Raw genomic sequence first — 63851 nt, forward strand, 5'->3', positions numbered from 1 at the left:
TGGGAAAGCATCTGTGTCATTTTAGTTTTTAGGGTTGGCTATTCATCTACTATTCTTGATCATTTTTAACATTTTTAACACAAAACATCTCTTCTTCACCGGCACAAAACCTTTTCAGATGGGTGTGGGTGGTCCGCCCACGACCAAATACATTTTGGGGGTCCTTGGAAAAAGGTTTGAGAACTAGTACTGATTCAGAAGGCATTTGTAGAATCGGCCTCAGGCCTTAATGGGTCAATACAAGTATTCAATCAATCAATGTAAAACTGCCATTTTAATGTGCGAGACACAATGCACACTAAGCATAAATCGGTCTCCAGAGTTACAAATGCATAAATTAACACTGAGGAGTATTAGTAGGACCCTGTGGGATCAATAATGTCTATCTAGGGTTTTTCTGTCCTCCTGTGACAGATCAGTCACAGGTTCAGTATCCACAAAGATGATACCATATACCATGTGTCTCTACGAACATGTCCAGCATAACGCTCTGTATAAGAGCGTCAGCTAAATGCATAAAATAAACCTTTTCAAATGGAGATGGCGGACATTCTATTAAAGTTGGACTGAGGTTTATACAGTTTGCATTGGCTCAGTCTGTATGGTAACACAGCACGTGTTTTATCCTACCGCCTTGTATCTCAGACGCTAACACATTTTATCCTACACGCTGTGGAAAAGTGGTTAGACAGTGTACCACCCACCTGTCCTTGTACAAAATACAACCTGTCATCTGTCACTGTTATGTCAAATAAGAAATGGAATAAAAAATGCTTTGAGATTCGATGCTCACCCAACAGAGGGGGGGGGGGGGGGCAATAGTAATACCGGATCAGATCAATGGAGAGACACACACACACACACACACACACACACACACACACACACACACACACACACACACACACACACACACACACACACACACACACACAGTTACGGTCATTCATGATGATGAGTGGCGGTGTTCAAGAAAAGGACCAGAGTCCATTGCCATGCAAATCAGCACCGTTGTCCCATTATGTCATCATAGTCCCATGTTGTCCCGAGCTGACCTGTTGCCCTGACATGCCCGCTGTTTAACAGACATGTCCTTTTTATGCAAAGAGGTTGACAAGGTGACATGGGCATCAGCGATTAAAAATAATAATAATAAAAATAAAGACTACCGTGACAGACATTTTAATATATCAGTGTATCCCTCTCTTTTGTCCAAACTCTGAGTCAGGTGTGTGAGTTCGGACAGTGTGTTCATTTAATGAGAGTGTAGAAATGGTACCAAATAGACCCATAACGTGCTGTATTTTTACTGTCAGGGTTAAAGTCTCTCGTCATCCTTCCACTGTTCCTTACCTTTCTTCTTCTCCATCTCATATTACTACTAGGCCTACTACTATTTATTTAGGTCGTGGCCCGGGGAGAAACGTGGCCTGGCCTAGAGCAGTGTTTGTTTGTAAAACATAAAGAGAGCCTTGTGAAGAAAATGACCTGAATATCTGACCCAGAATTAACACATTTCTGACACCGCAATCTTGCCTGTGAGCATTGTTTGTCTTTGCATTCTTGTCGCTGTTCAAGATGAGAACAACCAAAAAAAAAGCATTCCAGCTATTTCTGTCTCTACTATGATGAAATGTAGAACATAGGTAGGCCTAGTATTGTATTGAAAAATAAAAAATAAAAAATGCATAATATGTCAAGGTAAATGTTACATGTTCATCATTTTATGTAAGTAAATAATTAAGTACATGAAAATCATTTTAATGTAATGTTTAATTTTAAAAACAATGTTTGGTAGCTCTTGGCTCATGCTCTCTTGATTCTTTGGTAGTTTACTTTGGAGATGCTCTGGCTGTAGAACCGGGGCGTGGCTTAGAAGGCGTGACGTAAGGGGGCGTGGTGTGTGAGCCGAGGGTGCTTGTGTTTTTCAACTCAAGTTGTCTCCTCCTCAGAGTCCTCACTCACTCTGCTGTTTGTTCAGTCACTAGTCGCAGCTGGAAAAAGTCTTCACAGAGAGTAGGCTACACAAACTAAGCCGCGGATAGCCGGATACCAAAGCTTTCTACCAGGACTATTTAATTTACACAACTTATTTTTTTCGCCCACTACATACCCGGAATAATGTTAATCCTTTTTGGACCACGGAAGCGCTGAAAGGTGAGATGCAGATTTTGCTATTTTGGGGGGATTTAGTTGTGCGACTTGGTGGTGGTGTGTCTGTGTGGGTGGGGCGGTGTTGTGATCAAGGAGACTTAACTCCCTGCGGGGCGATCATCCAAAGACTGGAATAACAACATAGTCAAAAGCTCGAGCCATTCTTTAAACTCAATGAAATGCTGGTTTGTTTGGCCAAATCCTGAGCTGCTTGCTGTCAAAAGAGAAGAGGTTGTTTGCGAATTGCAACGGCGCAAACTAAGCTGAATGCATTTTTGTTTAAAAATAATCAATATTCGATCTTGTATCTGTAGGAAGTCTTGTAGGCTATGTTGTCGACTACTAATAGTATCATTGACGTTAACGTTAGACGCAAAACAGTCTCAGCGGTGTTTGTGTGCGTTATTTCCAGAATAGAGGTTGTAGCATGGTGATTGTTTGCTTCTAGTAGGCTACTGTGGTGGGCAGGCTATGCACGGGATGCACCTAGAAACAGCTTCAACTATCTGACAACACCGCCCCCGGTAGTTTTGGACAAAAGCTCGTCCATGACTACGGCTTGAATGGTTCATCCTTGCTTTTCGACGCGCAGCTAATCTAATTGCCATCATGCTGTAGACAAAATGATCAGAACCGTTTATTTATTAATGTTACTTTTTTTAATGTATTAGTTATTTTCTCGCCCTTACGGGGGAAATGCCATATGGTCTCTCTGAAATGAGATTGAACTGCTGCTGCTGCTGCTGTCTGGACTCTATTGCACTTAAATGTCACAGCTCATTACTGCCAGCCTAGTGCTCTTGTTAAAATAGCCGACTAATGTTTTCCTTTTTTCGCCATCCTTCAGCTGCAGTCAGCGTGTCTCCCTACTGACTACTCTCCAGCCTCAGCCTTTGAAGTGTGGGCAGAGGTGTGAATGCTCTCCACCCAAGAGACGCCCTTCCCACCTATCATTACCTACACTGTCTTCAAAATTCAGCCATTAATTTGCTGCAGAAACCCCATTTAACCAGCTCTCAGGAGGAGGAAAAAAGCTACAAACCAAAGACCCAGAAAGGCTAATTGACCGGTTTCAAGGCTGAAGACTTGCACAAACATACATTCGTCCACTCCCTGCTTTACCACAACTTTTTCCAGAACCGAGAGCCTCTGCTGCCAAGAAGGCATCAGTCTATCCTGCCAAACAGCCAAAAGGGGACTTCAAAGCCATATCCTGTCAAAGGGATTTAGCTTAATAAATCCTCAGCCAAGGTGATTCTGTGGCAGCTTACCAAACAGGAACAACAGCAAACAAACATGGGCAACCACCTGACAGAAATTGCCCCCAACACGCCTTTCCTCCCCAACTTCCAGCCCTTGCATGTGGTTGTGATCGGACTGGACTCAGCAGGGAAAACCTCCCTCCTGTACAGGCTCAAGCTCACGGAGTTCGTGGAGACGATCCCCACCAAAGGCTTCAACATGGAGCGGATCAAGGTGTCCATGGGCAGCTCCAAGGCCAACAGCACCACCTTCCAGGTGTGGGACGTGGGTGGCCAGGAGAAGCTGAGGCCCCTGTGGAAGTCGTACACCCGGCGGACTGACGGGCTGGTGTTCGTGGTGGACGCGGCCGAGGCGGAGCGCATGGAGGAGGCCAAGGTGGAGCTCCACCGGATCACACGGTCAACGGAGAACCAGGGCATCCCGGTGCTGGTTCTGGCCAACAAACAAGACCTGGATGGAGCCATGTCTGCTTTAGAGGTGAGGATTGATGAGGGTGATAATCAGTTATTTTATTTTAACTATTTTTTTTTTTTATAAAATGAGCCCACATTGTGTAGGCTAGGCAGATGATATAGGTACTTTGTCGGTGCTGTAGGTGAGAGCTGCCGGTCGTGATTCATCAGTGATTTCTCACAAAAAATATGTTTACATGGAAATCTACATTGCCTAGGCAAAATTCTGCACCGTAAGCTGAAGATGTGATTTATAAAGGGGACTGGGGAGGAGGCAGAACCCAGCAGATGTTGAACTACTGTCCATAGGGAACGGTTAATTTTATTTTGTGGTATTGGGACAGAGTAATCAAGCACATTTTTGCCATGTCAGCATTACAGGGCAGTGTCGGTAATAAATTATGTGACAGTTTATGGGAAACGTCATAGGATGTGCTGATGAAGCAACATTTATCAGTGTCTTGTTTACAGGGTGCTGTCTGTGATTTATTGCCATCAGTGACCTTTCTTTACAGAACAACATACATTTGGGGGTATCTGGTTGCAAAAGAAGCACAGTTCAGCTGTGTCCACTATATGGGCTAGCAGTGATTTATCAATAAGGTTTTCTAAAGCTCATTAAGAATTATTTACCTGTTATGTATTGGTAAAGTTTTTGTCTTCTTAGTTCTTACCTCAGTTGGTTTACAAAAACATTGACTTTGACATTGAAATAAAAACTTTTGTGGAAGTCTGTAAACTCATGAAGCACAAATTGACAAATGACTGGGCCGGACAAATTAAAATTTGAATCTCCTTGTGAAACCTGTTTGGGTGGCCATATACGATCGTAGGAAAACACTGGTCTATGTGTCTAGAATGGTAACTGCTGTATTGTATGATGCCATCTTTAGGGGCAAAACATTTTCAGTGCAATCTTTTCAAGAATATAATTAGATTTGCATTCTAATTTTCCTGTGTACTCTGTTTTCAGGTGGAAAAAGTCTTGGCACTCCACGAGCTGAGCTCTTCCACGCTCCATCACACACAGGGATGCTCGGCGTTGGATGGACAGGGGCTACAGCCTGGCCTGGAGAAACTCCACGAGATGATCCTCAAGAGGAAGAAGATGCTCCGACACAGCAAGAAGAAGAGATGAAGTGGATGATGATGGACGGAGGGGTTAGTGGGTCCTCCCCACACACGCTTACTTGTCTCAGGGGACTAAACACAGTCCTGTTAATGACACTATCGGGGACTACGGAAGGGTGACATTTTAAGCACGAGGGGTTTGTTTCGGAGGAACGTTTTCCCCCTCAGACTGTAAGTTTGGACGTTTCCACACAGTTCCAACTTCAGGCTACGTGTTCAATGCCATGGTTTTTACGTTCCACTTTGGAGCTTGGCTACTATGCTAAAGAACTTTCCACACTTGAATGGCCCTACTTCCTTTGGGATTGTCTCTGTATTTTTGACAACCTTCCTATTTCTTCTCATCTCCCCTATCCTGCTGAAGAATGTGGTGTGAGGGGATAGTTCCAGAATGACGATTCAAACGCAAAGACCGGACTGTGCAATATGTTGAAGACTGATGCACTCACTCCTATTTTGAAGGATATGTTGTACCACGTGGTACCCTTTTTGCAACACGTAATTTGATATAACTGACTGTAGTGCCAATGTAAAACTAGGCCTGGCCCCTGAACATTGTTCCTGTCCCTACGGCATATGGCGGTTCCTTTTACTTTGTTTTGTTGTTAACGCTTTGTTATAGTTCACTGTGTTGCATGGACGTTCGCCCAAACACCTGCTTGGGAGTGTTAAGACGATCCTTTTGTTGATCAAAAGAGGACTATTATACTGTTATAATTATTGTTATGAGTAGCAAAAACACCCTGGTGTATGGTTTATCTATAGCATTGAGATCCGAATGGAGACGTGCCAATAATCTAAAAGTTGAAAAACCTGCTCTGTCATAACCTGGGACAAGCAACCTCTGGACTGAGGCTTCTACTTCTAACAATGCAAGTTTTTGAGATTTCATATTGTTTTTGCTCTCACTGACCGCAGTTGTTGGGTTGATACAGTTCAGTGTTCTTTGAGGGAGGGTGGGGGGGGGCTTAAGGTTTGCTTGGTGAAGCCGTTGCTACAAAAAGTTGTTTTTACATTCTGTACATAATGTTGTTTTTGTAATAGCCTACTTGTATAAATGAATAAATTATTGAATAACTTTTGCATTATCCTGTCGAATGTCACGTTGCCTTTTCAGAAGCAACACGTGTTGTCAGCAAGGATTTTAATACACAAGGGTCTCTGTGGGAGAAGGGGAAAAAAATGATTGGCTGTATCCACAGTTGGCATACACTGGCCTTGAAGTTATCTATGCCATACAGAGAGCTATGACAAATTCTCTGAAAATGCTCATGGTTTCGGTATGAGCTGAAGTTGATTCACACTAGCAGGCTGAGCTACTTGGATGAGTAACTAATAGGACTTGTCACTTGTGTAGTAGCCCATATACAGTATTTCATCACATGCGTATCAAATTCAGTTTCGCACAAATTACAGCTCAGATTAAATCATTTCATCAGTGTAGGATGGAATAGGTCTCACTGTCCTCTACTCCTGTAGAAATACATGGCACTATTGTCGTCACTGCCTATAACCATTATCCCTAAACTTCTTTAACTTTTTACTACCGGTAATTACTTCGGCTATTTGAGCTTTTCAAAAATGTTTTCCAAAATAGTTTAAAAAGGAAAAAGTTTAGGATAAGGGGTAAGGCAGTGATGGATATAGGGCCCATAGTGTCTCCCCGGCACCCAAACTAGATAGAATAGAATGAACCACATAAGCCCTATTTAATAATGATTTTTTTTCCTTCCCAAATTGCCTTTGAAGCGTTTTAATTAAAAACATTTATTTTAGGAAATGCCGTATTTATACAGCTGTAGCCTATATATAATAATAATGGGTCTAATAATGGGTCACAGCCCATAGTTTGGGAACCACTGCTCTACTTTCCCTCACCACCTCTTGTCATACGATACAGAGTATAAAGGGCCTCCTTCACATTACTTCCCCTTTTGAGGTGGCTTTGCCCTGAAGTGTCTAATCCATGAACAGTCTTGGAGTGACAAAGAAGATATGTGATCTTGGAATATCAGCTTTCATGTCACCAGAGGCGGAGGTCAACATGCTGCACGTGAATATTGATTCCAAAGAATTTTGATATCAAAACCCTTAGTAAATATATACATTCCTGTTTTTCTGCTCCTCATATTTCCTGTCTTCTCTATTGTGATCACCCTCCGCATGACCCACTGGCACAGAAACCCTCATCCGTCAATCTGGATGAGGGTTTCTGTGCCAGTGGGTCATGAACAAAAAGTTGACTGGGTCACAGACTAAACACCCTGTATGGCAGAATGCATCATAACTTCATAGTGAAAGTAAACTGTATATCCGGAACCGGATCTAGATCTAGAAACGGCTGTGCCTTGGAAAACAATACACTTAATTAGTTTAAAATGTCAACTAATGATGGTTTAGCTAATATTGCTTAGACATTTGTTGCTCCTTCTCAGAAGAAAATCTTCAGTTGGAGTGGTTCTTTTAAATAAACTGCCTGGCCTCAAATACATATTCCCTTGAATGATATACCCACTACTGCCTAATGCACATGAAACAGTTTCAAGTTAACATAATCCTTAGCCAAGTATTCTTGGTAGCAAACTGACAGAGAGACAAATTTGGAAAACTGAATCCGTAAGCCGCAGTGGAGTACAGCCAACGTAACCATGCCTCCTGGCTGCTCTCTAGTAATTACTCATCCAGTGCTGGTGGTAGTCATCAGGGCATATTGTTATATTCTGTGTATTCTGGCCAACCATAGGGTCCTAGGTAGTAGTTTGGAGGATTTATGGTTAGAAAGAAAAACTACGATCGCAGAGACTTGGTGCTTTCATGAATATTTAAAGGATATTTGAAAGCAAGGCTGTGGGCAGAGAACACTTCAAACAGACATTATAAATAAATAAAAACACACACACACGCACACACACACACACACACACACACACACACACACACACACACACACACACACACACACACACACACACACACACACACACACACACACACATACTGTAAGCTCGTAAAAACAACATTGCTGCCATATATTGTTACAGATGTACAGGAGCATACATTATTTCTACTGTAGTCTTTTGTACTACAAGCTCAATAGACCCTTTTCAAGCAGCACACCACCCCACCTCTCCACAACAATAAATTAATTAATACATACATACATATATTTTGAATTAATACATAAAAAAATGTAATAGCTGATCTACAAGTCGAAACATGTTGCAAGTGCGACTGGTAGAGAAACAGTATCATCGGCATGCCACAAACCAATGCCTCTAATCCTGCTCCCCATAACCAAATGATTATGGGGAGTGACGTACACATGTACACAGGAAACAATGAATGTGACTGTGGGTGTGGGCTGCATCCATCCACGTCACAATACCAGCTGGTTATTATATTCAGGTCTGGCCCTCAGGGCCCTCAAGGGCCAGCCTCAGAGGAATCTGATCTGCCAACCAATACTGGCCCTGCCCCCAACGACCTAACTCAGGCTGCTTTCTGATACCAAATCCACACAGCCAAACCCCCCTACTCTTAACCTCCTCTCCACTGATACCAGTATCAGTCAGCTACTTGTCTGTGCGGCCCCCTCCCGCTGGCTGGAGGCCTCCCACAGTGATGTAATTGTAAGCAACTTAGATAGTGAAGTCAAGTTTTACACAATCGGCTTAAAGCCAGACAGAGAACACATTTTTTCCTCCATGTTAGGCTCTGCCTCCTGAAGACAGGATTGGAATTCCACCCTTGAGCCTGTGGAATCCAAACAATTTCACCAGTGCCTCACCACCCACAACCACCTATTCTACTGGCAGCCTAATCCATAGAGCATATAGCTAGATGTCAGTATTGGCAAATCCCTCAATAAAATTCAGATATAAGAACGTTTAGTCAGAATCAGATACCATCCCCCCACGAGCTAGCTCAGTGGCCTTATCACTCCCACCATAAACCATTATGTTAAATCCTGCAGCCTTATTCCCAATTATACCAACAGCCATATGTTAAGGTGTCGTTCCTGCCAGTGAGGACAATAGCTTCCTCTTGGGCTAGAATCGCAAAACTATAATCTGACTGATGGCGATGGCCAGCATGATAAATGGCCATGCTACCTATTGAACCACTTATTCAAAGCCTCAGGGGTAGCACCATTCCCTAGATAGATCATAGAAGCATAATATTTCTACTGCTGATGGGAGTTCAATAACTGTGTTGTTGGCACTCTTTTCTCCATGTCCCCGAATACACTTCAGTCTCCCATATTACCAACACTGGAAACAAATATATAGGTACAGCCGCACAGGAAGCACCTTCTCCGCCAAATAGATCGATTGCCTAATGCCTATAATAGAGGAGATTGAGCAACATAAATCTAATAATCCTCACACCCCTGACCACCAGCCTGTGGACATGGCCCAGCAGCTGTCAAATACAGACAGGAGTGTATTTCCTCTCACATCCCTCACTGTTCAAGAGCAAGAGTCTAACTTCACCTCAACAGTGAGGTAAAAATGTAGCCCCCCCCCCTCTCTGTTTTAATCATTAGCCTTGGCCTCCTCATGCACACTTCGCTTCCACTGATAGTCAATCCAATTAGGCTGATTGGAGCACCCCCCCCCCCGTCTGCCAGTCGGTAAGCAGCAGGATTAGTTATTTAGTCAGCAGTATTGGCTGGAATCCCCCCTCGCCAATCCCTAGCACAAAGAAAGGAGTCGTCATCGATTTACTTGTGTCTGATTCGATCACGGCTGTTTCTGCTGTCTCAACGTTAAAAAGTGCACTTCTTCACACTCTCCATTAGTTGTCTGCCCTGGCTCTCAGCCATGTCTACTGTGTTTGTGTTTACTTTGTCCATTTTTGATTGGTGCAACCTTACTGACATAGCTATATATACTCTTAGTACAGTACAGTACAGTGAAAGTACAGTACAGTACAGTACAGTAGTAGAGGGGACCCCCACACGGTAAGTCTGTCATTTCTCAACCATTCCGGACGCGGGCGGCTCGCCGGAACCGGGCTGGCCCCCTGGGCGCGTTCCTGTGAGTCTGGAACTTCCGGGGGAAGATTGTACTAAGTCGAGAAAAGAGGTTCACTTCAAAGCAAACATCAATGGAAGATCCACCTAAAGAGCAGAACTGTATGCTACTCTGTGATTCATCAAAAATATACTTAATTTGAATAACAATCTATGTACTCAATTACAGTAACAAGACTAATTAATTTAGTTACTTTACACCCTTGCACCATCTCACTGAAATAGCGGCTGGCAGGCCGCCTCAATTCATCTTCCTGTGACTTTCATGTCTCTGTCTTGCTCATTCACACTGAATTGTATTTCTACCTCTATGTGCCCATGTTGGCAATTTATGTTTACTTATTTCTCAGCAATGTAGCAATGTATAAACGCAGTCTGTTGGCGTCTCTGTCTCTATCTCTCTGTATCTGTCAAACAAATTCTTTCTTTTTTTCTTTTTTACATACTTTATTTAGATTTTTTTGTCAAATGCAAGACACAACACAACAGTACAAGACATCAAATACAAATGTGTATTTTCTATATACCGTATTTATAATGTTATGCCTCTTTCTGTCTGTCGCTGTCATAATTGCCTCTGTCTCATTGTGAATCTGTCTCATTTACTCTGTCCATCTCAAATGTCTGACTCTAGAGGTTTTTCTCTCTCACTGTCTCTTTGGATATGTTTCAAATTATTGTCTGTGTAATTGTGCCTCTGTGTCTCTTCTTCAGCTGTAGAGAGCTGTCTTATATTAGCTGTGGTTAAGCACCATCTTCCTCTACAATTACAGCTGGATAACTATGGGGGATTAAGAATAATAACTATCCAGTATATTTCCTCTCTCTGCCTGTGGCTATTTTGACCAGATCTTCACGGGTATATACAACAACAGACTGTACACAGGCTGTAAATGAAGTCTGGACAAAATGTCAGATCAAATCTGTACTAATTTCTTACAAAATGAGTCTGTTGTGTAACTGCATATTGGGCATCTATAGCTCTCTCTCTCTCACTCCCACCTCCCCCCCCCCCCCTCTCTCTCTCTCTCTCTCTCTCTCTCTCTCTCTTTTCACTCCTTCCACACACATTTCACCTACATTTCCCATCTTTCAGAGTAGAGTGGAGCAGAAAGCTGTAATTGTAGAGAGGGTGGTGTGGTGGTTTTCTGATGTGTATGTACGTGACTATCTCTCTGCCCAGAAGGCCTTGCCCGTTCTAAAGGGAGTCTCCCTCTTCACACCCCATTTCAGAGATGAGATAGGTCTTCCAAAATAGAGCAGGCCCGCTTCTTAAATAGAATGTTGCAGCATTCCGTGCAGTTCTGCTTCTAGGATGCCAACTGTAAACAAACCTCTGAATGCGTGTAGTAGATTTCAAAGCATGTAGTCATAAATACAATACCTAAATTATGTATGTTCCTTTGTAAAAGAGTGTATACATAATGGAATCGCACAGTTGGTGAGATGAAACCAAAAACTTTATTTAACATGCCTTAATCAAGCCCTGCTGATAATGCATAATGGGATACAAAAAATGATCTAAAAATAAAACAGACGTAAAATTGAGGAAAAAAATCATCATTATAATACATAACATAGTAATTGTCTCTCTGTAAGTAATACCGGTACTGTAGTCTCCTAGACTCACTGGCTCCATAAACAACCCCTCCGCAGCGAGAGACCACTGCACTGAATAATAACATGTTCTTGTTCTACTTGTTCGCTCAATGTAAAGGTTAAAGAAAGGAGACGAGGGAGTGCATCAGGGAATGGTCTCAAGTGATTTGGTGACCTCGGAGACTGGCATAACTGTTCATAACTATGTGAGACATGTCAGTGCTTTCAACTATGTGCGGCCCTGTAGCATTCTCTTCTAATGAGACCATGGAACGCCTGCATGAGACATTTGGTGTTTGGTTGCTCTTTTGTTTAATTGTTTGTTTATAAAGGGTTGGGATAGATGTCTGACAAAATTCATAAATATGAGTAAGCCTCAGAATAAGCTGTGTTTAATAGCACATTTATAGATAAGTCTCTCACCTCAAAACATAGGTCCAGGATATCAAACAAACAAAGAAGGGACAACCACCAAATAAAGACAACCTTCATGACACAAAGATTTATACTCTTTCATGCACACCTCAACAGTGATTCACTGTTTATTATTATTATTTATTTTTTTGTGGTGTGGGTAATGATGTGGCAAATGATCTGCTGAATCCATATTTGAATGTAATTTGTCCAGTAGAACCAGCAAGTCCTTGTCCTTCCCTGCAAACTGTGTTACCACATTTGAACCCCATTTAATCATACAAATATGATGATGTTGATTCCTGGTTTTCACCCAGACGACCTGGGTTCAACTCCCGGTATGGGAAGTCATTTATTCAGTTAATTTATTCAGTTAATTCTGGAGTCTTCAAGTTCTATGCATACTGTTACTTGAAATTAATTCTTACGTGTTGCATAAAGCGGAGAATCAGGTCTAGTACAGACTGGTTAAACCTTACACATAACTATATTGTCACTCAAGTAATAAAATAATGTACTGTATGTTCATTGTTCATGAGTTAAACATAAAACCTTAGTTTAAGGTCAAGGTATCTTTATTGTTACATGTTTTGCACAAACTTTCCTAATACATTGTAGCAGCAATACAAAAGGATAATAACATACATTATTTGCACATGCAAAAATTGTGTTTAACATCAATAATTGTCTTTCATATAAAAACATGTCTTTGTCTGTCCCATATGGTCTAGCAGGTTTTCACCCAGGTGGCCCGGGGTCAACTCCCGGTATGGGAAGAAATGTATTCTGTTGATATCATACGACTGGTGTCTTCAAGTTGGACAACGTGGAGTGGTGTGTCCATATATCATTTGATTGTTACGTATACAGTAGATTCCTCTGAAAAGATATACAGAATACAATAACAGACCAGACTAAAAAACTGATCCAACTCAACATTATTCATAACATGACATTGCAAGGAAATCTAAATGACTGTTAACAACACAAAAACATGCACTTATCTCTGTGTCACTGTGTCAAATGTATACTGAAAACTAACAAGGGGGCCATGCCACTATTGCGAAAAAGAAACACAAGCCTCTGTTGCATAAAACCCGAAAATCCCTATCAGATAACAAGGAATTGGTGCAACAGCTTTCCTATAATCTACCATATCCATTATCTTCTCCCCCCATTGTGTTCAGTTCCACAGCCAGCGTGTCAGGACAGAACGTGTAGAGGAGGCCAACGTCAGCAGCTGACGTCAAGGGCTGTTCCACCAAACGCCTCCCCATATCTCCACACCCACCTACCTGTATGTAAAGAACAGAAGTTAAATACCACAGGCCTGGAAACAGGACCATCCGGATGTAGCCTTCTGTAATGTGCCTCAAGGCATCGTAGCGCAAAATGTAACTCTATGTGACCAGACCTGTGTGCATACGAAAATATTGCTGAGACCATGTCCTGCCATGCCTTTCAAAGAGAGGAACTTATTCATTTGGTTTTTGTGTCCACACCCCTGGACTACTCGGTCCAGCTCCTAATGACTTGACTGCACTCAGAATGACCCTGTGGCTGGGTTCCCATGCAGTGAAGTCTGGACACTGTTTTCAAGATCCTTGTACTTACATGCAAATTATTGCAGAGGCTCCTGAATGTATCAGTGAGCTATGACATTCCTAGATTCTTTAACCATTGTAAACCAAAGGCCCTTCCATCTCATTCCACAGTTTATGATGTCATTAAAAGGTTCTGTGTTAGCCTCTAGCCCAGTCTGAAGGGACAGTTTCCCTCTTTTATATCTGTTACATCATCTGAATCAGTTACCACATTTAAACAGCTGGAATTATCTTTACTGACCAATACCATGCTGTTAAGGAGGCTCTAAGAACACAGTTGTATCCATAATGTGAGATAAGAGCCAGGGACGTGCAGAGAGTGTTAGAGAGGCTTAAATCTCATATAGAGATTGCACTTTTGGACGAAAATAGCAGATCTACAAGCTCTCGACGCATCGCGCTACGACGCGTTGACAGCTTGTAGATCAGCTATTTTTGGGGCACAGCCCAGCACTCTTTAGCTAGTGGAGATGTATGGTGTACGACATGGACTTCTAAACAAATTTGTTCAACGCAAAATACTGTGTTCAAGTTCAGGAGACTTCGGGAAAAAATGCAATTCTCCTGAATGCTGGCATGGAAAGGAGTGGCATTTGCATTTCTTTCACCATAGTAAATGCTGCATTCGTGGTCTGGGAAGGGCAGTTGTTTTACAGGCGGGTAAGAGGGCAGGGCCCTTTGATGTCTATGTGTGCACATCCCTGATAAGAGCCTTCAATCTACTGTTAAACATTGTATTGTTCCTGTGTAACAGTCAATCACCTAAAGTAAAGATACCAGTTAGAGCAGGGGTTCTCAACGTTTATGGCTGGGGAGTCGGGACCCCCGGAAATGCTTTGGCTCGCGTGTAAAACTAATAGCTATATATTTTCTTGGAAATACATTGCTATATAAAACTATATACTTGACCGGATTTCCAAAGGCTCTATACTAGGTCCCCTCCTGTTTTCGGTCTACATCAAATATCTTCACTGAAAATAAGGCTACTAACTGCTATTTTTGTCATGCGGCATTGCCTCTCCAAGTTTTGCGTTGATGGAAACATTTTCTTCTTTGATCATTCAACTGTTGAATCCCATAATTTGTCTTTGCTGATACTGGCACCAACCTCCTGTCAACCTCAAGCAATGTTAGGACAATTTAACTATTATCTCTAATATAGCAGGCAAGCAGTTACATTGATTCTTTCTTTTTAAGTACTGTAACCATGGTAAAAGACCAACAACAACAGCAGCAGCAATAGATCTTCAGACTGTGACTCTCTTACCCACAGCATCTGTCTGTCTGCTTATTCCACAGCCAACACCTGGATCCACACACACACACACACACACACACACACACACACACACACACACACACACACACACACACACACACACACACACACACACACACACACACACACACACACACACACACACACACACACACACACACACACACACACACACACACACACACACACACACACACACACACACACACACACACTGAAGTGTTCTGGGATGTAATTAATTTCAATTCAGTTCATATGTTCAGATATTCGGTTTGCAGACAGGGACTATAGTGGAATAAATTGTAAAACATGCAAGAGATTAAAGGTTAAAAATGGTGAAAAACTTCTATAAAGGTTCAAATCCAATCATATCACCTGGCAGAGTTAGGTTCCTGTTCCCTGCATACACTATAAAGTCATTAGAGGATTTGACTGTGTAGAGACATGTTTGGGGTCATTTTAAGGTCTACTCAGGTTTTTGTGAGCACGCCAGACAATTTTGGTCTTTTGGAGTTGCTTGATTTAGTATTTAGATATGTTATATCCATTTCATAAGACACGGTTCCTTGAGGATATATAAAGGAACCCTTAAAGACACATGGCAGTGCTCTTTGCACATACAGCACTGTGCAGGGTTCCAACCGACACAGGAAATAGAAACCCCATTGGATTTCAGCACAATGCCTTAACCCCTCAGCCATCACTGCTGTATTCTCAGACCTTAATGACAATTAACTATGTGTGTGTGAAATCCTATGTGTCTGAGACTGGGATTGTGAAAATCACACATAATTTCAATATTCCCTAAGAAGAACGGAGTCACTGTCTCTCGCTCGCTCTCTCTCTCTCTCTCTCTCTCTCTCTCTCTCTGTCTCTAGCTGTTCCAATCAGAAGACCCCTTGGAAATACTGTCCTGAACGTCCCATAACTTCACCATGACGACAGCTAATTGGATTAATTGAGGTAGTCAGGCTCAGCACATTCTGCCCTACAAAACCAAAGTGCAGTAACTACGTTTTTGGACACAGCAACTTATTTGTGGCAAATTCCACCATATGGCAGCATTCAAAATAATCCTCCCAAATCTTCCCATATCTTTTCAAATGAACTTCCCAGCAGCGTTGAATCCATAAACTGCAGAGTAATTGGCAATCACATGACATCGACATGCCAATAATACAGAAGCCGTGCCAAAACTATTCCACCAAGCCTATAATAGGTTTGATGGATGCACAAAGGTTTAGGATGTGGCTGAGAAACAACACAGGAACACAAAAGTATTTTTTGAGACTTAAGTACAACATTTATGTATTTGTCGAATTTCATGTTCTACTGAACAGAAACACTAATAACATGCTATCAGAGACAATGGGGGGGAGGAAATACATGAAGGCACAGGCACAGTACAATCCAGAGTGTACTTTCCCTGTTGTGATGACACACAGTAATAAACGTTGGTGGCGGGTAGAACAGACTGGAGGCAGGGAGTGTTTACAGTCACGAGTGTTTACAGTCACTGATCTCTAATCTGTTTCTCTAAAAACAACACCACGCTATCTAAAGATAAGTTCTTATCTTCAAGTTAACTGCTCTCTCTTTCTCATATATCTGTGCATGTCTCTCTTCTCTATCTTTTTCTAACGCATTGTGTCATCTCTCTTTCTTTCTTCCTGTCTCTCTCTCTTTGTACTAGTGCATGCCCTCTCTCCAGGACTCGTTTCTTCCCCACGTTGTGCTGTACTATGGTCTTGGTTTTGACCTCGCCATCCCTCTCTATTTCCCTCTCTCCGGTGTATACACTCTCTCTCCCTCTCTACTCTATCTATACCCTCAGGAGATATACTTACGCAATGCTGTTCTGACCTGTCTGACATCACCCCTAGATCTTCATCGTTCCCAAGTAGGCCCGGTGGCCGACGGGCACAGGTCTAGTGTTATCTAACTGGTCAAATGGGGACTGGGATAGAGAGAGGAGATAGCTGAGAAATGTACGTTTGCTCTCTTCAAATTACAAGTAGAGTCTACAGAGGCATTATGAGGCTAGCAGACTTGAAACAAGAAATGATCGTGATATTAGGTCCTCAGTATGACTCATGTATGACTAGGTCTTCTACATTTGATGAACATTCACTAGTCAGGTTTCACCTAGCCTCGGTACCAGGCTTTCATTTTTGTTGGTACAAAAATTGAAAGCCTGGAGGAACGCATTGGCCGCTCTGGTCTAAAAGTGGGAGTCAACACTTCCGGGTGGGCGCAAATCTCAGCCGCGACCCGCCCCTCTAGACCAGAAACCTAACACAACATAGCTCAGGCTAGGTTTCACCTGACAAAAAGATGGCAGTATACTATTGTTGTCAGCTCATATTGAATGTTGTTAATGTCATTGTTTCTTGAGGTGATGGATGGCGATTGCACACAAGCATTGGTAAGTGAAAAAAGCCCTTTGGAACAACACTTCTTCTAATGACCCCTATTCTATATTGTCTTTGCCATCTTCAGAATTTTCGTTTGTTTTCCTGTACAGGTTAAAAACTATACTATTATTAGATTTAGTTTTGTTTTTAGTGTGCAGAGCTATGGATGTGCCAATGTGCAAAGGTAGACAGCAGTTGACAGTATTGCCCATGCTTGCCCAAATGGCACACCTTTCAATTTTATTGGCTGCAACAGGGTAACCGGAAAGCTCACCCAAAAACACGCTCGCCCAAAAAAGAAAATCGGCAACCGGATGCTGCCGTGCCCGGGTGACCTTTTTGGTATTCTGCAGCAGCTGTGTTGCTTACAACGAATTATATCTGGCTTATGCAGACTGCCATGTTTTACCCTTCTGTAGTCTTTAACCTTAACCGGAAAACACAAAATCAGTATAGAGTTACATGCCGCAGCTAGGTCAGTCTTGGGTCTTTAAGTCCAATTACAATATATGTAATTGATTGATTTAGTATTGTGTAAGAGGCGTTCCCCCGTAAAAAATGCTATCTTGTGCCACCACCTAAATCCTTAAAATACCTCTGCTACCCCATTACATTATACAGGTGTATAGGAAGCTCTTAAATGCGTAATTCACGGAAAATGTTTATTACTTTCGGATAAAGCATGGCATACGATGGAGCCTGATACCTCTATTTCTATCTACTATTAGATGTATAATCTGTATGATATGTATGTATAATCTGTATATATGACACAATGTATAATCGTAGATTATACATTGTGCATTTCTGACCAGCTCAGAGAGACAGGTTAGTATTTTGTATAATTTGTTCTTTAATTAGTACGTGTTATGTATACTTATTCTCTACCCTTATGGTACCGTATCTTTGTTTCAGCAACAACTGAATTTCAACAAAAAAAAAGTATTTGTTCTATTAATCTGCATTAAAATGTGTATCTCAAATGTTTATGTAATGTACTTGTTGTACTTTACGTGAGTTCTGTATGTCTGTTCCTGGAGAGACCATGTGGGGTAGATCTCTTGACATTTGACACAGGCTGCTCTTGTCTTGTTAAAATATAAAAGAGAAAAGACAAAGTAAATATTAAAAACAAAAAATAAGCGTCCAAAAATAATAATAATAATGATCTTTCATAATAATTTTTTGGTATAGCACAATCTCTCTCTCGCGCGCGTGCGTGTGTGTATGTGTGGTAACGTCAGAGTCCAGGGATCAGGATCACCAGGGCTTCTATTTTGCTATGGCGTAGGCGCGTAGCCTATCTCCTCTGCAATGCTGTGATGTTGCCACAGACGCTGAATCCTTAGATAATGATCTGAAGAAAGACGGAGGGGATTACCTCTCCTCAGATGCTCGTCCGTCTCCCCATAGTCGTCCAGATAAGGCGGAGCGTAAAAACTGTTAGTTTTACCGGAAAGAAACAAAACCTGGCAGCTCCGAACCACGAGGAATATTCCCAGTCCGGCTCCACAGGTATAGCTGTGTGCGATGCAAGACCCAATGTCCTGACAGCAGTAACTCTGAGAGCACAGCATGGCGCCGCACACCAGGCACATGGCGGGAGCACTGGGACAGGCAAAGCTTGAAGCTTTGTTAATCAAACAGCTGTAGTCTTCAGGCAGCTCTATAAGTCTGTTGGACCGCCTGGGATGCCTGACCAGAGGACCGTTTCCCTGCAAAGCCCGTCTCACACCTCCATGGCAGCACCACCCCTGTATGAGTGTGTCCATAAGCGGGCTGTGTCTGTGGTAAAGCTGCAGCAGATTGGAGGGCAGAGCGAGGTAGGCGCACAGCGCCTCCCACTGGCCAGGACCTGCAACCTGCAGTGCGGATGGCGTCCGCGTAGAGTTGAGACGGGTGAAGAGCAGAGCGGCTGATCGGAGGAAAGGTTCGACTCTCTTCTTCACACAACGCCACAGGTGCCTCCCTGAACACACCTCTGGGAGACTGTCCAGGTGACTCCTGACTTTGTTGTAGAGGAGGAAGGTTAACTCCTCTTCCTCCTCATTCCCTGCTCCTCCTGACTCCTCCTGCTCCATGGTCGCCTCCCCTGGTACAGATGATATCATTATCTGGACCAGGTGAGCCACAGTCAGCAGGTGGAAGAGGTGTAGGTGGGCTGAATCGGCTATACTCTGTCCCGATTGGCCCAAACCCTGGACTGTACTGTATGACATCAGACTTGATACCAGGAGATGAAACATGTCTACATCCAAGATGCATGGAGCGTTCTCAACCTGAGGATCTGGAACAACAGCTGAGAACAGTCTGATGAAGTGTGTGCGTACAGTTGACAGTGGAGAGGACATCCAACAGACCGAGGCAACCCTACACAGAGATGTCAAACAGCCATCCTCTCTAGAGGGCAAACCTTCAAATAAAGGCCTCTCCTCATCTGCCAAGAGTCTCTCAGTAGATTGTATGGTGAATGCACAGCTGTTCCAGGACATGATGGGGACTCTGGGGTCATGGTCGTTAGGTTTGACATTCAGTCCGACCTTGTATGTTGCCATGCCAAAGGTACTCACCATCTCCTTAATGTTACTGGAGAATGGTATAGTGTGAGTGAGGTCCACTTCTGGTTTAAGGCCTTTCCTTGTATTTGTGTGCAGAGCAGCAACCTGTTGAGATGTAAACTTCAACCATTCCTCCAAACTCTGCTGTTCACCACTGTGTGAGAGTCTGTGTGTTTCTGGTAGGATAGGTATGACTGCATTACTGAGACGTTGACACAGAGGACAGGGGAACTCTCCGTTCTCTATGTCATTCTTGGGGATGACTCTCAGATGGCGCCATTCCTTATCCTGCTCCGCCTCAAAGTACCTCTGCCAGCAGGAGGCGTGCATGACGTGACCACAGCTCCCCGTGTGAGTTCCACAGTTCAGCTCAGGGTGAATAAACAGAGGATCATGGTGTTCTGGGTCAGGTAGAGGCGTGCTTCTGTTTTGAGACAAAACAGTGGAGCGCTGGACAAAGGCAGCCATGACCATGGCCTGACCATGAGCTGTGACCTCTTGTTTTTCCTGACAGACAATGCAAATGACCAGCTGACGTTCGGAGGAACCAGAGCGACCTGGACCGACACACACCAACCCATCTGGAGCTTGATCGGGAAGACTGCCCGGAACGGGAGCCTCGTTCATTTCATCCAGACTTTGTTCAAACAGTTCCATGTTTTCATTGAGGAATTGTTTCTGCATCTCTGACATCTGGGCCATGATCTTCTGTCTGTGGAGATGAACTTGCTCTGCCTTCCTCTTCCTCCTCTCCTCTTTGGCTTTCTCTCGCACCGCCTCGTTATGTGCATGTGTGATGGTTGTGTAAGTAAATGTTGAGGCAGTTTGCTCCGTCATGGTTCTGATATTGGACACCATCATCAGTATCCAGTGCACCATGTCCTTATGGACCTCCATGTGAGGTGCGTTGTGAAGAGTCTCCAACAGAGCAAGGATACTGGCCGAGTTACTGGCACCGTCAAATGGACGTGATATCTTGCTAGTGAAGTTAAAGATAATATCAGCCCGTCCAGAGCTTTTCTCTATCTGCTGTTGTTCCTCTAACAGTGACATGCCTATCAGATGGAGAACCCTCTGCAGCATAGACTCAGACCAGTGTCCTGTACTGGGCTCCACAGCCCATTGCAGCACAGCTCCCAGTATAACCAGTAAGACGTCACACTGTAGCAGGTTGACCAGACTGGCAAATGATGGAGAAAAGGGGGGCATCACTGGTGGAAGGAGTGCAGAGCTTTCCCCATTCTGTCTCCTGAGATTCCTCTGGGCTTCTTCCGCCATGGACCGGTCACTTCTAGAGTAATGATAGAAGTAGAGGTCGAAGAGTTTGGAACACTCTGGTCTGAGTTCATACAGTCCTCTACCTGTCACACCTGGCTTCTTCTTGAAGAGTGCCACACTGTCAATCAACCGTTCAATCCATGCATCCTCATTCACATTCTCTGGTAGAGATTGTAGTAATTCACTGTGAGACATTGCTTTCACAGAAAGGTGATGGATGATCTCTCTCCTTATTTCTTCTGAAGAATGGACCTTACTTAAGCCACACACATACCGCTCTCCCACAACCATGATAATGACATGAAGCATCTCTGCAATTAACATGTTGTTCTGTTTGACTATATCCATGTTGGTATCCCTGCTGTATCTCTTCTTGTCATCTACGGAGTTGAACACATGGAACAGCTCAAACCTATTGAGAACGACCATCAGGAAATTATCTGGATCCATCATAGACGCCCCGACCTGCAGCATGAGGAGGTCTTTGTCAAACATCTCCCCTCTGCACTCCATACTGTGGTAGTAATAGATCTGGTTTAGCCCGTTGTCAGATAAGCTGGTCCCCCTCCACATCCCAGCATACACTTGGGCACAGAAGACCAGGCAGCGTAGGGAGTGTTCTACTAGCATGAGGGGGTTCAGTTCATTCAGTGGGAGCTGTTCAGGGCATCGATACGCCAACTCTGTTTTACTGAGGAGAACGTGGAGGCCAGCCAGCAGTCTAGAGACAGGTGAATGGATGGACATTTTCTCCTTTGACACCAGGTAGGGTATGGACTCTATAGAATGCCCCGCCAGGCTCAGGATGATGGGCTGCTTTCCCTCTGTCGAGCTACCGCAATACTGACTTAGAGCACACAGGACCTTCCTGTAGGCTTCTGTTAACACACGCTCATCAGAAGCACACCACTGCTGAATCAACGAGATGACAGGGGTCAGTATCCTTTGCTGGTTGCAGCTCCACTCTGGTTCCAGCATATAGTTATGCCGGCGTTTCTGTCTAACTACTGGATCCACCCCCTGGATGCCTTTGAGCAGCTCCAAAAATGCATCAAGTCCTTCAAGAAACTTCTCTCTGAGCTGGTCCGTCCATTCTGTAGGTCTACAGGTTAACACATAGTTCAAATCTTGTATAAGACCATAGTGGTCAAACGGTTTGTGTCTCAGATGACCCATTAAACACTTGATGATCGTCTTCATTAAATCCTCTTCTATCATCAACATATGAGCCAGTGATGGGACAGTGAATATTTGGACAGACAAGGAAGTGATGCTGTCTTTGTCGTGATCGTCCTCTGCATAGTTGTTCTGCAATTGCTCATAGTTTTTCGCAAACTGGATGGCAAACAGGCTCTTATACTTCGGATCCATAAAGAGGGTGCTCATCAATAGTTGATGACACACGTTCCTTGCTCCTTTCCACATCTTGAAGTCACACAGCATCAGAGTGTCGACCAGCGTCTGTCCTTCAGGTGCTCTCTGGAGTACAACCTGACACAACACCCTCCGCAGAGCCTCTGAGTATCCTATGATTCGTCCAAGCCAGGACAGAGCTTTGAGAGCAAAGCGCTGATGAGCCACAACAGAAGAATGCATCACCTGAACTCTGAGAGGTTTGGACTGACCATTGGCGGAACTCACTATCACTGACCTGGCCTGTTCACAGGACTGGAAGTCTCCAAAACAAACAGACTTCCTTCCATCTCTGTTGATTGCGGAAGCGAAGCTCACAGCCTCTTTACGAGTGCAGCCAACATCTTTCATCATCAGTGTGTAGATGACCTGTTCGAATGTATGAACCTCGTCATTAAACAGCATACAGCAGAATGTGTCATCAGCCCGCTCTGGAGGTCCCAGTCCCAGTGGAAGCTGGTCTTCTTGTTCCCAGGTCAACATGTCCACAGCATATTTGAAGATGACAGAAAAGACATTGAAACAACGGGCACTCATGTCATCTGACAGCTGAGCCTCCCGTGAGTCTGTAACGTTGGGTTGGTGTTTCTGACAGGAAGGAGCCTTTTTCCACGCCTCGTCATCTCCACAATCACAGACACCTCCTCCACTTGACGTGTGCATCTTGTAGCGATGGGCTTTGTGCACGCTCCCCAGGAAACACTCCATACAGAGAACACAGGTTGGGTCTGTTGCACACTCTCTGCAGGAGTATGTAGGTTCTCCCATTTTGAACACATGCCCACAGAGGTGAGAGGGTGACTTGTTCTCTTCCAGTTTGGCCAGTCCAACGGACGGCTCATCACCACACAGGAACCACTCCAGAGGAGACAGTAGGACCATCTGGCACAGCATGTCCTCACTCTGAATGTCAAGGTCGGGACTGTAGATCCTGGGGACATAAACCGTCAGGTGGCGGTAGATCTGACTCGAGAGATCTGAAGACTGCAGCCATGATGAGATGTTGTCCTTGGCGGAGAAATTGTTTAGTTCAGCACACATAGCTGAAATCCGAAGCTCTCTGTGAGACTGCATCGTGGATCTTTGAGCCAGGTGTAGTGGAACTCCATATTAAACAAATGAAATCTATGATGTCAGTTGACTATGATTCATCTATGATGGATGGCTCCATATTTGGGCAAGGTTCAGCCCAATTCAACCACCACCGGCTTCCATTATGAAATCAACATGAAATATGTTTTATTTTTTGTATTTTTAACATGCGAGTGAGAGCACAAGAAAGAGAGAGAGAGAGAACTCTCCATAATAAGTCATTTCACTCTCCTTTATACTTATTGACAAAGTGATGGATGTTCTTGGGAGGGAGTGAGGAAGTAGGGCAGATAAATGTAGTAGTGATAGATCAAGGAAGACAGGAGGAGAAAGAGAAGGGCTGTGCAGAGCCAGCACTCTCCTTTGAAAGAATCACAGATAAAACAGAGAGACGGATAGGAGGTCTGAAACATTCTCAACATTCTCAAAGTTGGTGGAGATTGGGAAAACATAGTGGTGGATAGATTGAAAATGAGAGAAAGGAACGGGAAGTTTGGTCATTAGCGTGGAAGTGGAATGAAACAAGCATGTGGTCACTGGTCTTTTAGGGCAAAGAAGAGAGCAGGAAGAAAAAGGGGTGGATGGATAGATGGAAAGAAAAATTAGATGTCCAGTTGCCGGAATGGCAAATGGAGCGAGATAAAATTATCTCTCTTTAACAGGGGAGCCGGGGAGAAGTGAAGTTCCTCTTCTCCGACAATCTCTATAATTGCTGTGTTGGATAACATGATGGAGGGAGAGTGGGGAGGGAGGGAGAGAGAGAGAGATATGGAGGGTGAGAAGCGGATCCATAATTGGAGAGAGGAAACATGCTGTCAGCTTATATCAGGTCTGTGTGAAGCTGCCTGCAGTTAACCAAGCTGAACCACCCACCACTCACCTCTAATGACCCCTGAATCTTCAGGACAGAGAGAAAAGGAAAGAAAGGAGACATTGATAGCAGTGATGATGTGAGATGAGTGAAGCAGGTCTGCATGAGTCAGTCTGCCTCCAATGTGTTTACCAGATTTATTGGTCACATGCTCATACATTTATATGTACAGTGAAATGTTGGTGTAATAGACCCCGCCAGACTGTGCTAACAATACAAAACAACGTTAATAAAGTAAAAAATAAATAAATAAATAAGATAAAAACTAGAAAAAGTGCTCCTCAGGGCACAGGTCTAAGCCAGTTCAGGTAGGTTATTGTGGGCCAGAAATGTTTGGAATTCGCCAATCAGTATGGATTATAACTATTATAACTATAGAGATGTGTATTGTGTACCAATTTGAGTGATGTTTGGACAAAACTTCTAGAAGTAATCACACCCGTGTGAAGTGAGGGGCGCTCTTATCATCATACATCATCTCATTCCGGGCCGATCAGAATTGCTGTCCTCACCTTCGAGAAAAAGTGTGGAAAAAGTTTGCGGCAAGACAACAAAACAGCAAACAATCTGCAAGCTCACTGTGGTCTGAACTAGGTGTGAAGTATAGGACGCTTTGTACAGTCACATTTAACAAAACACACACGTGCGTCACCGTGCACACACGCACGCGTGCACGCACAGTGTCTGGGCTCCTCAGCTGGGGAACAGCTGTTGAGGCCACGTGTTGATGTAATCAGAAACCCAAATTGGGTCGCTATAAAAAAGTTTAATACTGTGTATGTGTGTGTGTGTGTGTGTGTGCGCGCGCACGCACGCCGCACACGTGTGTGTACTGTAAACTAGGTTTCTCTGTGTGTGTGTTTGTATGCACGCTCTGCTGGTGCAAGTAATAAGATCTAGAAATGCACTCTGTCGAGGTGCCAACTTGCGCCTTGCACACAAGTAGGCCATGTATGGCCTACTTGTGTGCAAGGCGCAAGTTGTCAAGCAGAGCGGCAAGTACTTCTACTTGAAATGTACCTCACCATACGTCACCATCAACAGCCAATGAAAGGGACACGGACATAATATCTGGGTGGGACATGCATTTCCAACTTGCAATATTCCAAGTAGGCCAGTGCCCAACAGACATCGCTGTAGAGGCTCCAACAGGCACCTCTCTAGTATAAGTAATATAAGTAATTCAGAGAAGCATGTAATACAGAGAGGCGTGATGTCATCCGAAGACGTCATACTATCGTCTTGTAAATAAGTGTAGTGCTTTATTGGGTAGTCCACTCACAGTTAACAGTTGTTTTGTATTGAGTTGTGCTTGAAATGTACTGTAATTCTGCAAACTGTTAATAAATACTTAATAATAATTATACATAAAGGCTTTCTACATTAAATAACGAACGATATGGGGTTTGTAGCTATTCTTGGGTTTGTGATGTGTCCCCGACATGGTTCCGTGTTCTGGGCTAGTGCAGTTTACTGATTGGAGACTGCAGATGACGTCAGCTTTCTATACTTGAAAAACAAAAATAGGAATATTAACGAAATATTCAAGAAGAGTAAACCCCCTAGAAGAGTTTCCATGCATGTATTGCTGATTCGCTGTACTTCAATATGAGAAATATTGTTTATGGAATATACTACATTGGGTAAAATATACACGGGTTTAACGATGGTTTGACAAAAGTTAAGTTTAGTGTTCTATAGGGTTAAATGACACAATATAATTGTTTTTAATGCCATGATATTAAGTTCAGAATTGATTTTTGAGGCATAGCCCCTCCTATTCAGCTATTGTGTAGATAAACATTAATTCCCATTCCATTGACAATGAATGGAGAATGTACATCATATATGTAGCCAGGCAAATTGGCTATTTTTGTCAATGAATGGATGATGTACAATGATAAGAGCGTTGATTGAACTTTTCATGGTCTATATTGTTTAGAATTGCTTTAAAATGTTCTAGTATGATTGAACTTTTCAATATTGTTTAGAATTGTTTTAAAATGTTATATAGTAATAATTTTGGTACCTGTGTCAGAGTACCCATCTGTGTGTGTCCCTTTTATGAGATTTCTGTATCTGTCTCTCTGTGTCGTGTCAAATATGAAGTGTGTTGCCTAATCTAAATGTGACGTCATGGAATCTACAGGTGAGGTCCACTAGCCTGACCAGAGCCTTTTTGTGGTGGTTCTGGACAACCGTGTATCTGACCGACTGGACACCGGGCACTGCACTCCCTGTGGTGGTGTGGAACGCCTGTACCAAATTTGAAGTCGGTGGGGCGAACGGTTCTCGGCTTCTCGTGTTACGTGGATTCCAGACGTACATGGTGCATTTAGATATATGCAGCCAGCATGGCTGACACAGCTGCCATCATGAGGTTTTTTAACTAAGGTGTTCATGTTTAAGTGTGAGTTAAATTAACACAGGAATTCAGAGCTTGTATTGCAACAGGTGTAGAGGGAGGAAGGAGAATGGATGCTATGTTGAGAATGTAGCACTGCATAGCTGGTGTCAACCTACTCATATCTCACAGCCCTAGTGGCCTTTTCTCACAAAAGCTTGTTCTTATTAAAGTCCTAATTGCAAAGGATCATGCTGATCCTGCCTCGTTTAGTAAAATGGCCTATCTCAAGAGTGTGACTTAGGCCAAAATAGGCTTTTTTTGGCCTAAGTCACATGGTTTTGTGACTTAAATTGCATCTAAACACAAATGGCCTAAATCAGGAAATTGGCCTAAATCAGGCCGTTTAATCCCATTTAATTCTATTTAAGCCGTCTGTTATATTACATAACTGACAGACAGTCAGTGTTATTTTTATATTAACAGTCATAAATTAAACGTTTTTGGTGAAATGATGAAGAAATAGCATAATATAGATTTGTTTTGCATGAGTTTTCTTTCCTGAAAAACTTAGTAATACATTAGCTTAAGAAGGTGACACGTCGGTAGGCTAAAGATAGGCATAGGCCTACTATTAAAAGAGTGATTTTCTTATTATCCATTACACATTGGACAATAAATTGGACACTGTGCACCAGGTGTGGGTCACGGTGTGCTTGGTTAACAGTGCTGTTACTGTAGCTTTAAGAGAGACCAGTTTGTTTAATTGAGTTTAATAAAAAACCCAATCACTAACACCTGCTGCTTCAGTTGATGCTTTAACAAGGCGTCACGGATGTTTTTGACTAGTAACCTTTTTGAGTCAAAGAACTTTAATGGTTTTTTGAATTCTGTAATAGGGCCCACAGTTTTTGGAATAGTCCCATATTTGTGTGTGTTCTTATGGGAAGCCGGTGAAGTTTTTCTACAAAAGGGAATAGGCTACACGAGAAGAAAATATGCCGCTGCTGAGCTTCAAGCGAACCATTCACAAAACGGTAGGCCTACGGCTACGCTATGCCTATCTGTTCAAGTCATCTATCTTTATTTCTACTCAACGACTCGTCTTTTGTATATGCTACTACTTTTAGAGGATACTTTGTCCGCGCGCGCGCACACACACACACACACACACACACACACACACACACACACACACACACACGCACACACACAAGGGCGTAGAGCTTCTTTAGCTACATACAACATGTAAACTATAACTGATTACTCGCTGTGTTTTTGTCATGTAAAAAGCATCTCATCTGATCTACAACATTTGGGGTAGACTAGACATGCATCTTTTACACTTAACAGTACAGTAACAGAGGTAAACATAACCTAATGAATATCGCTGTAGCTAATTGTCCAATCTTGTCAGATTCGAGATTCATGCAAAAATATTAATTTTCTTTCTTATTGTAGGCTGCTAATGTATCAGTAACTAAAATCTTTGGTGTCAGGTGGAAACTTTGTATGTCCAAATAACTTTTAAGGAAATAGGGGGAAGAAACAAGATATGATTTGAATTTCTCTGCCTGAACACATGTAGAGGAATTAATGTTCAGAATATTCTTTTTTACATATGTTTGCTTATAGGCCTACCTAAACTTTCAGCAGCTGCACAGATTCCCCTAGGCGAAACTGATCTCAGATCCTATTTTTTTAACCCATTTAAAACACTGAGGCCTTCTAAATCCTGACCTAAGTTTTCTGAAAATCTTCAAATATTTAATCAGAAAATACAAAATTGTACATAGCAATAAGAACCCCAAAATGGGTTCCTCTCTTGAAGGGTAAAAACACCAAAAGGGGTTCCCAACTTCCCGTCATAATATCCCTCTTCTTCGACCCCTGTCCTCTGTTGCCTATAAACACATAGACGTATTGGTTGTACAGTTGAGTCCCTCATGTCTCTATTCAACACATACTTTTGTTATGGCTGATGTCACACGACCTTTACCATCCATGTGTGTACGTGCGTACAAGTACATGGGACTGTATTTGTGTGTGTTTCAGCCAAGTTTACTACTTGGCACATGCTTACAACATACCCATGGCAATGAAATGTGCTCCAAGCTCTGTCAACACTCAACAGTGTAAAACACAACGAGGTAGCATAAGTTTGACTGCAGTTCGACATTCCATAAGAAGGGGTATGCGCATGCAGAAAGTCAGTGGCAAATTGAGGGGCAAAGTGAGTTTAACTTTGCTTAATGTCGTTTAATGCAATCAGATAGTACTTTTCTGTTTGGATGTATGGGCTGTCAAGGCCATGTGATGATAAACCTGCATAAACCTCTATAGGCCTACTAACATGCCATCAGACGGAGTTAGACGTCATCTCTCTGTTTGTGTGTGTGTGACGTGTGTGTGTGTGTGCGCGCGCGCGTACATGTGTGCGCGCACACTCGAGCATGTGTGTGTGTGTGTGTGTATGTGCGTGTGTGTGCGCCTGCATTTGTGCATGCACGTGTTTTTAGAATATAGGTACCTTCATTTGTGCATGAACATGTGTTTATCTTTTCCCTTTGCAAAAGTAAAGTGTTATGATGGTACTTAATCATTGTGTATTGAGTAAATGTATGAGCTCATAGTTTCTACGCATGCTCACTCACTCACTCACTCACTCACTCACTCACTCACTCACTCACTCACTCTGTACTGTCCTCTGTCGTCTCACACAGTCCCACTAGGACACACTCATCTGTACTGTACAATCAGAACAGACAGGCGGACAGGCAGACAGAATTTTCAGAACGATAGATTGATTCATTGATTTGATAGATGGTTGATTGTGCGTGCATGGTCCCAAACAGCAGTGGCTTACAGAGTGGTTAAAGGGGCATTCCATTTACTATGTCATTAACAGTTGACAGTGACTGCGGAAAACGATTTACCGGACTTTTAATCAACCCCCCTTCACTGCCGAGATTGTTGTATTACCTTTAGAGCATACGCTGAATTATTTGGGCTTTTAATCCGCGAAAATCCAGCAAAAAAAGCTCCCCTGGTTTGTTATGATCCGAGTGTAGCATCCACCATCTTGGTGCACCCGGAAGACGCACACAAGACTGGTCTCAATGAGGCGTTGCACCCCATTCGTTTACATTGGCCTCAATTTCCCAGAAGCCCTAGCAGCCCACAGCATGTGACGATTTCCGTTTTTTTTATCACAACAGATGCACCTACTCTCTTTCTCCGCGGCGAAGAAGATTTTTTTTACATTACGGCGGATTAAACACATAAAACAAAACTCGCGTATGTCCGATATGGCAGCGACATTAACCTGGAGTAATCCATTCAAAGCACGGAAACTGTTAATATACCTTAGAGCTGTTGTGTGGAAAACTGGAAATAATACAAAAGTCCCCCCATTCTGTGTGTCCCAGAACTAGAGGTCTGAAAAACATGGTGAAACACATCTTGATGATGTCATCATCAAGATGTGTTTCACCATGTTAATGATTCTTTTCATAATTACAGTTCTAGGAAACACAGAATTATTTCCACACAACAGCTCTAAGGTATATTAATGACAGTAAAATGTTGAAAATGAGTGGAATGCCCCTTTAAGGTGTTGGACTTGAAATCCAATGGGGTTTCCCTGCACAGTTAACCCTGCTCATGGAGTCATGGACATGCAAGGTACCGTTCACTCTGGTCATGAACTTGAGACAGCATTATAGCTGTCTGAAAGGAGTGCTCACAGTTGAAGTGAATGGTCTATACTTTGCTGTTTGTGGTTGTCATGCACTGAAAATAGCCCATATACAAACCTCACAACACGTGGGCTACTTTCAGAGTGTGACACCGGCGCTCAACCAACTGAACCAAGCGCCAGTGGCCCCTTGGCTTAAAGTTCTCAATGACACAGGGGTGAAAAATGGGTTACAAAAATCGTGGGATAAAAAATATATATTAAAAAAAAGTTCTCAATGACTCAACTAGGCACACACATTTCACAATTTACTGTGACATATGCTGTGATGTATAATACTGTACAATACATACAAAGTGCGTGCGGTTATTGTTAAATGTGAAAATGTAAATCCACTTTCTGCTTACTGTCACGTGAAGTGCTTTTTGCTGCAGATCAAATCGAAAAATTTACTGCTGATTATTTTTTACATAATTCACTGTTAAATTAATGCATTAAAGTTTAGAATTAAAAAAAATACTGGTATGATTTCAGACAGTACAGTGAGAATTGCATTGGAAGTTGAACTATTCATGTGGCAAGGTGGCAGTGGTCTGATAAATTCAGAGTTCAGACCAAGACAGGAAGAGCCGTATGCCAGGATATTCTGTACATGAGGCTGATTCAGCACATCACTGAAACACATAATAATGACTGTCGCTGTGAGCAGGGTTCGAACCTGCGCGGGGAGTCCCCATTGGATTTCAAGTCCAACACCTTAACCACTCGGTCATCACAGCCGTGGGATCTTATTCTACAGCCTCAGTAGAATAGAACAATTGCTGCCTTTGTGCCAGGAATTGATTGCCTTTATCTATTGGCCCCTTGCCAAACAAGATTAGTATTGACGTCCTTTAGTAACTGGAGTCGAAGGAAAAAAAATAAACTGCTGTGTTGCTTATTAGTTATTCATGTCATATAATTAAATAAACCCGATTCCTTACCAGTGAATGAAAACTGTAATACTGCTGACAGCAGACAAATTTGCATACTGAAAAGCAGCTGTGATGGCCGAGTGGTTAAGGCGTTGGACTCGAAATCCAATGGGGTTTCCCCGCGCAGGTTCGAACCCTGCTCACAGCGTTGCTTTAACTCCCTGAGACAATGGTGACCTACACACTCTTGTGCTCTGCTCTCTTACTCTGAGCCCCCTAATCGAAGGCTATTAAAACTACAGTATACTGTCTCGCGTTGGGGTCATTAGTGCAGCTTCCTCACAGAGGGACAATGGGTTGACTGTCATGGCTGCTCATTTAATGAGAAGTTACACAAGGAGACGTTAGCGTTTCTATTACTGTGAAGACATCCTGACACACAATAGTAAGAACATACTGTATGTCACATGTAACTGTGAAAAGAGATCATGCATTCTTAAGATAGCAGAAAGAGAAAAAGAAGCATGCATGTGCATACACCACACACACACACACACACACACACACACGCACCGACGCACGCACGCAGGCACAGGCGCACAGGGTTGAGGAAGCAACATCTAATAATTTTACTATTGAATGCTTGTACAGTATATAGAAAAACTCTTGACATCTTGAATTTAATCGAACATGCACTAACACTTTAGTCCCCTCCACCAACCACTCCACACTAATTTTCAATTCAATTCAAAGGGCTTTATTGGCATGAGAAAACATACATTTACATTGCCAAAGCAGAAAGAACAATACACCAATACAGCAATACAATCAAAACAAGAATTATGTACTTTGAAGGTCAGGATCTTCAATAGATCAACTTCTATGTACCAAGATCACTCGATGCAGGTATAGTGCAGTAATATACACAATGATTAGTCTTTAGGGTGGTTGTGTTCCATTTGATATCCTTCTCCTTGTTACGGTGCGTGTCAAAGTAGAACCCCAAATGCAGGCAACACAGGCAGAGTACTTTGCAAGAGTTTAATGAAGACAAAACTGAAGCAGGCAGGACAAAAACCAGGGAGGTCAAAAGGTAAACAAAAGAGTAAATGTATCAAAGTCCAAAAAACACACAGAGGATCAAACCTGAGGAACACTCGGAAAAGATGTACTGAAAAGCAGGAGTCCGGAAAACACACTAACAAATGGTTATACTCTAGCAAAGCATGAGCAGAATGAGTCCAGTCTTATGGGTGGAGGCTGATAGGGGAAGTTGGCACAGGTGAGTAGTGAGAAGTGAACAAATGGGCTGATGAGGCAGTTGGAGACAGGTGTGTGTGTAGAAGCAAAGGGAGGGGGGAGTGGCCAAAGTGGAAAGATGGACAGGCAGGGAGCCAGACCATAACACTCCTATCACAGCAGCTCACACATCTTGCTGCTGTGTTTGCACATTGTTGTACTTCGCCCAGCAGATATGGGAGTTTTTTCTTATTGGTCATGTTTTCAAAATCTCCGTGTGTGGTTGTAATCTGTGGGAAGTATGTGTCTCTGATGTCTTGGTACAATGGACAGATGGTTAGGAAGTGTAGCTCTGTTTCCACTTCATTTAGTGTGCAGTGGGTGCATAGTCTGTCTTCTCTCGGGATACAGGTCTGCCTATTACGGCCTTTCTCGATCGCGAGACTGTGCTCACTGAGTCTGTACCTAGTTAAGATTTTTCTTTGTTTTGGGTCGGTCACGGTGCTCAGGTATTCTGCCACTGTGTATTCTCTGTTTAGGGCCAGATAGCATTCTAGTTTACTCTGCTTTTGTTTTGCTTCTTTCCAATGTGTCAGATAGTTTTTCTTTTGCTGTTTTATAATTTGGTTTAGTCCAATGGGTTTTCTATCTCGTGGCTCTGTTTGTGTTTGTGCCCGGAGTTCCAGGGCCAGCTGGCTGAGGGGGCATCTCTAGAGTTTCACTGTGTGTGAGTGCCTTGTTATGGAGTGCATCTAGGTCGCTTTCTTTTAGGTGGTTGTTCACTCACAGTGAATGGCACGGTAACAAGAAGACTCACCCCGGTGCGTCCTGGAATTTTCCCCAGTGAGGGGGATAACTTTGTAATATTCTATTGGCTGTTTGTATTCTTTTTGGAAAAATATAAAAAGATACTCCTGTGGAAAGGCTATATTATATTACTTATATTGAACCTATAAACAATTTAGTATTATTTAGTATATGTAAGGTTTTGCCCCCTCAAATGGTACCTCGTCAGATAATCCCCACATATCCTACAACAACTTCTGTGAACAGACTTCACTGTAGTAGCTTTTCATAAATTATATTTGTACTTAGGCTGTTCTGCTGTCATGAAAGTTTATAGTTAGAGAAATTCTAAATCCAGCCGTCTGCTGTCCAGCCTCTGCCACCCCTCACTGGGGAAGATTCTGGGAGGAAAACAGAAACGGGGTGAGTCTTCTTGTATTCAATGGCACACCCTTCCCCCATATGGAGAAGGGAGGTCGTAAACCAGAGGGACCCTGATGTTCAGGTTTTACGACCACACTGTGATGGGAAACACCTCCCATTCTCCTCTGGGTGTCTCCTGTCTCCTATTAGAGCCTTGCATATAATGGGACCAGTCATAAACCATCTCCCCAGGGACTAGCCAGGGAAAATGGTAAGAGTTTAAGTTCATTATTATTATTATTGTGTTTTGGGTTTCAGTGTAATTTTTTGTTTGTTTAAATAACTAAATCAACAAATAAAAGGAGATTAGTGGGGAAGAGGGGGAAGGAATGGAGGAAGGGAAGAAAATAGATCACACTGTATTTGTTTATTGTGGTGTGTGTGTGTGTGTGTGTGTGTGTGTGTGTGTGTGTGTGTGTGTGTGTGTGTGTGTGTGTGTGTGTGTGTGTGTGTGTGTGTGTGTGTGTGTGTGTGTGTGTGTGTGTGTGTGTGTGTGTGTGTGTGTGTGTGTGTGTGTGTGTGTGTGTGTGTGTGTGCATGCATGCATGCGACCATGCGTGCGTGCGTGCCGTAATATCGTAATAAACCACAGCAATTGCAGACTCAGCGGTTAGGGCGAATTATGTGGGAAACGAGAAAGGATGGAGAGGGTGCAGATGGAGGAGAAAAAGAGTAGAACAGAGTAGAACAGAATGAAGGGATAGAGAAGGGAGAGGGGGTGGGAGGAGGAGAGCGGTGGATGTTGGTGGGGCACAAAAGAGAGAAAGAAGAGTCAGAGGACAGCGAGAAGTGAGGGAGAAATGGTCAATGGAAGAATAGCTGCTAGAGGAGACAGAGAAGCTCATGAGGGGGAGGATGAAGAGGAGAAAAGGGAGGGGAGGATGAACTGGAGGCAAGTAGGAAAAGAGAACTAGAGGACTTGATGGGAGGGAGAAAAAAGAGAGGGAGGAACACCAGATTGAAAGGAGAATAGGGGAGTGAGAGAGATTAGGAGAGAATGAGAGGTTAGAGGAGGTAAGACGAATGAATGCTCTATGTAACATCCTTCATAAAAAGTACATCAGCACTGTCTCTCCTGGTTTGTTTCTTTCATTTCATTCATTCAGTTCGCCCCATTATATATTACTTTTCATAAAGTATAATGTATTTAATATCAGAGTTAGTTATAGTTGGCCCCCATGCATGAAGAAAAAGAAAGAAACATATACACAAAACAATTAAGTGGGGAAACGCATCCAGGCATGCACGCTGTCTTCAACCTTCAACTGCTTGAAACACACACGACCTCAGTGATGTACCATTCGGCCAAACTCTCTTCCTCTCTTTCCTTCATCGGTGGGGAAGGCAAACAAACTGCATAGTCAGCAGAGCAGCCAAAGACAAAGGCTCTGTGATCAACGAGAACAACATCATATTTCAGAGCTTAACTACCGGTTGTCTTCGTTCACCGAGTGCGGAAAATGACAGAGCTGCGCAGAACGATACATCACATTCACAGGACATTATTATGCAGTCTCTCTCATTGTCCTGCACAAACCTCGTAATAGAATTGACTCTAGGATGGGTGGTGTTTCATTTTCACTATGAGACTGTGACAAATGTGATTGTTTTGCTCAAGTTTTGTGACCAAAACACTGCGCCTACAGTATTGTAAAGTAGTAAGTACAGTAGATATAAGTGAAGACCACTTTCCCTGCAGGTTCCTGTTCCTTTTTGCATCGACCCCTTGTTTTCCTGCACATCTGTCACCAAAACACTTAAAATGTGCACAATGTCTTTCTATGTTTTTATACAAATACTAAATAAATGTGCCGGAACAGGGCTTGTTGTGCATGCACGGGAACTAATAGTACGTAAGTAAGTGTCAAGAGAAGTACACATTGTACAGGCACAACAGGAACGCACAGTTTGCACTGTTATATGAACACAATGTTCACAATAACAACACAACAGACTGCAATACACTGCAAAAACCTGTAAAAACAATAAACCTTTACTTGGAGATACTAAATCAATTCAGGGCACTAGACCAGATGCCACCCACCCCACTCCACACTCTTGTCTCTCTTGTGCACACCGTGTCCTGATCTGTGGGATAAAAGTGTGCATGAGACTCACTGGCCCTGCAGTACAATGTGCTCTTTTGTGTGGCGTTGTTGTTGAGGGCAGAGCCAGAAGCTCCACTTACACCTGAGACGATGACTGGGTTTATACTGGAACAGAGATTTTGCTTCTCAGCCCTATGTAACCATGATCCTTTCATTTCAATGCTGTTTTAACATTAGAAATGTCAACACTGGCCCCAAGCCTGAAGCTTATAACTCCTATAATTTCCAAGCATTATAGGTTATTGTAAGATTTTCTCTCTGTCTGAATAAAGACTGCAAGGTTAGAAGCGAAGATTACATTTATAAGAAAAATACATGTTACTGTCTCTAGTAGAGCATTTGGAAAGGTTTAGACTAGCTTGATGCTTTGTTTTTCGGCTGCTTTCAATGCATTGATTCTGAGTTTAACTGCTTAACTGAGTCTGCGTAACTCAAACTCCTGTGTAGCTCAGAGAGGAAAAATATGCCAGAAAGGTTAACAAATCCAGGTCCGCAGGCACTCAAGGTGGTTTTGGGTGGATGATTCATACAAGCCGACACAGCGTTTTTATTTTGTTTAGTGTAGCTCACATTTAATAAAATCCCTTTTCCTACAAAATCCACCTTGAGTGCCAGGACCTGGATTTGCTATACCTTTCTGATATATTTGTCCACTCTCTTGAACATAATTTCCTTCCATTAGCACCGGTGGTCTGAGGGATACCAGTAGCGCTCCTGTAACTTTCTTTCTTTCTGTGTAGTTCGATTGATAAAATTGGTAGATTTTTACCTTAAAATGAATCTGTGCATTGAAAAACATGTTTTATTCCCGTCCACAAAGACACAATTGTAGTGCAGAATGGTCTTGCAAAATGCATGGTTAGAAAAGAAAGGACTGACCCCAGGTCTGTGTTCGCTAGGTTTGTTTCACCTGTGATATCAGATTTCAGATGTCTTAGCCAAATGCAGTTGGTTGAATGCGTGGGTTTTTGTAAAAAGGATCAATGTGACGTTATCCTTTTTGGGTGGGTCAGTGTAATCCTGTTAAATAAGTTACAGACCTCCCCATAGGCCTAATCCTGCAGGGTTAGACTTGTTTATTTTCAAAACACACAAAGTCTTTCCTCCGCTATGCAGACAGGAAATGCAACAGTATTGAATAGCAGAGGAAGAAGTCAGTTGTGGAGGTGTGGCTGGTGTGCGTCTGTGTCCCGTTATGTGTGTGTGTGTGTGTTTACCTCTTGAGTGCATCGTGAGTGCATATATTGCGTGCGCCGGGATGCATGCATGTGATTATGAGTGCACACAACTTGTGCGTGTGTTTGTTCACATCTTGAGTACATTGTGAGTGCAATATGTGCATGACATGTATTTGATTATGAGCGTGTGTGTGTGTGTGTGTGTGTGTGTGTGTGTGTGTGTGTGTGTGTGTGTGTGTGTGTGTGTGTGCACGCGCGTGTGCGCGCGTGCGTGTGCGTGCCTGCGTGCGAGAGAGAGTGAGAGAGAGAGAGAGAGAGAGAGGTTCAACCTTGACAAAAAAATTGACTAGAAATATCTTCAACACAAACTCACTCGGGAGGAAAATTGTCTGCATATTATACATAGTTAATAGTATGTGCGTGCGCGCGTGCATGTAGTGTGCGCACACAAAGGCATACAAGTACATGTGCAAGATCACCTTGTATGTTGCAACCTTGTGTGTGTGTGTGTGTGTGCGCGCATATTCAGCTGGTTGTGAGATCAACAGAGCACGACAGTCTCCTCATATTCAGACGGTCAGCACTGTTTGGACAATTCAGCCTCATTTTCTACTCTACTGATCTATGGAGCAGACTGAGGCTAAGTCAATATGTAAGACAAACTGTCTGCTTCAGACAGAAACAATTTCACCGGTATCTTGCAGAAGCCATATTGAAAGCAATATGAAGAAATGACGAAAATTCAACAAATTTACAAATAGGCTTACCGGTATGCGAAAATGCATGGTTGGAGGTACTTTCTTGGTCTACTGCCATTGCTTCCAAGTGGATCTTGGACTTCTTGTGGCCAGTTTATGACATCAGTCATCTATTATGTCCGACTGTCCGTACTATGACATTGAAGTCTATGGGGTCGATTTAGGACTTCTATTTTACTTACTTCTATATTACTAATCTAATTACAGTATTATGATCTGGGGGCGTGTAGTATGTCATATTGCAATTTTGGGCATGTTAAGAAGCGCTTTTGACACCCCCCGGAGTGCGCAAAACGGCCTTGAATTAGTCATGGGTGTGTTTAAGGCGTGTTTGAGACGTACCCAATCAACATGTCCGTACTATTCTCTTTACCAGTCAGCTGATGTCACATACGGAATGCGCACTTTGGGGATCGTGGTATGACATTTCTTCAGGCTGGCACCATAGAAGACATGACATGCCTTTGTCACATTTGGGTTAATTATTCCTATTGCACTGCATGCTGTCACCTTTATGCCTCAAAAGAACAGACCCACCTTTCAGATCGGAATGGAATTGCGAGTAGATAGCAGCATATTGGCAAATTGACAATCCATGCGTAATTAATTAATTCGATAACGATAGAACCATGTACCATACAGCGAATGAAAGCAAGATTCCTAAGGAATATGGAGATTTTTACATTTAATAAAACGGTTGAGAAATGAGAGAACCATGAGTGTTTATAGGCTAATATCAACGTTTTTTTATGAAAGACAAACGGGCTGTGAACTTGAAGAGCTCAATCACCATCCCGACACGGAAGAAATATAGCCTAGTGCATGCATGTATATGCACTGTTGCACTTGCACACAGTAGCCTACACACGCTCTTTATTTGTTTCTATTGAAAAACACCAGTAAAATAACGTTTATTATATTTTATTTCATTCAAGTCACGACGAAGGAATGAGTTGAATGCGTGCTGCGTAATGCTGTGGCCCCGATGGTATGGTCTTCGCTGAGTTCGCTCGTAGCATTTTATTGAAGAAGACTTGAATCGGGTGTGATACAGCATATGAAAGCACATTTCCCACGGATTATGGAGATGTTTTTATTTATTTTTAAGGTTGAGAAATGAAAGAATTATGGCCGTTTCTAATCTCAACATTTTTTTTTTAAAGACGCAAAACTGCCATGTCTCATAGAAACAAGTAAATAGGTCTATAAAAATAAGCGCATATAACAGGGGTCTGTAACCTATTTTAAAGATGGAGTGCCGTGATTTTTTTCCACACTTAAATATGATCATCAGGTGTATTTAGGTGTATATGAGGTATAATTTTTTCAAAAAAGTGTACAGTATTTGTTAAAATTATGGTTTTATGTGGACACACCCACCAGTTCATTAGGTATGCGTGAGTTTAACCATAGCACCACCCACCTAATCCAGTCCCTCCGCCTCCTCCTTTAAGACCACCCACTTGTCCTAGTCCCTCCCCCTCCTTATAAAAGGACAGCCCATGGCTCTGCCCTTTTGTTTACAAAATGGCAAATTGGTGTCTGTAATGTAACAAAAACTCATGTTTTTGTGAATGTTAGAAGTGAACACTTCCAATATTTCTGAGATATCGTATAGGCACCATTATGCACTTATACTGCCACCATCCATGTATAGGCATATAATCCATGCATCCATACCATATCAGATCTGTTTTTTCTGATTTTTTATAATCATTTATTTATTTCCTCCAATTATATTGACCCTATTGTCGCAATCAGCTCAGCTCATCATCCAATTCGATCATAGTTTAACAGCAGAAACAATTAGTTTGATAGATCATTTAGCCTACAATATATTGTAGGCTATTGATTTCCTCCAGCTAAGCACCCTGGCATTAAAACTGTCCTTTATCTGACTGCGTTGAGTTTCAGCAAAAGTCGCCAGATTTAAAGAAACAAGCGGCCAGGTCCACAAAAATAAGTCACAGAAATTGCCGTGAATATTTATGAAAACGTTTCAACAACACCAATCCTTTTAACAACATATTAATCTGAGGGTCCTTCACATGAATCATTGGTCAAGTCAACCACATCTCCCCTGAAAGTTACTTATATGAAAACAAGCCCAAGTCGCTTGTAATAGCCAGACATGGCAACATGACATCCAGCGCGACACAACATACTTCTAATTCTTGACTTTACAGCCTCGTATAAGTATTAGGACCTACATACATATTGACTACAACAGCCAACAAGAATGCACACTGTGACACTACACTCTGTATCAAAGCCCGACCACTGTGATTATAAAAGAAACAACCTACTCCTTGAGAACAACAAGAGCAACTATACAGCAGAGCAGGTAGGCTATAAGACTGGTTTGTTGTGGTTTCCTTCCTGAGGACCCGACGTGAACATTTACTTGCTTCCAATCTAACGAAAAACAGTCTGCTCTGCTGTGAACTGGTAATGTGTGAAATGACTGTTTGAAAATCTGCCACACAGTTAGACACACACAGAGCAGCAAAAGCAAACTGGCTGCGCTGTTCAGTTCACACGTGTGTATGTGGCAGGCAGCTCCGCCCAAAGAGGTTGTCGTATTTAAAAAATATGTATAGAGGGGGAGGTGCGTGTGTGCGTGCAATATTTTTACGTCACACTATCCGTGTTTACTTCATTGGCCCGTTTGACCGTCAAGGGTTCAACCTCCAGGAAGAAACCCTAAATACAAAGTTATTACACCATTGGACATAAAAACGACTCCAGGGTGTCTAATGAAGTACTGTCACCCCATAGACACATGAAAAGCTGGAAAAATACAAAAATTGTGGCACTCCATCTTTAAATGAAGTGCCATGTTTTTATTTTCTAAATAGTGAGTCTGCCATATCCAGATTAATTTGAATGACACCACATTAAAATAAAAAAACATATTTTGATTGTCCACAAATATAAAGTTCTTCCTTCTTTTTAAATATGTTCTTGCACATTGTTATAATGATCATTATATATCCCCCTGCAGTCAGAGTTCATAGTTTTAATGAATGAATGTGATGCATTGTGAGCTGGTATAGATCTGCTATTTTCAAAAGTAATCTTTTTATTTAATTTTTGGATTAGCTGTCCTTAGTTGGGCAAATGCATTCATCTGGGGATCATTGACATCGGAATGTGCTGTGTGAGGATCACTGGTTTAAACAACATTAGGAGAAAAGCCCAAATAACCACTTTAGAAACAAGAAAAACAACCACACAGAAAGCAACTTTACAGAAAAATAAGCCGCTTATAATAAACAGACATGGCAACACTCTACCAGCCTCCCAGAGCGCTCAAGTGTCAAATCAAACAGTGCTTTTTGCGTTTATGAGGTGGTCAGACCCACGTCTAATCGTTATGCGCTGAGTGTCTTTAGGTCAAGGGGCTTAATAGCAAATTGCGCAAAGCGAAAATAATTAACATATGGACACTCCCACAATGCTAAAATATTCAGGACCGCGGTAAGCCATAATGTGTGTGCGTTCAACACGGGTCAGTGCGTTCAACACGGGCCGATAAGCCTTTCATAATACGAATGTGCGCAGAGCGAGGCCAATTTATGTATTTCCATTGGTAAAACGCACCTTCAAAATCTACCCAATAGTCTTTTGTGTCTCTCTCTCCCTCTCTATTTCTCAGAAATGATCCACATGGGTCCTGCACATCATATTCGGTCAACAGAACAAAACGGAGAAGAATTAGTCCGGAGAAGAAGCAGAAGACGTCGTAGAAGAACCCAAAGCATTACCACGTCTGTGTGAGTGGAAAGCTTGTAAATGATACCGCCATGGAGGAAACTATCTCACTCCCTGAGCCTTCTCCTCTCGCCAGCTTTGGGAGGAAAATGTACATATTTTATGCATAAATGCCTGGAGCAAAAAGCTTTAATATGTAGTACATAAAACAGAGATGTTCGACAGCTTCTTGGCTATAATGATGTACTGTAGGAGACTAGAGATGCAGAAGTTATGTTTGTGTATCTTGATTAACCCAATCCCTTGTTTGACTCTAGGGATAGAACTGAGCACTAACAATGCCTTGGCTATGTGTTTGAGTCCCAACCCTTTATGGACAAGTCTCCAAATCATTATAATTTAAGTAATATTTAGAGCTGTCCACTAAAGTTGAGATCTTGAACATGCACACTTTTAATTGCCTGTGTGTTTTATGTATTTTACCTCTGAGCATAAGCTGATACAATTATTTTCCCAATCAAGTGGGATGATGGGAGTGTGACTGTCTAATTATACCAAAAAAAAAGACACTGTTAACATATATAATATGTTTTTATGCATGTCACTGCTTTCCTTCACCATCAAACCTGTGGTTGGTCTGTTAGAGAAAGCAATGCTCTGGCTCTCCCACCCAGCATGCACAGGGTGAATGTCAGTGAGGGAACCGTTAAGCCCACACATCCCCAGTCAGGTGACTGGCAAATGAACACTGCTGTAGTGTAGACTATAGCCACAACATCACCGTTATCATTATATTTATCAGTGCATCTTTGAGCCATGTGGGGAGAACAACATTCTCTGGGTTGCCTATCGGAAAGAAAGAGATGAGGCAGATGGAAATCGACTTGATAACAATGTTGTCGCAAGTTTATGAACAAAGACAGATGCAACTTTACAAGTTTGCCCTGTGTGTGCGCGCGCGCGCGCGTGTGTGTGTGTGTGTGTGTGACTGTGTGTGTGTGTGTGTGTATGTGCACATAGACACGTGTATGAGCATGTGCATGTGTATACGGTACGGTACGTGTCCTTATTGTGTGGATGCTCCTACCTGTGTATGCAATGTATGTTGTGTACCTGTCAGTGTGTGCACATGTATACACACACGTGTGTGTGTGTAATCATTGCAACCCTGAGAGCACCGGTATGCTCTCCACCGGTGTGGAGCGGAGCGGAGTAGAGGCACGTGGGATGTAGTCCGTGTGACTGCTGTCGCCCGTGGCAACACCTCAACATCACAAAGTCATTAACCTATTCTGACCTGAGATCAGATTCTAAAAATGTCTTCTACATCCTGACAGTTTTCCATTCTGACCTGAGATCAGATTCTAAAAATGTCTTCTACATCCTGACAGTTTTCTGAAAAAGCCATGTTTCTATGTCAGTCATTCTTTGATTTTTCAAAAATAGCAGACCTCCAAGCTCGTAGTGCGCCACTCGGTGGCGCGCTATGAGCTTGTAGATCTGCTATTTTTCAATAGCTAAAGCATAACATAATGCTAACACCAAAATGTTCCCGCCAAAAATGGGTTAAACAAGCACTCCACATGTGTACCGTGTGTGTGCGTGCCTGCATGTGTGTGTGTGTGTCTGCATGGAGCGAGACAGAGACACACACATTGCATCCATTTATTTCTTCTCTCTTTGTTTTCACGAGAGAAAGACATTATCCTCCACACATGTATGTTTAAGCACACATGTGTCCCAACTCCCCTATGTGTGTGCATATGCTCATTGCTCATACTGTACACACACGCGTGTTTGCACATAACACTTGCACGTGATGGAGCGTGCAATGCACGATTGCACGGTAAGAGCACCATAAAGCATGTCCGCGTGCTGGCGCTGGTGCTGGCGCTGAGTGGTCAGCCATCTGTAGGCGATTACAGTTAATTGTTTGCACGTGAAGGACCGTTCATCACCTCATGGCATGAACTGCAAGGCTGTACTGTACTGTACTGTACTGTACTGTACTGTACTGTACTGTACTGTACTGTACTGTACTGTACTGTACTGTACTGTACTGCCCACATCCACTCACACATGGAGGCTGAAATATGAGTGTAGAGTGGAAACCTTGTATGTCCACAAGCATTTCAGGAAATGGAACACCCTGGGTTCAAAATGGATCCGATATTATTTAGTAACACGTTCTTGTTATTTTCACTGGTTCAATGTTCATAAAACACACACACACACACACACACACACACACACACACACACACACACACACACACACACACACACACACACTTCAGCACTTTTACTTTAAAAAGAAAATGTAAAATAGCAAAAAGAAAATGTATCCACAAACTCACGAGGCATCACATCGCGACACGCTGTGAGCCGGTAGATCAGTAGCTATTTTTAACTATACTTTTGTGTGACCCTGTTGTGCCATTAATTTACAAAAAAATATATAATAAAAAGTTAAAATATGGAGATACAAGGTTTCTGCCTGACAGCGACGATATGGAATGTATAAGGGACTATAGAGACTAGGAGAGTGAAAGTAGAGTATGTAAAAATGTATGTGTGTTGGGTTTTTCAACACAGTATGTTATACTGTAGGACCTAGTAGCCCTTGTATTATGCCATGATTCATCATTTACTGTTTATGCCTTGATGTGCAGCGTTTGTCTATTCTATGTGTGCATAAGTGCGATTGTGCGTGTGCATGCGTGTGCGTGTGCGTGTATGTCTAGCAGAGGCCTAGACATGTCTATGTGGGACTCTAAGCTAACAGCTGTGCTTTGTTGTCTTGTGTTAAAACAGCTGTTAACCATCCATTGTATTTGCTCATGTGATCTGTCTGATAGTAAGGGTATATATAGGCATACACAGTATTAAGGGGGAGTGCTGTGGAATGTCCTCTTTGTCTGCTTTCGCTTGTATGACCTTGGCATGTTGCTGGGTCCCATAGTAGGCTTTTTGTATGACCTTGGCATGTTGCTGGGTCCCACAGTAGGCTTTTTCGTAGGCTTTATTCTATGAATTACTTTTTCGATTGATCAAAATCCCCAGTGTTAAATCATCTTCAATCTTAGAGTGTACACAATGACCAAATCTATTTGGTTCTAAATACTGTCAGAGCTATTCAGACAGATAAATGAACGCTCAGAGAGGATGTTATGGTGGAACATGAAAAAGCTGAACTGAAGGATGTTGTGGAGAGATGCTGTAATGACGATTAATGGTGCATAGTTCCAAGCTTCCTGCCGAGTTCCCCGGAATGCTGTTATTGATGATTAACCTAATACACATTTCAATCAGAGACATTTTGCAAGCATTAATAATCGCACTACAGGGTTGTTTTAACATGAGGTTAAAAAGAATGGGTGTGTGACTTGCCTTACAAACATCAATCATACCTCTATGTCTTTATTTCTGTGCGTGTGTGCGCGCGCGTGTGAGATGGGTCCTACTGCATACCATCACACATCAGATGTTTGACATCAGAGAAGAATAAAAGAATAAAAGAAGAATAAAATAAATAAATAAATAAATAAAATAAACTCACCCCATTTCCCCTCACTGTATATGTATCTTTTCCCTTTTTGCTTCCTATATGATGAATTCCTGTTCTGTTCTTTTACTTCTTTAGCTACATAGAAGTGTCTATTTGTATGTCTCTAAATGTTTTGATGAATTGAACAATGTGGACCCTGTTGTAAACAAGTGTAATGCTTAATTGGGTCGTCCACTCACAGTTAACAGTCTTTGTATTGAGTTTGTGCTTAAAATGTACTGTAAATTCTACAAACTGTTAATAAATATTTCAATCAATCAATCAAAATGCTGATGGGATAAAGGATTCATTTGGGGACAGCTTCATTGATAGAGATATGATTTGGCAGCTCACATGTCCCTGAGGCAAAAACTGAGAAGTTTTTGGGAATTATGTACACACACAGTACAATACATTTAATTAACTCAGAGAGGGTGTTATGTAACCAAATAGACATTTGTATTATCGCTGAACTACAATTGGATGAATTGACACTGAGTATTTCGTTGCCTAAATACTCACCTAATACTCCCCCCCCCCCTCTCCAGTCCACTCATAGCAATGTGACTGTGTTCTTCGCTCCAAAACAGCAGTGTCTTTGTGTGACACACCTGCAGAGGACGATGGGGGAGGAGCAGGAAAAGGAGGGGGAGGAGAGAAGAGGATGGAGAGAAAAACCACAGGTCAGGTCTTTTTTTATTCTCTTTCCATCCCACATGTTCCTCTGCACCACTCTTCTGCCTTTCTGCCCATGTCCAGTTAGGATGTGTAGTGTACGAGCAATCACTGCGTCAGTCTCTCCCACTCACACACCCACACACGTACAAGCACGCACACATGCACATTTTTATAAGAACACACAGGCCCTCAAATAGTATTGTGGACACAAATCCCCACACACAAGCCCCATTGTCCTCCAGTGTAACTGTCTCTGCCCGACTACCTCACAAGCCTTTGTGCGGCACGAAGTGGCACAACTTAAATTACCTTCCCTGTAATAATGTGGTTAGTGTGTGTGGTTCCTAGGTGCCTTTTCAGACGCCAGGTGCCTCAGCGGTGCACACGGCACCACGTCTGTCCTAACATGAATAGATGCAGTGTGGTAGAGCTATAGGTGGTGTGAGGGTGGATGCTGTGTGTGCGCGCGTATGCGCGTGCGTGCCTGCATGTGTCTGTGTTTAGGATTGTATAGTTGCCACTTTTATCCAGTACAACTTATAAGAAGTGCATCCACAGAAGAAGAATTGCTTGTTACAGGCATGGAGCCAACAGTAAAGTCAATGCATGTTTGGCTGGATTAGTTAGTGTTTTTAAATGTTCCATTTCAGTTTTCAACAAAAGCCTTCATCAGCCTTATTAAACAAACACTCCTCCACATCAAAGATGCTCCCACCCAGCTCCCGATCTTCAAATCCACCCTCAAAGCCCTCAGTTTTCACTGTTTTCCAACTGTTTAACTTTTAGACATAACTTTACTTATTTTATGGTTTCATTTTTTACCTGATAGACCCCCCCCCCCTGGAAAGCAACTTTGAGTATATACTGTATGTAGTGAGGTATATTTATTTATTAACTTTTACGTTAGAGTGTACATATCTTTACAACCTGTGTATTAAATGGTTACATATAGAATCTTGTTTGTGCATTTAGGGTTGTGGTTAGGTTTAGGAAATCAATGTAAAATCTTGTCATATTGCCCCCTGGCTTCCCCAAAGTCCTCCAATCCAGAACATTTGTCAGGCTTTGGTGGACTAAAGGCCAAGTTAGGAATTATATGTTGGTGCATCCTACTTAGCTTGACCAGAGAGTGTGTTTAACATGCAGGATTGCAGGCAATTGATTGATTGATTGTAGAATAAGCACAGTTCAAGGAAAGCACAGTTCAAAACAAGGTCTGCTAAGAGGATAAACCCATAAAAGCACTTTACATTGAGGTCCTCCATTTTCAATTCATCAAAGCATTTATTGACATACAAATATACAGTACAGCACTAGCCCCTCCTATATTCAGCTATTAGTGTCCTACACAAACAATAAATTCCCATTGACAATGAATGGAGAATTTTACGTCATAGTGTCTGAGCAAATGCGCTTAGGGCTTAGTGTCTTTTTTTTTGTCTTACAGAAACGGAGTATGGAGTAATGGAGAATTATACGTTTGTTTCTGAGCAAATGGGGCATAGTGTCTATTTTAGCTCATGATAAGAGCGCCCCTCACTTCACACGGGTTGATTGTTTTTACCGGGACCAGTTTCGAATTGCAGCCACCTGTAAATGGTCTTTCAGAGCGGTTTTGAAGGAGGTTGTAGGATTCACATTCCTTTACGACTGTTGGTAGGACGTTCCACATGTTTTAGGCATAGAAGCGAAATGAATTTAACCCCTTGTTTCAGCTGAATCTGGGACCGTGATTTGTGGAACTCCCTCTGGTGGTGATTGTGGATGTATAGGAGGTATTTTGACAGGTACATGGGTGTCTTTGAGGTGTAGCGTATCTTGCAGACCGTTGCAGGTAAAGAACTTGTCTGTCTGTGTCCCAATTATGCACATATATGGAGATGCTTGATGCTGATTGGTGGTAATACAGTATGTTGTAAGCAGGTTGGGCATTAACTTCCACTGACTTGGTGGAAACTTGATGTGTCATGGACGAGAGAGAGAGAGAGAGAGAGAGAGAGACGCGCACACACGCACGCGCAAACACACACATAAACACAGATGCACACACATCTCATGCTGTTTAATCCCTGCTCTCTTAAGAGGGGTCAAGGCTTGCGTGGAAGGATGACAGAGAGGGAGAATGAGAGGGAAGGAACAGAGGAGAGCACATGTAACCAGATACTGGATTCATTGTCCCTTCTAGTAGGACTGGGTGATATGGACACATATCACTGTCCCTACTAGTAGGACTGGGTGATATGGACACATATCACTGTCCCTACTAGTAGGACTGGGTGATATGGACACATGTCACTGTCCCTTCTAGTAGGACTGGGTGATATGGACACATATCACTGTCCCTCTACTAGTAGGACTGGGTGATATGGACACATGTCACTGTCCCTTCTAGTAGGACTGGGTGATATGGACACATATCAAATAATGCTTAGGTAATTCAACCCAGGAAAATACAACACTTGTCTACTAAATCCCAATATAATTATAATAGATAAATTGCCCAGCCCTAATCCATAGTTCAACTTAACCAGTACTTTGCAACTGGTTTCAGTTACTGTAGGGACAATGAAAACAATCTAGAATTCCTATATTAAAGTTCCAGCTTCACGCACGCACGCACGCACGCACGCACGCACGCACGCACGCACGCACGCACGCACGCACGCACGCACGCACGCACGCACGCACGCACGCACGCACGCACGCACGCACGCACGCACGCACGCACGCACGCACGCACGCACGCACGCACGCACGCACGCACGCACACACACACACACACACACACACACACACACACACACACACACACACACACACACACACACACACACACACACACACACACACACACACACACACACAGTCTTTCAGCACTTTGCTGTGGTTGTGTCATTAAAGGGCTGTCAGAGTTAATTAAAGGTTTATTCTGAGAGTTTTTAAGCCGCGGTGACAGAGCTCTGAGGTTCACGCATCACGCTACAGTACACACACACACACACACACACACACACACACACACACACACACACACACACACACACACACACACACACACACACACACAATCAGTGGCATAGAGTGGCAGAGAGACAGATTAAAACGATTTGTGTTTTGTGAGAGAGAGAGAGAGAGAGAGAGAGAGAGAGAGGGGGGGATGGATGGATGGAAAATGATACAGAGAGAGACAGGGTAAATATTTACACTATATCATAGTTAGATTCACATGGAGGATTTTACTGTACACATGGCAGAGAGAGTGAGAGGGAGAGAGAGAGAGGTGTCACACACTTTTTTTAAGATGTGGTTGCAGACGGTCAGAAAACTTGCATCTCCATATTTTTGTCACACTACAGTGTTACACAAATTCAGAAAAAGAAACGACAACAAAAAAGGCCACGCTGAACGGTGATACGTTGTGAGCTTGTAGATGTACTACTTTTGCTATGGTTAAGTCTGACTCTGGATTTGATAAATATTTAACTAATGAAAATAATTAACAAGAGCGTGTGAGATCTCTTGTAACCTTTTTTCCATTACCTGAAAAGTGTACAGTTTCGGACATACGAGGTTTCAAACCGACAGCAACGATGTGGTGAACGCAGAAGGACGGTGGCGACTCTGGCGAGGGTCATTGGGCTGACGTGATCCCCAGAGAAACCGAGCGTTATGGGAAAACCATCTACTGCGGTGTTAAAACCCAGCAGTATTTTAACAGGCTAGTCCATTTCTATACACTCTCAAGAGTTAAATTAGCACAGAGAATTTTACTGTGTCGAAATGCCCGAAGCGGTTCTTACAGTGTATGAAACATCTCAACTCTGGGTGAACTGTGTTTCCCATAAAGTTGGCAGTTTAATTTTTTTTAACCGTATGTCAGTATTTTAACAGATTTCAGCACTTTTTATTTCCTTAGGCTTTGCTTCCTATAGTATACACGGAGTAAAATACTCAGTGTTATTTTATCAATTTATATCTGAGAGACAACCAAACGGACCCATGACGTTACATGCACTCACAAATTCACAGTGTGTCTTAAGTTTCTCCCATTTCATTGCTGTTAAAAAGCAGCATTGCCATTCGGCATCAAATCAGTGCTGACTGCTGACTTGCTCTGCTTTTGCTTGGATTGCTTTGATTCAATTCACTTCTACTTGATCCTATTTGATGTGGAGGACGTGACACCAAAGTCTAATCGATGCTTCTTTCCATTGTAGTCGTCCGTTCTAATGAGCTTTGGAAGTTCCATTAGGCAGAGTGAAGAAAACAGGCTCATCACTTATCTCTGACATCATAGTCCAATTAGGGTACAAGGACAGCTGATTTGCATGTTTCCCAGGAGGACGTCTGAGTGGCGTCTTCCTGTGTGTGCCACCGCTAACTACAGTACAGACCTATACTCCAGAGACCACAGTTAATTATATACACTCTAACCAGTAGGGTTCTCAACCATTTTCATGGACATTCACTTGTTTTTACACGCCGTGGCTCTGCAAGAGGATCTATGAGGGGGATGCCCACTAGTCAGACGTCTGAATAGTATCAAACATTTTGTGAGGTTAAGGTTAGGGTCAGGCTTGGACCGCTGTTTCCGACATAACATAATTTCCTAGTTTGTTTTAAAGCTGAGTGGGGAAAATAACTGACCATGCCTCAGTGATGCACATCAGTAAGATGGACTTTATTTATTTATTTACGGTACCTACAGATAATAATAGAGCCTGAGTCGCACCTGGTCTTAGTCAAACTAATAATTAACACAAGGTAGATCTGCCATCCACATAGATATTTCCTGTGTGTGTGTTTGTGCGTGTGTGTGCGTGTGTGTGCATGCGTGTGTGTGTGTGTGTGTGCATGCGTGTGTGTATGTTGGTAAATAAATATGTTTGGTTTAAAATCTTGGCTGTTATCTGTCTTACCAATTGACCCTGTCACACCGAAACTGACTTCATAGTGATTCAATGGAAAAACATTTCTGATTTTCTTGGTGATTTAATTAGGGACACACACACGCACACATGCACATATAAACTTTAAAACTGTTTATGACAACCAAAGCTATATAGTGGGTTGCTATAGCCCATCGACCACATAGAGGAGATATCTTCTCAGAGTATAGCCTATGTTTTAAGGAATGGAAACGTGTCATTTCGTGATGCATCCAGAGATGCGTTCCAATCAGAGGCATCATCTTCATCTCACGGACCACAGCACCCAACCGTAATGACATGTTTACACTTCCCCTCAACAAGTAAACATATCATCACATGACTCAGTTTCCTCATTACTGCAATTCCTTCACTGTAAAATCCAGAGTGTTGTCACTCTCAGGGTGTACAAATGGACCCTTTCGGCAAGTTTCGGGTACATTTGAGGTACCTCAGAGTTAAATGTACTCTCAGGATTTCACAGTGTCGGAGGCAGCCTCCATGCTGTATCAATGCCCTGGTGTCGCTTGTGGGTTATTTCGCCTATGAAAGGATGAATAAACAAACTTTATTTAAGTCCTGATATTCACAACACATGGCCACAAGCACACAAACAACGCACACAAACACACAAACAGCTGCACGCACGCACGCACGCATGCATGCATGCATGCACGCACGCACAGTAAAGGCCAAACCATTACAGCAGAATATGATCTTAGTGTGTGGTATAAGAACAGGATAGGCTGTATAATGTGCACCCTGGTAGAAGTTGAAAGTATAATGATGTCATAATGCACTACAGGACACACACGAACACGCATATACTGCACACACACACACACACACACACACACACACACACAAAAACATGCACAAAGAACCAAAATTGATGGGTGTTTCACTGTACTGTGTAGAGCACACGCAGAAATGCACAAATGCGGACAAATTAAGGGTTATTTTTGGTCATGCTGTCATCCACTACGACGGCTTAGTTCTCGCCTTCTCGGTTGTTTTCAATGCCATTTCAATGCCATTTGCCCCTAGTGGCCTTTTCCTATGTTGACACTTAGGCCCCTTTTCCACCAAAAGAACTTCGGTTCAGAACCAGTGCCGTTCCGAACCTTGGTGCTTTTTGCGAACCGGTCGCGAACCGGCTGCATTTCCACCAGATTGACGGCCGGTTCATTTGGTAGCGCTATTATAAACACAAAATGTTGAAAAGGAGGACGATCCCGCAGACGCCCCGAGGGCGTTGCACAACACAAACAGATGTAAACAGTATCCACGAGGTTGTGATGTCAGGGTTACAAGTTATTATAACGCCCCGCAAGTCTCAGCTGGATTCTGGATCGCGATGCATCCGTAATTTCTGTATACGTTTGGATCATTTCATGTTTGCGTTGGCAATTAATGTAAACATATTTTTGTTCAAAGATGGTTGACTGATGTGACTGATGTGTTTAATGTAGGAGGCAAAACATAATTATAGCCTGAACCATATTACACGAACCATATAGCCTACCATATATATACCATATTATATACCCCCATCTTTTGAGATGGGGGTCCGCAGCGGCGCAGCCAAATACATATTAACTTAGAGGTCCTTGCATGAAAAGGTTTGAGCACCACTATAGGCTACTTGTAAAATGTGTCTGATAGATATTTACTACCAAATTGTTGTAGCCTATCATTCATGCAGGAGTCGGATGATGAGCAGGACCCCAGAAAATATTGTGTGCCAGGTTTTCCTAGATTAGATATGTTTAATAGCAGATTAGGCCGGAAACATATCACATTATAACTTGTATTTCGTTTCCTCATCGGACCATTGCACATTCTTTGAAGATCCTTTTTTTTTTTTTGGCGGCATCGTTATCTGTTATGTTCTGTTGCGTGTGTCACTGTGTCTGCGTCCTCCCAAGTTCCAACCCACTGACAAGTTGCAACCTACTGACACACCCACTTATATCGTCTCGGTTCACAAAGCGCTGCGTGCAATTACAAAGCTGAACCACTGTTTTGAGGTTCACATTGGGAACGAACGTTTATGGTTCGGAACCAACTCATTTTCAGTGGAAACACTCTGAACTGGTTCAATATGTGGCGGGAAGAAAGAACCGAACCGGTTCAACCCCGGTGGAAAAGGGGCCATACTGTATTCCATTCATTGTGTAGTCAATCTGTGATGCTTATAATTTGCTGCTTCAGCAACACATAATGGTAGAGAACTTAACATACGTATCAGTATGAATGCTCTTTTTGCATCCATCCAATCACTTTCGGTCGCCAGCCGACTCATTGATAGTGGACGTACGGTCGTGATTTTGTAGGATTTTGATTATTTGATGTCGTGGTTTTTTCATAGTTTGTATTATTTGTGTGGTGATGTTGACATGATGACATGAGTTAAAAACATCTTAAAATCAGCTAGTTGTTACAATGCTCTCTCTCTCTCACTCTTTTTCTCTCTCACATGTGGGCGTGCACGCAGTATCTGTATCACTATCATATATAGCCACCTCTCTTTCTCTTACTCTCACTCACACACAAACGCACACGCATGCTCTGGTGTAAAATGTGCAAGGCGCAAACGCAGTTAGTTGGATGTGGGCCAATCAAAAGACATAGGCCAACATACTTCGGGTCGGCTGGTGACCGGAAGTGCAGTGGCGGCCCAAGCTGTATGTGGAAGGTTTGGATGCGCATATAGCATATATAGATCATTACTCCTGCTGATATGGATTTGGAGACACGGTTGAAAAACCCTTGAGCTTTAACCGCATGTTAATTCCTGTCTGGCTGTCTGTCCCAGAGAGCAGTGGCAGCATTATGACTGTCTGAAAGTCAGGGGACATCACACTATCTGAAAGCACAAACATACACACAAGTTTACATGCCATAGACACGCACGCATGCACATAAGGTGAACTCAAGGTCAAGATATTTTCTTTGTTGTGGCTTCTACTGACTCATTAATGCATGAAACACACACACGCACGCACGCGCATGCGCACACACACACACACACACACACACACACACACACACACACACACACACACACACATGCACGCACACACACATTCACGCACGCATATCCTGCACCCACTGTCTCATCTCACATGGATTCTGCACCCCAAACCTTCTGTTCATCTTCTTTGATATGCACAGACACGCACAAGCACAAGCATAACCTCCACTACTATCACCATAAGCCACTCCTCGCTCCATAAGCCCCCCGAGAATTTCAAACCCATATGCCACCTATTATATCATTACCTACATGCATGCACGCACACGCACACACACACACACACACACACACACACACACACACACACACACACACACACACACACACACACACACACACACACACACACACACACACACACAGCACGCTGTCTGGTCTCAGTGTGAAGATTTCAGATGGTAATGATGCTGCCTGAAGCACTCAAGTATTAAACTGAAGTCTTTTCAAGTCTGTGGAAGATGCTGTTTGAGGTCAGATCAGGTTTCTGTCTTCAAGGAAAGAAGGACATGCACTCATTCAGTCAGACGAAGTTCAGTGTAACCCAGCATGCTCCCATAGTGCAGTGGTTCTCTGCCTCAAATGTTTAATGGATAGTAGTATCATGTTGGTATCATGGCAGTATCATGGTCGGTATCATGGCAGTATTATGGTCAGTATCATGATCAGTATCATATCAATATCATGTCAGTACCATGGTCAGTATCATGAGAGTATCGTGCCAGTATCATGGTCAGTATCATGGTCGGCATGATGTCAGTATCATGTCAGTACCATGGTCAGTATCATGTCGGTATCATGTCAGTATCATGACAGTATCATGGTCAGTATCATGTCAGTATCATGTCAGTATCATGTCAGTATCATGGTCAGTACCATGTCGGTATCATGTCAGTATCATGTCAGTAGCATGGTCAGTAATAAGTATCATGTCAGTATCATGTCAGTATCATGGTCCGTATGATGTCAGTATCATGGTCGGAATGATGTCAGTATCATGTGCGTATCATGTCAGTATCATGTCAGTATCATGGTCAGTATCATGTCAGTATCATGTTAGTATCATGTCAGTATCATGTCAGTATCATGGTCAGTATCATGTCAGTATCATGTCCGTATCATGTCAGTATCATGGTCAGTATCATGTCAGTATCATGGTCAGTATCATGTCAGTATCATGTTAGTATCATGTCAGTATCATGGTCAGTAATAAGTATTCATGTCAGTATCATGTCAGTATCATGGTCGGAATGATGTCAGTATCATGTCAGTATCATGTCAGTATCATGTCCGTATCATGTCAGTATCATGACAGTATCATGGTCGGAATGATGTCAGTATCATGGTCAGACAGTATCATAGTAAGTAGCTACTAGAATATACTAAATATTCCCATAACTTCTGTTAATTCTGCATTTTACTGCATTTTACTACTACTGTGCATAGTGCATACATAACTTATGTGCCTTTTTTTTATTACTAAGTATGGCACCTGTATTTCCGATTGTGTTGGCACACACCAAAACGCTTCGCCCCAAAATAGGTGACATATACAAGCTTACAATGAGCTTGTAGGTCTGCTGAACGTTTCACTGAATGTTCGCCCCCAGAATATAGAATATAGGCACACTGGGGTTCATGTGCTTTACAGATCACTAGGCTGGAACTCATCTCGTGGCTGCGTCTGGGTCCAGATGATGAGGGAATGTCTGAATTCCATCTCAGATCATTCCAACAGGCCAGGATCACATTGCTAATTTCACTGACGGCAGCCAACACTTGCTATGCAGTTTGAATGCTTTTCCAGCAGGAATACTTACAGTATTTCTGTTGAAGTATATGCTGGATATCACAGCTGTAATCTTACTCAGGATGTTCCTCTGGAGGAAGCTGTGTATATCTGTGTCCAGAGGGGTTGGGGTTGAGTGAATGTCAGGAGTCAATCAACGTTCACTGTCAAACTGTGAAACAAAAGCATGCCATGAGACATAAACAAAGAAATAATATTTAAAACTTTGCTCAGGTTGACATTATGTAGGCAGCTCTGGATAACCTAAATGCTTAAATTGTAAATTGTGTAGGGATGGAGAATGGAGATAATGAATGGATGATAAATAAACAATACATTATTTACTTTCTCTATTTAGAAGTTAGTTTTGTCTTCATGAAATCCAAGAAGTACAAAACAAGCCATTGTAAGGTTCACAATACAATGCAACAACGCATGCAAACAATGACAAGCTAAAAACATTTGCCATCTAAATTTAGACTCCACTGTTAGGATGTCAGTAAGTCCAGAACTTGACCAGAAGCAAAGAAACCAGGCACACACACGCACGCACGCACACAGACCCACAAACGCGCGGCTACTACAATGTATGTCATAACTAAAAATACTTTGGTCATAGACACTACGAATATAATGTAAAACACAGACTCAGGGGTGAAATCAGTGCACAGAACAGAACTCACGTGTCCATGCAGTCAAGGACACACACACACACACACACACACACACACACACACACACACACACACACACACACACACACACACACACACACACACACACACACACACACACACACACACACACACACACACACACACACACACACACACACACCAAAATAGCTGTGCCTTCAGCAGCAGAATTACCATGGTTTCATGACTTTCCAGAGTCAGAACTAAATGTGTAGACTCAGCATATTATTCACCATATCTAGAACAAACTCCCAGAAAACTACAGGTTTGCTACATCTGTTACTTTTATTCAAAGCTAAAGAACTTTCTGTCTGCCAATCTTATGTACAGTTTAGTTTTTCCCTTGATGAAGGCTTAACCGCCGAAACGTTGGATATTCTTACCTGCTGTCCTAATAAATATTGGTACTCTAGCTATTGGTGTGTGCGGCCAACTTCTTGTTTATTCAAGATCTCCTCTACAGTTTTCTCCCGTGTGCCGGCACTGCCACAAGGACTTTGGTGTGCGTAGAGCCTCTTTGTACACAGTTTAGTTTTTTAACCACTTAAAACCTGTTGACCACCAGGGTACTCCATATAGGTCTGTACTATAGCTATACTATAGTACTATAGCCACTTTTCCCCCTCTACACAGAAAATCTTTACCAAAAATAGCTGATCTACAAGCTCACAATGCGTCCACAATGCTATGCGTTGTGAATTTGTACATCAACTATTTTCAGTGCATTTTGGTCTATTTTCGCAGAATGTTTTCCTATTATGACAATTATGGTTGAATTGTATTCAAATGTCCTAAACAATGTGTTTATCTAATTTCTTTTTGTCTTATTGCTCAGTGTCCTTGCTCAGTGTCCTAACGACTCAATTCTTAATGTTTAGTTAATTAGTACATTTTTGCATTTTGAATTGCCTCGTTGAATTGTGCTATATACTGTAAATAAACGTGCCTTGCCTTGGTGTCTGCTTGGGACCCCAACTCACATCTTGGGGTATTAATATCTCATCGTGTGAGATATACATTTTCTTTATATCGGCATTAATCACTGTACCAGACTGCATTATATTACCTATGGGGACATCCATGACTTAATGTGGACAGGATGGCATCACAGGGAGAGCAATAAATCCACTTGTGTGTATATGCAACTATGCATTTTCTTGAAAGTCTGGGAAAGGAACATAGAGTGATTGTTCTATAAAGAGCCAATCCGTCGAGCTCAGAGGGAGGGCAGGCCGCTGCGATAGGTCGGCCGGTCCATGGATAGGTCGGCCGGTCCGTGGATAGGTCGGCCGGTCCGTGGGTGGGTCGGCCGGTCCGTGGATAGGTCGGCCGGTCCGTGGATAGGTCGGCCGGTCCGTGGGTGGGTCGGCCGGCCGAAAAAAAAAAAAAAAAAAAAAGAACCTTGAGACCCCCAAAGACGCCCCCAGGGGGGCGACACGATTCAAATGAGCCCACCCCCGTCCAAAACGCAGAGGAATGACAGAGTTACCATTTGGGGGTCCCTGGGGGTCCCCGAACCTTGAGACCCCAAAGACGTCCCCAGGGGGGCGACACGATTCAAATGAGCCCATCCCCGTCCAAAACGGTAGAGGAATGACAGAGTTACCATTTGGGGGTCCCCGAACCTTGAGACCCCCAAAGACGCCCCCAGGGGGGCAACACGATTCAAATGATTTTTGTTTTTGTTTTTGTTTTTTTCATTTGTACCGGCCGATTGGCCGGCCGGTACAAATGGATTCTTCCCTTGCTGCGAGCTCATGTGACTTAAACAAACTGCAAACAGAGCGTGACTGCAAACACTGGAGGGGAACGTGTGATAAACTGTTGACCCATGCTGAGTATTAAACAGGTCCCATTACAACATAACCTTCTGGAGATGATGGGGATTGAACCTCATAGGTTCATTTATCTATCAGGATGACAGTTTGGTACAATAATGTTTATGAGATGAGTGGATGTTTAAAGTTTTCGATTTAAAATGTATTCTTAGTAGAGTTACAAAAATATCAGATCTACATGCTTGAGCTTGTAAATCTGCTATTTCTGTGTGTGTGCGTGCGTGCGAGTGGGCGTGGGCTCTTGTTGTTTTGATACTTTTCATGCACGCATGTGTGCAATATTGCTGTGTATCAACCACCCCCATGATGTCTGGAAAAGACAGACAAACAACATCTCTAATAGCTGCTATTGTCTCAGTGTAAATAGCCTGCGTTTGACTCATTCCTCACAATAACAGCTCTCAGATTGTTATTGCATTTCACCAACTTTTACCCTGCAGGAATGGTAGGCTACATATGCACTACAGCACTGCTTCTTCTGCTTAGGGGGACCTTGAAGATTTTGCAGTGTAGATTTGGTCACAGAGATTAAAATACATAAGGCATATCAAACTGGGGGTTCTTGCAGTTAAAATGGCTGAAATCGAGAATCACTGCACTCTCAGTCTCTCCTCAGCTGAAATAGCCCCAATGTCACGACATTCATCCGGCTCCTTTTCAGTTTGACGGCTCAGAATCTAACTGTGGTGGGCATGCGATAGAGCCGAGTAGAGAACTGCTGAATGGGAATGGTCTGCTCGATGCCATGCTACTATTGATGAGATAAGAGATAAGATACAAGGGTTAACTTTCTGAGGGTAAAGGACCTATCTGTTGCTTAAAGCTGCAAACTGAAACATTCAAATGCTACCTAGGATTGAAGCAGGGTCCCTAGCGCAAGCGCCAACATTCTTGCTGTTGAACTTTCATGCAATACGTCCTACATTCGATACGGTAAAGAACAACATTAAATGAAGTTCAGGATTTGAAAAAAATCCCAATGGGAGTGTGTGTGCAACGTTTGATGCCGATCGGTCCAGTGGTTGCCGAGATGAGCTGGTCACGGACACAGGGGCGGACACAAGGGCCGAAAACATGGCCATTCCAGCCTGGTTGAGATAACAAATGATGGCTGTGTTTGCGACATGTCTTTCTGCTAGACTTCAATGTTCAGCATCACTGCTGTTGTCCCAGTCTAAACAGACTGATGTTGTCCCAGTCTAAACATGCTGCACCACTGATGTGCCTCACAGCCTCAGTCACAACAACAGCTCTCATAGAATTACACCATAACCTATTGTACGTGTATATTATGCAGCAAGGCTTAGTTGAGAATGTGTGTTCTACATATACCAGTACTCTCGTTATTTTTGATAGTTTGATTGTGACCATAGGTCTCAGTTTAATATCATGTCTGTCAGTCACGCCTCGGTCAGTCAGTCGCGACATGCTCCATATATGGCCGTATACATATATGAAGATCACGATACTGTCCTCATCAAACCCTGGATAGCCATACATGGAGAATACTCTGCATATATGGAGCTTGCCAGCAACTCTACATCTGACCTCACGGACAACATGTTGATTTGACCTCATTAATCCCTTAGATCTCCATATATGGAGCTGACCTGTATGTTGATCCTTCCCCACCCGTCCTTCCTCTTCGACGTCTCCCTTTTGACTGATTCCTGTCCAGTCCACCCGGCAGCCGGCGAAAACTAGAGTTCTCAACAGGCCCAAAAATGAAGGCCCGGCCCTGCCTGGGCCCTAACTGGACTGGCCCGAGGCCCCGCCTGGCATTCACACATTTTATGCCCTACAAAAACATAACCCCCCCAAAAATACAATTAAACGTCCATATATGGGCATTCCCAGACCTGTTGCTTCAGCACGACCTCGCCCTTAGGTCACTTCTCGCCTCAGGGCGTCTTACTGGTAAATATCAGTAGTGTAAAGTAGATTTACTTGAGTAGTCATTTGGGGATTCTTTCCACCCACAATTTTCAATAGGTCTACTTTTACTTCTACATATCGGAGGCAAATATTGTACTTTTTACTCCACTACAATCATTTGAAAACTTTAGTTACTTTACAAGCTCACAATGCATCACTTTGCGACACATTGTGAGTTTGTATATCTGCTATTGTTTGTTATAGATTTAAAAACTGTACATATTCTGCATGAGTACTTTTACTTTTGGTACTTTAAGTACAGTTTGATGCCAATTCCTTAGTACTTTTACTGAATTCGAATTTTTAATAACAAACTTATTTAACGTAACAGACTATTTCTGGGGTATTGATAGTTTTAATTGAGTAAAAAATGGTTCAGTTTGCTATTGCGTGTAGTGTCCTCATTCCATCACATGCATGGTGTTCTTAGGTGATGGACTGGACTAGACATAGCTACTGTAGAGATGGTTGTCACATAGTGAACATCAGTTCCTTGGGAAATTCTACTTGGGGCAGCCATTTCTAAATTTTCCAAAGTACAGTGCGTGTGTATCATTGCCTGGAGGTTGGTGCAGCACTCACATAAAACATTTACAGCAACAATTTAGATTGCGTGTAGAGATAGAGTTTTGGTTAAGCCTCTAAAACAGCTTTACAGCAAAATGTTAGATTGCATGCAGAGATAGAGGTGTGTAAAAAACATGCCTGCCAGCTGAGCTGGCATGAGGTGGAATAAGCAATTAACCAGGTCTGTCTTTCCTGAGTCTCTTCTTAATGCTGTCTTTTTTGTACATTTTTTTATAAACTCTCTCGGAAAGAAGCAAGCATAGTGTGTTCTCTACTGGAACAAAACAACAGAGGAGAATTTGCTTAGCTGTGATTTGCCAATTTGTTAAAACCTGGTCACCGTGTTTTCTCTCCCGTACTACCGTGTGTTTTATTATTTGTCTGCTACATTCGTTACCCTAGTAGTGCAAGGGATAATCACAAATATCCCCCAACACTGTTTTGGGGGTTTGAATGTGAGTGAAAAACACAATAACAAGCTGACAGAAACACCACAGATTTCACCACCTATTCTACTGCCTGCTGACATGTCCTGTCCCGTTCTGTCTCACTTCTCTGGTACAATGATTAGTTGTGGATTGTACATCATAATGTAATAGGTGTGCTTGTTTTTGTTTTCTGTCTGTACCTATGCAGAATTTACAGTATGTGAGTCAGAGATACAGGGAAGTGGTGTGTGCGTGCGTGATAGATATGTGAGAACATACAGGAAGGAAATAAAAACATAACAAAACTACAAGTTGAAAGAAGAGACAGACAATGACATGCCATAGTCTAAACTCCTTTGTTTTGTCATTCGAAAACCTCGAAAGAAAGAGAAAGAAAGGAGACATTTTAGAGGCGGTGATGATGTGAGATGAGTGAAGCAGGCCTGCATGAGTCAGTCTGCCTCCAATGTGTTTACCAGCTAAGGGACTCATGGATTCAAGGGATTTTATTGGTCACATGCTCATACATGTATGTACAGTGAAATCATGTTGGTGTAATAGACTCCGCCAGACTGTACTAACAATGTCCAACGTACAAATTAATAAAGTAAAATAAATAAATAAATAAGATAAAAACTAGAAAAAGTGCTCCTCTGGGCACAGGTCTAAGCCAGGTCAGGTAGGTTATTGTGGGCCAGAAATGTTTGGAATTCGGATGGATTATAAAAAACACAATCTCTAGAAGTAATCACACCCGTGTGAAGTGAGGGGCGCTCTTATCATCGTACATCATACATCTCATTCTGGGCCGATCAGAATTGCCGTCCTCACCATCCTCAAAAAGTGTGGAAAAAGTTCAGGAAAGTTAAAGTTTTTTGCAGAGGTTTGCGGCATACGGCATACATACAGGAAGGAAATAAAAACATAACAAAACTAAGAGTTGAAAGAAGAGACAGACAATGACATGCCATAGTCTAAACTCCTTTGTTTTGTCATTCGAAAGAAAGAAAGAAAGAAAAATGCAGAAATAGAAAGACACCCCCATCTTCTCTTCACCCCTGTGAAGAAAAATCTGAGAATTCAGTGTCAACACAACACAATGCATAGTCCATAGGTTCCACAGGTCACAGCCTGTCTGCAGCAGTTGAGCTATATTTGGTGTGTGTGTGGAATCGGAGATAATCTGAGCAGATATGGCTCACTGATGGAGGTGTGTGTGTGTGTGTGTGTGTGTGTGTGTGTGTGTGTGTGTGTGTGTGTGTGTGTGTGTGTGTGTGTGTGTGTGTGTGTGTGTGTGTGTGTGTGTGTGTGTGCGTGCGTGCGTGCGTGCGTGCGTGCGTGCGTGCAGGGGAGTGTGAAATATGTAAACAAGTGCAATAGGTACATGTCCACGGAATGTTCCCACCATCACTAGCTGCTCTAGAATATAGTGAAAAGTGAAGAACACAGGAAATTTAAAGAGCATCTCACATCTTTGGAATGTACTCGCATTTGATTGCTGCTTTAGAATGCCAGAACAAAAAAGATGGCATAGCTTAGTTACAGTTAGCTATTTATTTTGGTTTAGGACGATTCCTGGTATTCAATGTGTAAAATAGTCAAGCATATATTATAGATCATTAGTGGAGAATGAAAATGAGAGTGGGTTTGGGAGAAACTAGAGGAGCGGTGAATAAGAAAGAGGACAAAATAGGAGGTTAGACAAGAAAAATTATACCTCGCATGCTGGAGGGCCAAATTTATTAGGGTTAGGATCATTTAAATGGACGTTGAGGATTTGAGGTGGTTGGAATCTTTCCACGTCATATGTAAGAAGAATATCAGCCTGGCAGTGGTGGTTAACCTTAAATTTTGACTGTAGCAAATATCCTGTTGACCTTCTTGAAGAACACAAACAGTACATCCACACAGAGATACCAGGTTCAAGACACAACACAGACAGAGAGGCAACCCAGGTGAAAAAGAAATATATTTAGTATACTTTTTTAAAGTATACTAAATGTACTTATTTTTACTTGAAACTATTTGAATTTAAATTGTGCTATTTTGAAACTACTTAAGTTGTACTTTTTATACTTAAGTTGCACTTAAGATGTGCTAAAACATATCTTAAATATATTTTTTCTATACTTTTTAACCCTTTTGTGACCAAAAAAATAGTGTTAAATTGAAAATATACTTCCAGTATCCCAAGTATACTTTTGAAAAGCATACTTAGATTATATTTATAGTGTATTTTCGAATATATCGAGTGTATATCAAGTATTAAATTATTACTTTATTAAAATATACTTTGTTATCTCGAATACACTATCAGATCTACTTAAACATATCTTAAATATATTTTATCTATACTTTTTAACCCTTTTGTGACAAAAAATAGTGTTAGATTGAAAATATACTTCCAGTATCCCAAGTATACTTTTTCCGATGAGTGAAAAGCATACTTATATTATATTTATAGTGTATTTTTATAGTGTATTATAAGTGTATATCAAGTATTAAATAAATACATTTAAAATATACTACCAATGTGTTAATATAGAATAACATACATACTAATGTGCTTAAAATATATTTGATAGTATACTTGAAACGAATACAAGTATACTTCAAATTAATGACTTTTATACTCCAAATACATTTTAAGCATTATATATAATATATATGCAAATTGATACTTTTCCGAAGT

At 42.4% G+C, this 63851-nt stretch overlaps 2 protein-coding genes across 2 annotated transcripts; one reads left to right on the forward strand and one right to left on the reverse strand.

The window, feature by feature from the left end:
• Positions 1-1977: 1977 nt before the first annotated feature.
• On the forward strand, positions 1978-5945 carry LOC310869889 (ADP-ribosylation factor-like protein 4D). The gene is made up of 3 exons (XM_083780862.1): positions 1978-2157; positions 3002-3894; positions 4843-5945. The coding sequence occupies exons 2-3, from the start codon at positions 3451-3453 to the stop codon at positions 5005-5007; spliced, it is 609 nt and encodes a 202-aa protein (XP_083636988.1). The 5' UTR covers positions 1978-2157; positions 3002-3450; the 3' UTR covers positions 5008-5945.
• Positions 5946-18625: 12680 nt separating this feature from the next.
• On the reverse strand, positions 18626-23668 carry LOC310868598 (E3 ubiquitin-protein ligase UBR2-like; the record flags this gene model as incomplete). Its single annotated transcript, XM_083779055.1, has 1 exon — positions 18626-23668. One exon carries the CDS (start codon positions 23666-23668, stop codon positions 18626-18628), a length of 5043 nt encoding a protein of 1680 aa, XP_083635181.1.
• Between the last annotated feature and the right edge of the window lie 40183 nt (positions 23669-63851).

This window comes from Protomyctophum parallelum, assembly GCF_964188405.1.
Source record: "Protomyctophum parallelum genome assembly, chromosome: 13".
NCBI lineage: Eukaryota > Metazoa > Chordata > Actinopteri > Myctophiformes > Myctophidae > Protomyctophum > Protomyctophum parallelum.

Excerpts from the sequence above, each read along its gene's own strand:
- LOC310869889 (XM_083780862.1), top strand. The coding sequence starts at position 3,451 with ATGGGCAACCACCTGACAGAAATTGCCCCCAACACGCCTTTCCTCCCC. Across the intron at positions 3,895-4,842 it reads GAGCCATGTCTGCTTTAGAG|GTGGAAAAAGTCTTGGCACT; the intron begins GTGAGGATTGAT and ends CTCTGTTTTCAG.